Source organism: Phascolarctos cinereus, unplaced genomic scaffold, assembly GCF_003287225.1.
Source record: "Phascolarctos cinereus isolate Bilbo 61053 unplaced genomic scaffold, phaCin_HiC Scaffold_726;HRSCAF=1367, whole genome shotgun sequence".
NCBI lineage: Eukaryota > Metazoa > Chordata > Mammalia > Diprotodontia > Phascolarctidae > Phascolarctos > Phascolarctos cinereus.
In genome coordinates this window covers 414912053-414982068 of record NW_027556098.1, presented here as the reverse complement: position 1 = coordinate 414982068, position 70016 = coordinate 414912053, and the positions used below count along the sequence as shown (strand labels likewise).

At 44.8% G+C, this 70016-nt stretch overlaps 4 protein-coding genes and 1 non-coding gene across 6 annotated transcripts in view; all 5 read right to left on the bottom strand.

The window, feature by feature from the left end:
• Positions 1-5289: 5289 nt before the first annotated feature.
• Positions 5290-17008, bottom strand: LOC110220141 (kallikrein-8). 2 transcript variants are annotated; one of them, XM_021004049.1, is made up of 6 exons: positions 16920-17008; positions 16463-16552; positions 15865-16024; positions 14673-14929; positions 7310-7443; positions 5290-5620 (listed from the first exon to the last, which is right to left on the bottom strand). In XM_021004049.1, exons 2-6 carry the CDS (start codon positions 16539-16541, stop codon positions 5468-5470), a joined length of 783 nt encoding a protein of 260 aa, XP_020859708.1. In that variant the 5' UTR covers positions 16542-16552; positions 16920-17008; the 3' UTR covers positions 5290-5467. The 2 variants fall into 2 exon arrangements, with proteins under 2 accessions (XP_020859708.1, XP_020859707.1); XM_021004048.1 differs by having other exon boundaries at positions 16463-16557; positions 16920-17002.
• A 2572-nt stretch (positions 17009-19580) lies between these two features.
• On the bottom strand, positions 19581-34220 carry LOC110219962 (kallikrein-9). The gene is made up of 5 exons (XM_021003754.2): positions 34175-34220; positions 33772-33928; positions 22249-22514; positions 21329-21465; positions 19581-20790 (listed from the first exon to the last, which is right to left on the bottom strand). Exons 1-5 carry the CDS (start codon positions 34218-34220, stop codon positions 20632-20634), a joined length of 765 nt encoding a protein of 254 aa, XP_020859413.1. The 3' UTR covers positions 19581-20631.
• Positions 34221-37352: 3132 nt separating this feature from the next.
• LOC144454589 (U6 spliceosomal RNA) lies at positions 37353-37460 on the bottom strand. The gene has a single exon (XR_013483110.1). It is a non-coding gene; the product is annotated as a U6 spliceosomal RNA (small nuclear RNA).
• A 17629-nt stretch (positions 37461-55089) lies between these two features.
• On the bottom strand, positions 55090-59766 carry KLK10 (kallikrein related peptidase 10). Its single transcript, XM_021004016.2, has 5 exons — positions 59706-59766; positions 58647-58830; positions 57827-58104; positions 57528-57661; positions 55090-56621 (listed from the first exon to the last, which is right to left on the bottom strand). The coding sequence occupies exons 1-5, from the start codon at positions 59764-59766 to the stop codon at positions 56469-56471; spliced, it is 810 nt and encodes a 269-aa protein (XP_020859675.1). The 3' UTR covers positions 55090-56468.
• A 5786-nt stretch (positions 59767-65552) lies between these two features.
• Positions 65553-70016, bottom strand: part of LOC110219949 (kallikrein-11-like) — a 13666-nt gene continuing 9202 nt past the window's right edge. The window contains exons 4-6 of the mRNA XM_021003723.2: positions 66753-67018; positions 66014-66150; positions 65553-65794 (exon numbers count right to left, since the gene is read on the bottom strand). Of these exons, the coding sequence (XP_020859382.1) occupies positions 65642-65794; positions 66014-66150; positions 66753-67018 (556 nt within the window). The 3' untranslated portion in view covers positions 65553-65641. The remainder of the gene's footprint in view (positions 65795-66013; positions 66151-66752; positions 67019-70016) is intronic.

Sequence of the window (70016 nt, the reverse complement as noted above, 5' to 3'; positions counted from 1 at the left end):
GTATTAATATTAAGATAGAGTTATCAGACTCCTTTCAAAAAAGTTCCAATAATTTCTCCTTTACTAACCAGTTAAATCCTTGTTAGAATCAGATCCAGAACAGCGGTTCCTCTCAACCCATATTTTATTGTAAGCAAAGAAATTATTGAATACTCTGCTTTTGGTAGATAGAAAGCTCCAAAAGATGTCTAGATAATCTCAGCACCTTATCATGTTCCTGTATTAGACTTATAATTTTCCCTAATTCATCTGTTTCCTCCTTCTGTCTAGGTGGTCTATAGAATACTGTCATGCCAAAATAGCTACTTTTTCTGCCTTTCAGGGTCTTCACTCAATGCTCTATGTTTCTCCCCTCTGGTTTCTATGTTTCTTTGAATGAATATATCTTCTTAATATGGAATGGTACTCCCCCTCCCAACTTGACCTATGAAATTCCATTGATTAAGACATATCCTTCCAAAGCCATATTTCAATCATTGTTCCTGTTCTCCAAGGTAATAATAATATCTGCAAGATAGAATGTTCCTCTTTGCAATGGGGGTCACTAATTCACTTTACTTGTTCCCCATAATGTGTACATTTTTTAGAGACTTCTAAGAAGTTGAGCTTTATTTCTGTCTCCTTTCTTGGATTTTGTATTCTGAGTTTCTGATCATCTTAAAATGATTTTTCTTGCTATACTGTCAGTATATTCTCTACTACCTAGCTTAAGAGATATACACTTAAGGAGTTCTCCCTCCCCCTTTTTTTCAGTTTAAAAAATATGGACCTCTGCCCATTTGCATGTCATCCTTGTACAGTCATATTTCTCTGCCAAAAAAGAGGTCTTATCTTGCTCATGACTTCTCCCAGTTTCCAAAATAAACAGTCCTGGGGCAGCAATTCAATTAATACCAGTCTGGAAATTCTACCTCTTCTTGCTTCTATTTGCTATTATAAGGCAACATCAGCTTGGAACAGAAGTTGGTACAGAGCACACGTCTATTGTTAACAACTGCTGACATCTTGCCACGATGGCTCAGCTGCCCTAATCCCCAAGTGTAATAAGAAAAAGGGACTCGGGAAGTAGAGCATTGGGAAAGAGACTGGAGAGGCCCTCAGGAGACAGCACAGAACCACTCCTATCACCCTCCCCCAGCTGTTCTTCTGCCAGCATCCTAAAGTTCCTGAGGCTCTCTCCGAGTTTCTGTGTCTCTGTTTATCTCTCTTCCTGCAGATGCCTAGAAAATAAAGATCATTCTGTATACAGGGTGCTCCTGAGGTTCCTAGGAGAGGAGAGTCATCACAGCCGCTCCTACAGAATGATGGATGGGAGCCAGAGGTTAAAAGTCAGAGGACCTCTTTGTATTCTTGTCTTTTTTCTCAGCACGTTTCTTTACTTCTCTCACCTGCGTGTATTGTGGTCTCTGATCTCTCATTGCTTAGCTCTCCATTTTTTCATCTCTTGGTCTCTCTCACCTGTCCTGAGGGCGGAAATTTGTTTGTTCACATTTGTATCTCCAGCACTTAGTACAAGACCTGGCAAACAGGAGGCACTTAACAAAGGCTTTTTGAAAAAAAAATCTTTCATTTATTTGATAGAGAAAAGGGGTCCTGGGGGTTTGAGTTGTTGCATACACGATCATATATGGTCATGGTTGCTTTGTCAATTGATTCTACTTAATTTTTTTGTTTTATGAAGGAGTCTTTGGTGAAAGGGCTACCTAGGGATTGGAAAGATAGAGGGTCTGAAACTGTGACTTCATTGTTGTTTTGTTTGTTTTGTCTTTTAAACCTTCCTCTGCAAATGAATATCATAGAGAGTGGCTTGGTTCTCTGAGAGGTTACATGATCTCCCATGATCACACAAACAGGAAGTGTCAAAATCAGGATTTAAATTCCTGATTCAATAACTACCCTCTATTCTATCTACTACCACCTGCTGCCTCTCACTGGGAAATTGCTGTGGGGTGAAAAAAAATATGTATGTGTAGGGAATCACCCCACCCACACTTAAAGTAACACCTCAAATACTCTAGCTCTGACACTTTTGTCAGGTGAGATCATCTCTGTTGAATCAATTAGCCAAAAATTTCCATGTAATATTCACCCTATCTCACCCTTTGGGTCTTCTGTAAGTAGCAGTCCAGTTCCAAACCCAGTGTTTTGAGTTTCTGGAAGCTTAGAGGGGAGAACAGTTCCAGTCAAGCTGATGAGAGGGAATCACTTCCAGAAGGGATCAGAGTAAAGCCTCTGTCTCCTCCCCTTCCTCAGCCAGAGAATGACCTTGCAAAGTCAATGGATCCAAGGATTTGGACTTCTCTTAGGGGGGTCCTAACACTATCTCAAGAGCAGCAGTGGGAACCAGAAACAAACTAGACACACTGCAGAAAGGCCCCTTTAAAACTCTACAAAGAGGGTCAGCTAGGTGGCAGAGTGGATAGAGCAGTGGCCCTGGAGACAGAAGGGCCTGAGTTCAAATCCAGCCTCAGACACTTGGCAATCACTAGCTGTGTGACCCTGGGCAAGTCATGTAACCCCATTGCCTAGCCAAAAAAAAAAAACAAACTCTACAAAGAGCCCAGAAGAAAGCTGCAGTATACTGAAGGGGAGCACATTGATACCTCTAGCAAAGAGACTTCTAGGGCTTGTGAGATATTCCACTTTGCCGAATGTATCATCAGCTTATAATGACTCCATATGTACTTATGGCTGGGTATGCCACAGAGTTTGGAGGAGATGTTTTGTGCCAACTATTCTTACCACATTACTTTAATAATATCTGTCTGACTGTATAGTTGGCAACAACTGATAATCTTGAGAAGGGTCACACTGATGGGGGCTCATTAGCTATACTCAGCCTCAGTTCATATGATACAAATACATAGACAAACAAAAATGTATCAGAGGAAGAGACCTTAAAGGTCATGGAGTCCCATTAAATGAGGAAACTGAAGGCTGGTTAAGTGACTTGCCCAGGGTCACAACTATTAAGCATTGGAACTGGGATTTGAACCCAGGTGCAAATGCAGCACTTATCAGCTAAGACTTTTTTCCTCTCAATAAACATTTTTTTTAGGCAATGGGGGTTAAGTGACTTGCCCAGGGTCACACTCCGACAGTCAAAAATGGGAATAATAACTTCTATACAGGAGGCAGCTAGGAGGCTCAGTGGGTAGAGTGCTGGGCCTGGAGTCAGGAAAACCTGAGCTCAAATCCAGCCTCAGGTACTTACTAGTGGTTCGACCCTGGTCAACTCACTGAACTCTGTTTGCCTTAATCTCCTGGAAAAGAAAATGGCAAACCACTCCAGCATCTTTGCCAAGAAAATCCCCATCAACAGTATGGTCAGGGCAGCTCGGTAGCAAAGTGGATAGAGCTGTGGCCTTGGAGTCAGGAGGACCTGAGTTCAAGTGTGATATCAGACATTTGATGCTTACTAGCTGTGTGACCCTGGGCAAGTCACTTAACCCTGATTGCCTCACCAAAAAGCAAAAACAAACAAACAAACAAAAAAAACACACAACAGTATGGTCCACGGGGTCACAAAGAGTCCAACAGCAACAACCCCTACAGAACCTACTTCATAGGCATGTTGTGTAGACCAGGGGAACATGAATATTTAAAGAGATCCCTCCTGACCTTTCCCCTGGGATCTCCAGACCACTATCTTTTGAGAATCATCAGCTCCCAGACTCACTAAGGATCTAAGCAATGATCCCCAGGACCCAAACCTCTATGAAATTCAAGAGTCCATCTCCCTCAGCTTCTTCCCCAGCCCAAGCTGCTCAAGTTGCCAAGATACCAGTCTGTGGGTCCAGGATCTTCAATCACAGATAAACTAAAATGGGAGGGACTGGGACTGGCGGGGCGGGAGAACCAGATGCTCTATGCGAGAGTTAGGTCAAGTGGGCAGAGGTCTAATTCTGGAGCGGAAACGGGAGGTGGGGGGGGCTGGGGCGGGTCCAGAAGTAAGGGACTTTTGAGGAAGAAAAAGAAAACTAGGGTGGTCGCAAGACTGAAAGTCTAGGAATTCAAGGAGGGGACGAGGGGGAAGTGGGTTGAGGACATGGTCTGGGAGCAGGGTTAGGCCAGGCCGCCTGAGCAAAGTGTGAGTGGGAATGGGGGCACAAGGTCCAGCCTGGAGGGGAGAATCTGGCAGGAAGGGAATGACTTAATGTACTGGGGACATGGGGCAAAAAGAGTGGAGCAAAGACGCGGAGGGTGGAACTAGAGAGCTGTGGGGGCCCTGGGAAGGGAAGCAAGAGTACAAGTTAGGGTGGACGGGAACAGAGTGGGCAGGGATAGGCCGTTGGCATGGGCAAGGCACGGCTTGGGGGAGGGCAGAGAACGCCAGGGGAGCAGGGCGGGGTTTAGGGGCGGGCCCAGAACGCCTAGTGAGCCGAGTGGGAGAATGAGGGCCGGGAGGGCTGGGAGCTGCTCACGAACTTGCAGGCCGGGGCAGGCCTGAGCCCAGGAGAAGACAAGCCCCAGGAGGCCATGGCCAGGGTGCAGCTGGGCTCGCAAGCCGTGTCCTGGGACTCCAGATCGTAATGAAGCCTGGGTGAAGGTCAGACGGACTGGAGGACTGGACCCATTTGCCTGGCTGGCCGTCTGGGCAACCATCCGACGGCCTGTCTGGAGGGTTTGAGAGCCACCTTGTGTCTCCTGTCCTTTGGCTCCTCCCCAGTGCCCCACCCTCCTCTGGGGACCACCCAAGAGGACGTGCCTCCCTCTGCCCTGGCCCCGGGAGGGATTGGGAAAGAGCTGCGGCCAGGAGCGGAACCAAAGGGCCACTGGGGCGGAGCACGGCCCCATACCCACAGACGCCAGCCGCGGGAGGCGGGTGGCCTGAAGACAGGGGAAAAGGAGAAAACTGTCAGAGATAGAGAAAGGAGATCCCAGAGAACAGGGGCGGGGAAGGGGGTGAGGGGGCTCAGGCGAATTGCAAAGGGGCGCTGGGGGAGAGACAACGCGGAGAAAGGCAGAGAGAATGACACACGAGAGACAGAAGGGCCGCACCTTCGGGAGAGAGCAGAGACTGTCAGAGATGCAGAGACTGCGGAAAGCCCAGAGAATGGTGTCGAACGGACAGACAGCAAAGAGAAGCTGGGGGAGACAGCGCCGATACCGGGAGAAGAAAAAAAAGGGGGGGGGAGGCAAAGAGTGCGAGATAAAAACGGAGAGGGAAGACCGAAGGAAAGAACAGAAACGAGACATAGGGAGAAATCCAGAGACACACGCACAGTGCCGACCACTGAACACTCCCTCCTCCCCCCAAGCCAAGTCTCGAGGAAGGAATCACAGGGAGAAAGAAAAAGGTAGCCCCCAGATTGAGAGCGATGCACGCACGCCTTGGAGAGCCTTAGAGCTCTGTTTCGGCCCTGTCCAAGGGTGGGCAGGTCTACGGGAGCGCAACCTGGGCTACTTGTTTATTAAGGGTGAAGGACAGCCCCTTCCTCCTCCCCGACCCACCCCCAGCGCGGGCTCAGTTAGCATTGACGATCTTCTTAATCCACTCCGTATAGCGGCAGACACTGGTGTAGACGCCTGGCTTATCCGCTCTCCCACATGGATCTGCGCCCCAAGATGTGATTCCCTGGAGAACTCCCTGGCACACCAAAGGGCCCCCTGAGTCACCCTAAATGAGAGAGTGAGGACAGGAAACAGCTTGAGTCTCGATGGGCGGAAGTCATTTTTTGGAAGGGGGAGCCAGGGAGGTGGTAAGAGCTGAGACTTCTTCCCAGAGACCAGCCTTGGCCTTGACGAGGAAATGGATCATTAAAGGGACCTCTTTACTCTAGCCGAGATCTCTCTTTCTGCCCGGAAAGCCAGACAACTGCCCTCCCTTTCTTTTGTTGCTCAGTTGTGTCCGACTTTCCCTGACCCTATCTTAGGGTCTCTTTGGCAAAGATATTGAAGTGGTTTGTCATTTCCTTCTCCTGCTCATTTTACAGATGAAGAAACTGAGACAAGCAGGATTAAGTGACTTGCCCAGGGTCACAAAGGTAGTGTCTGAGGCCTTGAACTCGAAGATGTCTTCCTGATTCCAAGACCGGGAGCTATCAACTTTTCTACCTGGATGCCTCAGCCAATGGGGAAAGGACATTGTCCTCCATTTGAATCCTGGTTGATACAGTTTAACTTCACCTAGAGAACCCAGCCTTGGTTTCCAGACATTGGCCCAGCCCCTGCCAACTGGGAAGAGGGCATTGTCTCCCTGGAGAAGGGGAATGGCCTCAACCAAAGGACCTTAGTTCTGGTTAGAAGAAATAATGGCTCCCCAGTCCATATTCAGAGACATTGTAAAGGGCTTCCCAAGCCTCTTTTCTGTCCCTCCAGATGTGCCCTTTAAACAAGATGGGGGGACAACTCCCTGGCCTTCTCTTGTCCTGAGCTATGTAAAACACTCCTCTCTAAATCATATGATCATGACTGGAAGGGTCCTTAGAGACCATCTAGCCCTACCCTCTCATTTTACAAATGAGAAAACTGAGGCCCAGACAATGATGATGGCCTGACTAAAATAACACAGATGATGAGAACCAGATCTTTGGATTTGAGCCCAGGTCTTTCAGAAGAGGTGTGGTTTAGTAGGAAGAGGTAGAAATTTGTAATCAGAAGCTTTGGCTTCAAATCCAGGTCCTGCCACTAACTTACAATGATCCTCCTCCTACCTCCCCCCCCCCCCAAGTCAGGCCTGGTCTCTGAGCCTGTTTCCACATGTGTAAAATTACCAAGTGGTACAATGGATAGAGCGCAGGGCCTGGAGTCAGGAAGACTCTTTCTGAGTTCAAATCTGGCTTCAGATACTAGCTGTGTGACCCTGGGCAAGTCACTTAACCTCTGTTTGCCTCAGTTTCCTCATCTGTAAAATGAGCTAGAAAAAGAAATAGCAAACCACTCCAGTATCTCTGCCAAGAAAACAACAAATGGGGTCATGAAGAGTTGGACACAACTGAAAAACAGCTAAACAAACAAGCAAAAAAAAAAAAAGATGATGTGATCTCCAAAGTCCGTTCCAGTGGCAATATCCTATAGTTGTGAGACAGTGGAAAGCAACATTGATCTAGAGTAAGAGGGCCTGGGTTCAAATCCTGTGGTTGTTCACTTACCACCTATGTGACCTGGGGGAAATCAACCTCTCTGGGCCTCAGTTTCTTATTTTTGTAAAATGAGGAGGCTGGCCAAAAGGCTTGTAAAGACCTATGAATCCAAACAAAGACTCCTTCCACTGCACCATGGTGTTGTTTCTATGCTCCCCCAAGTCCCTTCATCCAACCCCAGTGTCACCACCCCCACTTCCAACTTCTTCCCTGTGAGCCCTGACCTGACAGGTGTCCACACCGTTGCTGTCCCCTGCACACACCATGCCATCTGAAATCTTGCCTGGGTAGGCCTGCTCACAGAGATCCTGGGACCAGATGTACAGGTCTCCACAGTGCAGGGTGTCAGGAAAGTTCTCTGGGGTTGGGGTTGGGGAGAAAAAGTTGATTAGTGATGGGAAAACTCACAAATTTGTAGCTGCAAAATTTGAAAGATTTGCAACTGGAAACTTCATTGTTCTTGTAAAGCGCAATTCTTTAGCCAACTAGCTTGATGGATGAAGACATGGCCAACTCCCACCCTTTCCAGTCCTTAGCTTTCCTCATCTATATTGGGGTGGGGGGGAGCAGGGAGAATGATTGAAGAAATGGGTAAACATAATTTTTAAAGGTTCCAATTCGTGAATGCATAGCATGGGATAAAAGGACTCAGAAGGAAAGAAAATAACAAGGAAATCGATATCCCTAAAAGCAAACTTAGATTTGCTTCAAGAATGTTCAATGCATTTTCATAAGTTCAATAAGAGAAATAAAGGAGTCTCCCAGTTCAATAAAGATGGAATTAAAATTGATTCAGGAAGAAAGAAACATAATAAAATGTAAAACTGAACATTTTGAAACATTTAGTGGAAAATCTTAATAAAATGGTTGATTCTCTCACGAGGAATCAGGCCAGATGGAAGGTCAAAATGCAGAAGGGAAAGAAGAAATAACTAAACAAGGGGGCTTTTTGTTTGTTTTTTAAAGCTCAATTTGAAGATTTGAGAGCTCTCTAAATAAAGATGATAGGACTGAAGGGCAAAACCTGGTGATGGAACTTGAACATTCTAGTTCTCCTTCCAAAATATGGTAAATAAATAGGGGGAAAGTCTGCTAATGGGGCCCATTTCCTGAATAGGAACGTCTTCCACTCTGTGGTAGAAGAGCTTCTGATCCCGACGCTTTACAAAATCATTCTTTCATCCTTTTCCTGCCCCCCATCTTGATTTCTCAATCCAGAGAAGTGACTGCTGAGCCTCACCTGGAAAAGTCTAGAATCCAATCACTGAAGAGTCATCTGACCCACAGACTCTTCACCTCGGGCTCTCCTTGCCACTTTCTACCTCTGTTACTATCTACACCTTCTGTATATTAGTTTTCTCTAATCCCAGAGCAGTTCTCCCCTGCTGTCTTTTCCACTCCTCTCCTCCTCTCTCTTCCTTTACCCCACTTCCCCTTTCTTTCTCCTTGTCTCCCCTCCTCCCTTCCTTTCTCCTCTTCCCTCCTCTTATCCTCTCTTCCTGTCCTCCTCTTCTCTCCCCCACCTCTTCTCCTCCTTTCCTTTCTTCTCATCCATACTCTTACCTTTTCCTTTTTTTCTCCCCTTCTCTCTTACCCTCTCCTCTCTTTTCCTATCCCTGCGCCATTCTTTCCATGTTCTTCTCTTCTCTCCTCTTTTTCTTCCTCACTATCTCTCTTACACACTCTTTATGTCACTCCAGCCTTTTCCAGAATACGTTCAGGATGGAAAGCTCCCTTCCTGATAAGTCCATTACATCATGAGATTATTCATTGTTATATTGTTCTAATAATTAGTTCACAAGCATTTATTAGGTGCCTGCTCTGGCCCAGGCATTGTGCTCAGCACTCTTCCTTTACTCAAGCTGAAATCTGCCCTCTTTGAAGTTACTTGCTGTTTCTAGTTCTGCCTCTGAGCCCAAAAAGAATGAATCAAATTTCCCTTCCATATGATAACCCTTCAGAGACTCCAGGACAGACAGTGTGTCCCCTCTCCCCTCCCCCTCCCTACACCCAAACTTCAACTTGCTGTTATTGTTGTCGTTTTCTTCTCCAGGCCAAACACTCCTGCTTCTTCAGTCATTCCCCTTATTCCCTGCTTCCAAACCCCTTCCCTGTCCTGTTTACCCTCCTCTGGATCTGCTCCCGAATTTTGATATCCTTCCTAAAACGTGTCTCCTCAGAACAGCACATACAAGAAGGGGAGTGACCAGAGAAGAATTTGGTGGGCTTGGAAGGCCTCCCCCAACTGCTGGACACCTGGCTACTCTCCAGGTGTCCTGAGATCCAATGGACCTTTTGGACTAGGTCACATTGTTGATTCTCATTAGACTCAAAGACCAAGTAGACACTAGCTCCTCTTCACATAAAATGTGGTCTCCTTATGCCTTCCCTAGCATGTACTCAGCACAATTTGCAGGTAAAACAAAGTTGGGAGGGATTGTCTGAAACACTGGATGACACTATCAGGATGTCAAAAAGCTTTATAAGTCAAGACACGGGGCTAAATACTGCTGCAGCTGCAGCTGCTACTACTACCATCGCCACCCCTACTACTAACAACTGTCACCTATTATTTACTGCTACTACTATTGTTACTACCACCATCACCACCATTGCCTCTGCTACTAACAATTGCTCCCTATTATTTACACTAGTACCATCACCACCATCCCTAATACTGCTAACAACTACTCCTACTACTTACTACTAACAATTGTTACCAATTACCTACTACTGCTATTGTTACTGTCAATGTTGCTACTGCTGCTCTTCCTCCTCCTCCTACTACTACTACTGAGGCAGCTAGGTGGCACAGTGAATAGATTACTGGACCTGGAATCAAGAAGACCTGAGTTTAAATCTGGTCTTAGACACTTACTAACTGTGTGGCCCTAAGCAAGGCACTTAACCTCTCTTTGCCTCAATTTCCTCAACTGTAAAATGAAGATAATAGCACTACCTCACAGAATTGTCTTGAGGATCAAATAAAGTAATAATTATAGAGCACTTGGTACATTACCCTGCCACATAAGTGCTATGTAAATCTTAGCTGTTATTATTAATATCACTAATCACCATCATAAACATAAGGTTTGCAAAACATTTTACTAATATTATCTAATTTTATTGTCACAACAACCCTGGGAAGTCTATGCTATTATCATCCCCATTTTTATAGGTCAAGAAACTGAGACAAGCAATGGTTACGTGACTTGCCCAGGCTTACATAGCTAGTAAGTGTCTGAGGTCAGATTTGAATTCAGGTCTTCCTGACTCCAAGTCTCAGACTATAAAAGGGTATAAAGAAAATGAAGGTTACGGGGCAACTAGGTGGCGAAGTGGATAGAGCACTGGTCCTAGAGTCAGGAGGACCTGAGTTCTAATCTGGCCTCAGATGCGTGATATTGACTAGCTGTGTGACGCTAGGTAAGTCCCTTAACCCTGACTGCCTCACTAAAAAGGCAAAAAAAAAAAAAGACTAACATGATTTCTGACCCTATTAAGAAAGGCTTTTCCAGGAATAGGATGTGATGGTGCCATTGAACTCATTTTTTTTTGCCCAAGCCAGAACATATCTAGTTTCAGTTCTGGGCACCACATTTTAGGGCATTGATGTGGCAGAGGGCATTCATATGTGAAAAGCTGTGACAGGGAGGAGGAGTTAGGCTTGTTCTGTCAGGGAATAGATTCAAATTCAATATCTGGAAAAAAGTCCCCCCAAGTTAGAAGTGTCCTAGAGATGGCTGGGTGGCCTCATAAGGACTTGAAGTCTTCCAGGAGAGACTGAACACCCACCACTCGTCCAGTGGGCAATAAGAGGCATTCCTGTAGGTTACTGTTGGACTGGGTGCTGCTGCTGAGGTCTCTTCTGACATTCAAAACCACCATTCCCTCACGGATTTGTTTCGGGTGGTAGTTGTTTGTGCTCACTCATGCATGTGTGTGTGTGTGGTGTGTGTGTGTGAGTGTGTGAGTGTGTTTAACCAAATCCAAGACTTTATTGTCATTGCTCAGTCAATTAATCCTATTCTGACTCTCTGTGATTCCATTGGGGTTTTCTTGGCAGAGATACTGGAGTGGTTTGCCATTTTTTTCTGCAGCTCATTTTACAGATGAGGAACTAAGGCAAACAGGGTGAAGTGACTTGCCTAGGGTCACACAGCTAGTAAGTGTCAGAGGCTGGATTAAGACTTGACACTTAGTCTGAATATAGACTGAAGCATTTTTTTTTACTTTATTTTCCTTGAGGGTTTTTTGTTTTTTGTTTTTTTGCTCTATGTTTTCTTTCGCAGCATGACTATTATGGAAGTGTTTTGCATGACTACACATGTAAAACCTATATTGAATTGCTCACCTTCTTAATGGGAGGGAGGGAGGAAGGGAGAGAATTTGGAACTCAAAGTTTTAAAAATGATTGTTAAAAATCGTTTTTAAATGTAACTGGGAAAAAATAAAATACTAAAATGTTTTTAAAAAGAAAAAAATAGAATGGAAAGGATCATAAAAAAGACTTGATATCCCTATAAAATTTTACCTTGTGAGCTTCAGCCCAACATTTCAGCTTAGAGAGAGATTTTAAAGTCCTAACCCATGACCCTATTTATAATAAACCTATCTCCCACAACCCCCAATTCTATCACACTTATTTTTTTTTAATTACTTTGAAATGTTGAGGCTCTTCTTGACTTATTCTACAGGAGCCAACTCAAGTCTCATTTGCGTCAAGATACAGGACAATATAACAACAACACTGACAATAGTAGCTATCATCTACATAGTGCTTTAATATTTCCAAGGCACTTTATAAATATTATCAAATTTGATCCTCACAAAAACTCTGGGTAGGAGGTTCTATTATTATTCCAAATTACAGCTGAAGAAACTGAGGCAAATAAAGGCAAAGTGACTTGCCCAGGCTCACACAGCTAGTCAGTGTCTGAGATGTGTAGTGGAAAAAGTGTCATTTTTGTCACTATATTGCCTAACCTGGTGCCTGACACACAGTAGATACTATGGGAATGAATGAATGAATGAATGAATGAATGAATGAATAAATGAATGAATAGTTTGGAGTCCTGACTCTGTCACTTAGCTGTATGTTGCTTTTTTTTTTTATTTTGCTTTTTGGCTAGGCAATCAGGGTTAAGTGACTTGCCCAGGGTCACATAGCTAGTAAGTGTCGAGCGTGTGAGACCATATTTGAACTCATGTCCTCCTGACTCCAAGGCCGGAGCTCTATCTACTGTGCCACCTAGCTGCCTTTTACTAGCTGTATGGAAAATAATGCATTGCCTACATCCCAAAACTGTTGAGAAGATCAAACTGGGTCCTGGGGGTCAAGCAATCAAGATGTCAACATGTCAAGGATCTATGATTTTCTCAGGATGATTACTCCCTCCTCCCTGGCCCATTCTTTCTAGGAGTTTAGTCTTAAGAGACTTGCCTGACGTTCAGAAAGGCTGAGTGATTTTCCCAGTGTCACACAGCTGGTAAGCGGCAGAGGAAATATCTGAAGTCTGTTCTCTAGGATTCCAAGCCCAGCATTCAGTCCACTATATGGGGCTTCTCCTCTTTACCCTACCAAAGGGCTATATAAGTGTTACTACTTCATATACTGTTTGGATAAACTCCTACTGCCATGAGGAGTCTGCATGATCTCATTTCTCATTTAATTATACACTACTAGGGTTTCTTGAAGCAACTAGGTGGCAAAGTGAACAGAGCTCTGGGCTTGGAGTCAGAAAGATCTGAGTTCAAATGTGGTGTCAGACACTGACTGTGTGACCCTGGGCAAGTCACTTAACCCCTATTTGCTTCAGTTTCTCATCTGTAAAATGGAGACACACTGGAGAAGGAAATGGCAAACCACTTCAGTATCTTTGCCAAGAAAACTCCAAGGACAACATCCATGGGGTCACGTAGAGTCAGACATAACTCAACAACAACGGCTTCTCAAGTCCCTACCTGTGATTCCATCTTGTAAAAAAAACTAGTGTAGGAGGCAGCTAGGTGGTGTAGTGGATGCAGCACCGGCCCTGAAGTCAGGAGGACCTGAGTTCAAATCTGGTCTCAGACCAACCAAACACTTCACATTTACTAGCTGTGTGACCCTGGGCAAGTCACTTAACCCCAATTGCCTTAAAAAAAAAACTTTGAAAAGAAAAAAAAGAAATACTACTGTAGAAACTCTCCCCACAAATGCAGGGCAACAGCTCACATGTAATTCTGTATATCAGAAAGCCTGGGGCATGAGATGTTAAGCAACCTGTCAATGGCCTCAACGTATTTATCAGAGATGGGATTTGACCCCAAGAAGTTCTGCCCAACTTCGGATATCTCCTGACTACAACACTCTTCCAAATGTGTTAGCCTTGCTGCCCCATTGAGACTGTGAGGACTTTTTCTGTCTCCTCCAAAGTGCCGAAGGCAAGGGAGGAAGGGAGGGAGGGACAAAAAAAGAAAAAGAAGGAGGAAAGAAAGAAGAAAGAACAGAAGGAAGAGAAGAAAGGGAGGGAGGAGGAAAGAAGGAAAAGAGGGAGGAAAGAAAGGAGGAAAGGAGGGAGGGAAGAAGGAAGGAAGGAAGGAGAAGAAGAGAGGGAAGGAGAATCTCTGGTTTCCTTATCTTTTCTTTTATGATCTTGAGGAAGCCATTTCCCTCTCTAGGTCCAAGTTTCCTAATATTTAAAATAAGGGTGTTGGACTAATCAGGGGTGGGGAAACTGCAGCCTTGAGGCCACTGTGGCCCTCTGGGTCTTCAAGTTCAGCGCTTTGACTGAATCCAAACTTTACAGAACAAATCCCCTTAATGAAAGGATTTGTTCTGTAAAACTTGGACTCAATCAAAGGGCTGCACCCACGGACCTAGAAGGCCACATGTGGCCTGGAGGCCGCAGATTCCCCACCCCTGGAGATGTACAGTTCTCAAACTTTTCCATATCAGGATCCCTGTGCACTCTAAAATTACTAAAGACCTACCACAACAGCTTTTGCTTCTGTGGGTTATATCTATGTTGCCCATATTAGAGATTAAACTATTGTAGTACTATTCTGAAAAGTTTTGATGGGAACAGACTTAGAGCTGTCCCTTCATATTCTGCCGTTGTATATTCTGAAGGTTTACCTGGTTCTGATTCTCTACATTCTGTAAGTTCTATGTTCTAAGGCTTATTCTAGCTCTGACGCACTATAGAGGGCCTTCCACTTTCAGTGTTCTATTTACCAAGGGCCCTCTGCAGTGGAACATCCTATGTTCTTCAGACTGAAATCCAGGAGAATCCAGAACCTTCACCCCCCAGTAGCTTTGCTTGATCTTTTGGCCACTCTGCCTTAGGATCTCCCTGCTCTGTCCCAGCAGCACCACATATGTGCACCACACATTGAAAAGGGCCCAGTGTTTAGAGGGAGCTCATTTGGGTTTGAATCCCGGGTCTGGTACTTCTTAGCTCTTTGACTTTGGACAAGGCATTTGCCCCTGGGGTGCCTCAGTTTCTTCCTTTGTAAAATGAAGGGGGATTGGAGGACATGACTTTGGAGGGCCTCTTTTCAACTCTAACTCTTATCCTACTATCCCTCTTTCCGGAGTAGTACCTCGGGGGCTGGTGGTGGTACCCCAACCTGACACAGTACATTTCTGGTTAGGCTGAGGGCAGCGAGAGGGAAGTCCAATGGGCTTCACTTGGTCGTTCACACTGGCTGGTTTCCGAAGTCTGAGCAGCATCAGGTCATGGCTGTTTCTATTGGATTCATTGTGGCAAGGATGCGGGATGGATCGAGCTACCTCGATCTTTTGCTCAGAACCGTCTGGGTTCTGCAGGCTATGCTGTCCTAGGTGGACTGTGAACTTCCTGGTGGGGGTGGGGAAAGAATGTATGACCCAGGGATCAATTCTCCCAGCACCCACCCTTCAGGGACTCTATTATTCTTTCCCTTCCCATTTGAGAACCTTGTGCCCCTATTCTGCCGTCATCTGAAATTCAGGTGTCTAGCCCTTCAGCCTCAAGCCCTCTCAGGAATTGAGATAACTGAGCCTCTCCCCCACAGAGACTCAGACATGCAGGTCTTCAGGCCCCACTCCCTGAGCATGAAGGCATTGAGTTGCTCAGTCCCCACCCCACTGAGAGACACCAGCATCTGTACTCCTGCCTCCTTGGTTACCCCTGCCTCCCATCCTCTGCCTTCTGGGCACCTAGCCCCTGCACCTCAGAGATCTACCTAACTATAAGTTCAGCCCATGCCCCTGAGGACCTACATAAACAGAATTCCAGCTACTGGCCCTTCTGGGATTCAGCCTCCAAATCACAGGCCACCCCTTTCAGCAAGTCATTCCCACAGCAGCATGAAGGCACAAAGACATGCCCAGGTGCAGAGACACCCAGAGCTGATAAGCCTGTCCTTCAGAGAGCCAGTCTCTCTTCCCACCTTCCCCAGTGAAGTAGCCACTCACAAAAGGGCAGAGCCCCCACTGGGGGACACAGGATCTTCCTCCCTGACTACTACAGTGAAGTATTTAATTTAGGAAGATGAGCAGAGGCGCCCCCATCCCCATGCGTTGAGGCATCTGTGCAGACACTTGGTCCTTGGCATCAGCCTTCTCAAAGATCAGGGCATCAATCCCCCAATTCTTCCCCCACCCTTCAATAAAGTGATCTGTCACTGAGAGACAATGAGATAGAGACCAGCCCATGGATGGGTTTTGCCTAGTCTCTACCTCCTCCTTAGGAACCCAGGTATTCTTCTCCCCCAGGCCCTGCTCCCTTAGGGACCCAAGCATAAGGCTCACGGTTTTTGACAGTGGGCTGCTGTGAGAACCCACTGAGGGGCCACCAGGACCCCCCCACAGAGGAACCGCACACCCTGGAACAAGCCAGCTTGCCAGGGCTGGGAATGAGGTTCACAGGGCTGCGCCCCCAGCACCCTGGAGTCCTCCGCCATGAGAGATCCTGAAATAGCAAGTGAGGGGGAGGGTTACTAAGCTACCCTACAGGAAGAGAGAGTGGGGTAAGAATATGGGAAGAAATTTCTTCCTATGATACCCCAACAATCTACATTTACACTCTTCCTTCACCCATGCCACATACCAAGACTGACCCACTCTGTATGTTCTCACACACTTCTGTTAGCCTCTCAGAAACATCCCCAACACTCTGTGTCTCCACAGGCATTCACACGCTCCAGTGGGCTCTCAGAAAGGGTCCCATGATCTCCCCCACAGTCCCGCAAATCCTCCCAAACTAGCCCCCCTTCCCACATGCTCCCCTGTGTTTTTTTTTTCAGTGTTCAAATCTGTTCCCGCACCTCCCCACATAGCCTCAGAAGCACAAGGAAGGCATACTCTGGGTATGTTAACCACATGCTGAAATCCCCTCCCCCCACCTCACCTGCACAAGTGGTCAGTAGCAATGGGAGGAAGGCCCAGCGTCTCCAGGTGTGGGAGCAGGAGCCTGAAGACAGTCCCATGGCAGGGCCTACTGGGCTGGGCAGTGGAGGGAAGGTCAGTTGGGGACTAATGCTGGAGGGAAGTAGGGAGCACGGAAGGGGCAGGGACCGAGTTCCAGACATCTAGCCCTGAAGTGAAGGACTTGGGTATGGGGTGGGGGAAGAGATTCGGGGGAGAGAAGGGCCATGAGCTGCATAATCAGGATGACTGGATCTCTGAGTGGAGCAGGAGACAGGATGCCCGGATCCCTGCGGGGACGGTGGTTTGGGAATTAATGGCCTGGATGTCTGGCTCCTGACGTGGAGGGGAGGGAAGGATGCCTAGGTCCCTATTAGGAGGACTGCTCCCCTGAGACCCTGAAGGGAGAGCTGGGGACCGGTCAGTGTGGGCTTCCTCACCTTAGGGACTCCTCCGGGGAGGGGAGTTCTGGGCTCAGGCTCCTGGCTGGTTCCCCCCTTAGAGCTCCTATAATGCTTCAGGTCCTTTGGTCCCCAGATAGCACCAACTCCTTGGGCCAGAGCCTTTAAAGGAGGCAGACCCGGACCCGCCCTGCCCCTCCTAGCCCCGCCCCGCCTCTTCTTGCAAGACAGTCGCTTCCTAGGGAGCTGGGACCCAGAAACCCGGTTGTATCAGAGGCACTAGGGATCTGGACGTTTGGGTCCCTAAGAGGTCTGGGGCTGGGGTTGATACCTCCATCCCTGAAGGAGTCTGCAGCTAAGTGATTGGACACCCGGGTCCGGAGGGAAGGACGGCTGACTGCAGTCAGACCTCGGAGCAGTGGGATTAAGGAGCGGGGGCGGGTGAGAAGTCCCGGGGACCTGTGTCCCAGGAGGGGCGGGTGGAGAGATCCGGGACGGCTGGTTTGGGAGGCGCCATGACCCGGTTTCCCTTTCCTCTCCTGCGGATGCAGCGACTGGGAGGGGTAGGTTCTGGACATCTCTCCACGGGACTCACAGGAGTTAAGGAGTCACGGAACAGAGGATGTCAGCTCCGACTAAGTGCTTAGAGATCTATCTACCCCATTGTCATATACTCCCTCCCCCTCCCGCCACCACGTATTTGTGCTCAGCAGAGAAGAAGATGAGTGAGGTTCACCTAGGTAAAGTGACTCCCCAGGTCACACAGTCTGTCTGAGACAAAGCCAGGCTTCTTGGAGCCCAGTTCCGGGGTTTTTCCCCCACCACACCCGCTGCCTCTGAGCCAAATTCACTAAGGTGCAGAGAGGGGGCGGAAATCTAATTGTTTAGCAGTCGGGTAGGGTTAACGCAAAGAGCACTTAGAGATCATCTAGTCCTCAAATCCTTAACCCGGGGTCTAGCGGTAAGTGGGATCGATTTGAAGGCATGCGTAGTCTTGGACGGGGGGAAAATACATCTTTATTTTCACCAACCTCTAACTAAAATGTAGCATTTCCTCCATTTTTGTTTCTGGGAAAGGGCTTCACCAGACTACCAAAGGGGTCTGTCACACACACACACCACACACACACACACACCACACACACACACACACACACACACGGCGAAGAATTCCTGACCTAGTCGCCCCACCCCATTTTACAGAGGAAGAAACAGGTCCAGAGAGTGATTTCTCCAAGCACACGCCGCAAAAGTGGCAGAGCCATGCCTCTTGTCTCCCCGGCACTGCGGTTTCTACTAGACCCGGCTGCTTCCAAGCAGGAAGAGACGGGGAAGAGATTCTCTGTTTGATACCTTTTCCTTCTCGCTCTGTTCCCTTCTATCTCCCCTGGGAAGAAGGGGCACAATAGGGGCACTGACTAGATGCTCATTGCTAGGAGGGTTTGTGTCATTTTTTTTGTCCTGGAATCCCAGTCCTAGAACACTGGTAGATGATAGGTTGGTTAAAATGATGCTTGCCAAACCAAAACCCCTCTCCTCCTCATTTCTTCCCTTCCTTTTCTCAATGGGATACTGAATAGGTTGCAGTGAACTTGAGTGTGTGTGGAATGGGGTGAGGCAGGCATAGATTATTGAGAGTCAGGTAATTTGGGAGTTGGGAAGCTAGGTGGCATAGTGGGTAAAGTGCAAGGTCGAGAGTCTGGAAGATCTGAGTTCAAATCCAGCCTCACACACATACTAGCAGGGTGACTGTGGACAAGTCACTTAACCCTATTTACCTCATCTGCAAAATGAGCTGGAGAAGGAAATGGAAAACCACTCCAGTATCTCTGCCAAGAAAACCCCAAGTCACAAAGAGTCAGATATGAGTGAAATGACTGAAGTTTGGGAATCAGCTGAAATAGAACTAGAGATTCGGGGGTGGGGAACAAGTAGAAGAGACAGAGTGGAATCTCTTGGGAATTTGGTTGATTGTGTTTCTGTGTGTGTGAGTGGGGAGGGGGGAGTCCACAAGTAGTAGAGACTGTATCCTATGAGGGATAAATTCACACTGGTGCAGCCTGATACTTCAAGGTCAAGAGCTCTGTTTCATTGAGCAGAGCCAGGAGAACATTGTAGGCAGTAAGAGCAACAATGTGTCATGACCAGATTTGATAGACTTAGCTCTTGTCAGAAATACAATGATCTAAGACAATTCCAAAAGACTCTTAATGGAAAATGCTATCCACATCCAGAGAAAGAACTGTGGAGTCTGAATACAGATCAAAGCACACTATTTTCTCTTTTTTATTGTTTTTTTTCTTTCTCATGATTTTTTCCTTTTGTTCTGATTCTTTCACAACATGACTGATGTGGAAATATGTTTAATGTGATTGTGCATGTATAGCCTATATCAGATTGCATGCCATCTTGGAGGGGGAGGAGGGAGAAAAAAAAATCTGAAACTCCAAATCTTGTAAAAGTGAATGCTGAAAACTATCTTTACATGTAATTGGAAAAAATTAAATACTATTAAGTGGGAAAAAATAAACAACAACAACAGCAAAAGAAATCTACTTCATAAGCGCAGGACAGGGTAAGGCGTGACCAGGAAATCAACAGTTTTCGAAAGACCTACACGCTTTATGTAAACCACAAACTCACTATGAGTCAATAGGGTGATGAGGCAGCCAAAAACAGCTAATGCAATCTTAAACCACGTTCAATTAAACTCAGCAAGTATTTATTTAAATGTCAAATATGTGCCAGACACCCCGTATGCAGGTGCTGGATAGAGATTTGAAGTATCTCTCCACTATACTTCGAGGGATGTAGTGTCCAGGAGCAGGGAAGTGATGGTCCAGGTCATCTGGAGTGCTGTATTCTCTTCTGGGGCCCACATTTTAGGAAGAACATTATGAACTGGAGGGAATCCGGAAGAGGGTGCCCAAGATGGAAGACAGCCTTCAGTTCATTCCACATCAGGAGGGATGGGAGAAACTGGGAATGTTCAACCTTGGGAAGGGAAGACTCATGGAGGTGGTAGGGAATGCTAGCTGTCTTCCAGATTTGGAGGGGCTGGCACATGGAAGGAGGAATGTATTTTTTATCTTTACCCCAGAGAAGACCAGGAACAACCAGTAAAAGGTGCAAAGGGGCTGGTTTAGGCTTGATATCAGGAAAATGAGAGCTGGCCCAAAGTGGAATGGAGCACCTGGAAGGTTTTGGAGGTTTTCCTTCCTGGAGGTCCTCAGCAGACAGGGTGGATGACCTCTTGATCTAAGGACTCTTCTTCATGTTTCGGTTGGATGACAGAGCCGCTCAGGGGCTTTATAGCTGTGAGATTCTCAGACCTCTCCTCTTCTTCCCCCTCCCCCCAAGATTCATATCAGAATGAAAAAACGGAAGGACGAGTCTTATTAGGGTTAGTGTCCTTAAAGGGGGTAAGGTAAGAGGGGACAGTTCTTCCCCGCCCACACCATGGAGTCCCCAAGTTCCCCTTTGTAGTCCCAAGGGGATAGTCCCAGAGCATGCTGTTTGCCTGTAGGGAGGGCCCTCAAGGGGGTGGGCCCTCAAAGGGGAGAGGCCACGTGGAGGGTCTGGGCTCCGTGGCTTGAGGGGGTAGGGGTGGGATCAAAGGCTGAAGGTGGAGCCAAGTTGCTGACGTCATGGGGAGGCATTTCCGCGGTGGGCGGGATCACGAAAGGGGTGTCCCCCGTGAAGGCAAGACCTGGGGGAGTAGCGCAAGTGGGCGGGGCCTAGAGGAGTCCAATCACGTAGAGTTCTCCTTAATGGTCTTGTAGATCCAGTCCCGGTAGCGGCAGACGCTGGTGTAGACTGCTGGTCGCTTGGGCTTGGAACAGGGTTCGGCTCCCCCTGACACCACGCCCGCTAGGGCACCGTTACAGACCAGTGGGCCCCCAGAGTCTCCCTGCATCCCGGGGGTGAGGGAAGGGAAGCGCAGAGAGAGAAAGAGTAGGGCACGAAAGACAGGCGAGAAGAAAGGAGAGGGAGATAACCACGTGCGGTTAAGGAAAGGAGTAAACCGAGAGAAAGACAAAGCATGAGGCTGATGCGCTTTGCTTTAGTGGGTCCACCACCCACCCATCCCGGGCCCCCGCAGCCCAACCAATCGTGACCATTTCCCCAACCCCAACCGTCTCTCCGCACTGGGAGCCAGGTGCTCCCTCCGCCTCCTCGCAAGGATGCGAGCTCCTCCCTAGCTCTCAAAGCTCATAGAAACTCAGGGGTTCTGATCCAACAAGGACCCTGGCATCCTGATCCTCCAGCCCTTACCCCGCTCAGGGATTCGGGCATCCTGGTCCCCCATTCCCTGCCTCTTTCAGGGACTCAAGTCCTGTCCTCATAGCTCCTATCCCCCAAGGGGACCCAGGGTCCTGATTCCGACCCCACCCTCCTTCGGATCACCGGCTTCTGATTCCGTTAGAGACCAAGGCTCTAGGTCTCACCTGGCAGGAGCCTCGGCCACCCTCCCAGATACCAGCACAAATCATGTTGGAAGATATCCGACCAGGGTAGGCTCTATGGCACAGGCGGGGCTCCAGGACGCTGATGTTGGCGCACTGAAGCGTGAGCGGGTATTCAACTGTGGGACGACAGGGAAGCAGCGTCAACAAAGAGGCGAGCGGAACACAAGAGGGCACCATCACCCCTATGCTGCCACGTAGGGCTTCACTGGCCCTCAGACATTCTCACTATCTCCTCCATCAGTAACTCCAGCCGGACTCCCAAACCCATCTCCATCCCCATCCTCAACCTCAGCAAACTGCTATTTCCAACTCTACTTCCATCTCCATTTCCATCCTATCTTTGCCTCTAAATCCAGCCCCTGCCTCATCCCCATCCTTATCTGTCCTTAGTCTTTACTCCCAACTCCATCTGCAAAACCATTCCCATCCCTTTCTCCATTTTTTATATTTACCTCCAATTCTCTCTCCATCCTCATCTCCATTTCCATCTCCAACCCTATCCCTTCTATCACCTTCTATCTTTATCCCCACTATGTCCCCATCTCTATCTTATTCTATCACCAATCCCATTCCCAAATGCATCCCCATCCCTTTCTTCTTCCTTTATCTTTGTGTCCCAGTTCCATCCCCATCCTCAAGCACACCCTTCATCTCCACCCTCATTGTCATCCCCATCTCAATCTCTTATATTTACTCCCATCCTTTACCTTCAGTACCATTTCTATCTTCATCACCATTCTCATCTCCATACCTATCTTTATATCCATCTCTGTGTCCCTGTCCTCATCTTGATCCAGATCTCTGATCCTAATCCCACCCCCTAATCTTCATCGTCTCTCTTTTCCATATCTATCTCCATCTTCCTCAGCATCCCAATGCCACCCCAGACCAAGACCCACCGTCAGGACTGGAGATGGCCCCCCAGCCAGAGATTAGACAAGTGGTTCCAGGTTTGGCACAATTCTCACTGATGTTGAGGGGCTGCACAGCTGAATCCAACCTGGCTGGTCTCTTCAGGCGGATCAGCATGAGATCATGGTTGTGATCATGGGCTCTTAAATCACTGTTGAAGCCTGGATGGGGGAAAAAATCAGTGACACGGAACAGCTGCTCTGGACCTTCCCATTGCCACAAATGATGTTCTCCAAGTCGCACCCACAGGTACCTATGGGGAAAAAGGATTGTGGTGGGAGGGGGCCGCTGTAGGAGCCTGGATAAACACGTAGCCCTCTCTGGGCGTCTGCATTCTACTTCTGTCAATCACCAGGCTTGTGTTCTTAAACAAGACACACCCTCTCATTGCCTTCAGGCTTTTCAAAGAGCTGTGAGTGACCCTGAACCAGTCATATGTCTTCTGTGGGTCCCCCTTTCTTTCATGCCACGGGGTGAATCACTGACATTGTGTAACTTGGAACATTCATCCTCTCTGGGTTTCCACTCATGAGCTTAGGTGAATCAGAGATTCATAACATCAAAGCTGAAAGGATGCTCAGAGATCACTAAGTCCACCCCCATCATTTGATAGATGAGGAAACCAAAGCCCCAAGAGAATAGGATTTCCTGAATCCCCCATTGGGGTGGGACCCAGGGGGTGAAGCTAAAGAAACAAGCTGGCTTCTGTGTTTCTTTCTGTTTTTCTGATTGGCCTCTTCACTAAGCAGAATGGGAATTAAATGTCAGCAGAGCTGGAGCCCTTAACTCCCAGTTTCAGAATTTTCTACTGCATTGCCTCATATCTCCATGGGAAACTAAATAAAAAAGGCAGCTTCCCTGAGCTTCCTTCCTCTGCTTGTACAATGGGATGAGTTCTAAATGGCTATCAATACATTACTGGCCTTCTCTGGACTTCTACTGTGTTCTCTGGTGCCATGAGGAGAGTTCCAGGTGCCACGTGACTATGGATAAGTCATCCATCCCCTCTGGGCTTCTATTTCTCCATAGAAACAAAGCATGAGACTTTTTTAGAACAGTACCATACTTCCTCTGGACGATAGGTGGCACAGTGAATAAAGTGCTGGGTCTGGAGTCAGGAAGACTCACCTTCATGAGTTCAAGTCTGGACTCAGACACTAACTGTGCGTCTGGGCAAGTCACTTAACCCTGTTTGCCTCAGTTTCTTCATCTGCAAAATGATCTGGAGAAGAAATTGGCAAACCACTCCAGTATCTTTGCCAAGAAAACCCCAGATGGGATCACAAAGCATCAGAACAGAATTATGAGGCAAACAGGGTTAAGTGACTTGCCCAGGGTCACACAGCTAGTAAGTGTCTGAGGCCAGACTTGAACTCAAGTCTCCAGTATTCACATTCTGTCCACAATATGTGGAGAGAAATAAGATATAGGAATACTTGAAGGGTAAGACAGAGGCAGGACTTTTTATGTTAAGAACTTTTTTTATTTGATCATGGAGGTAAAGGGAAGCCATTGGAGTTTATTGAAAGGGGGGAGGGGTGGAGGTAGTCAGATCTGCAATTTAGGAAGATTAATTTGACAGCTGAATGGAGGATGGACTGGAATGGGGAGAGATTTGAAGAAAGGAGACTCACCATCAGGCTGTTGCAAAGTCCAATCATGAGGTGATGAGGGCCTGCACCAAGGCGATGGAGTGTCAGAGAAGAGGAGGCATATTAGAGATATTATAAAGATAAAATCAACAGGAATTGTCAACAGATTAGATATGGGGGGCGGGGTAAGAGAGAAGAGTTGAGATGAAACTTAGATTGCAAGCCTGGGTGACTGGAAGGATAGCTTTGCCCTCAACCTCAGGGTAGGATGGTCAGGGAGCCATCTCCAGCCTTGATAGAGGACCCTGGTCTGGAGCAGCATCAAGATGGAAAGGAGGATGGAGATGTGGATGGATGAATAGAAGCTGAAGAGTGATATAGGAATGGTTTCAGAGGGAAGGATAAGGGGGTAAAGACAGAGGTGGGGCAGATATAAAGACAGAAGACAGAGATAGGGATGGCACTAGGGATGGTGGGTAATAGAGAAGCTAGGAAGAGGGAGAATATCTGATAGGTGGCTGGAAATAAGAACTGGTGGTTAGGAGAGAGATTAAGGATGAATGAGAAGATCTGGGAATCATCAGCATAGAGATAATAATTGAAATCATGAGGAGCTGATGAGCTCACCAAATAGAACACTATCGAGGGAGAGGAGAAGAGAGCCCAGGAAAGAGCATAGGGGATGTCCACCTTCATTGGATGTGACCTGGAGAAAGGGTTGGCAAAGGAGATGGAGGAATGATCAGAGAGGTAGGGGGAGAGCTAGGATAGGGTAGTGTCATAGCAATCTGGAGAAAAAAAGAGTTATCTAGGAGAAAGGGGAGAATCAACAGTGCCAAAGGCTGCAGAGAGGTTCAGGAAAGGAGAGGACTGGAAAATGGACATCAAATTTGGCAGGTAAGACATTATCAGTAACTTTGGATAGAATCGTTTCAGTTAAATGCTGAGGTTGAAAGCCAGGCTGCAGTAAGTTAAAAAGAGAGGAAAGGAAGTGAAGGTAGTAATTATAGATAGCCCTCTCAAGGATTTCAGCCACCAAAGGGAAGAGATATGGGATGAGAGTGGGGATGGATGGACCAAGTGAGAGTTTTTGGAATATGGGGGAGATTTGGGCATGTCTGTAGGTAATAGGGAAGCAGCCAGGAGATAAGGAGGAATTGAAGAAAAATGAAAGGGTAGGAATAAGGCAGGGGGCAACCTGTTGGTAAAATTACGATGGAATGGAATCACTTGCACAGGTAGGGAGGTTTGTCTTGGTAAAGAGAAGGTATCCCCAGGAATCTGAGTCTCTGAACTTCAGCTGCCAGACTTCTCAACTCCCTGGTCCTCTCAACAAACAATTTTGCACTCAAACCCTCTAGGCCCCTGCTTACCCTACTCTCTATCATTCTCTGGACTTTCAGTCAGTTCCTACTCTGTATTTTCCTCCATTCAATCCATTGGAATGATAGCTTGAGGGCACTTAATACCATATGACCTTATACAAAGACCTTTGTTTCCCCTTTTGTGCAATGGGGAGGGGGGGAGGGGGAGAAGTCTCAGTTGCTAAATGAGTGTTAACAAATCCCCCAAACTCTCTGAGCCTCCAACTCTGATTCTGAGCCTTGCAATTCAATAGAGCACAGTAAAAGATATCAAAGGCTGGAACTCACAGAATCACTGAATTATGGAGTATTGGAGCCAGAATGGATCTTAGAGGGGCAGAGCCAAGATGGTGGAGAGAAGGCAGGGACTCACCTGAGCTCTCCCCTAAACCCCTCCAAAGTCCTCTAAATAATATCCTAAAACAAATCCTGGAGTGGCAGAACCCACAAAAGGATGGGGTGAAACAATTTTCCAGCCAGGAAAGGTCTCTCACACAGGGGTAAGAGTGGAGCTCAGTCTACTGCAGGCCATGCCAGCTCAGCCCCAGCCCCAGCAAACCAGGAGCAATCCTTGGGAGTGAATGAATCAGCTGCTTCAGCAGCCACTTCCAGAGCTGTCAGCCCATAGACAGTAAGGGGGTCGAACAACTGGTCAGAAGAAGATTACAGGGGTCTCTTTGGTGGCACTGGGGGCAGGACTCTTGTTTTGCCCATACTGAGATCCAGGTGGCAGTCCTGGGTGGCAGTTCCAGGGTGAGGAGGAGCATTAGCATGCCACAGCTTGTGGCCACAATGGAGCAGGGACCACTGTAACAGTTCCAGGGCATAAAAGAGTGCTTGTGGTCACTGAGACCAGAGCACAGGTCAGGAGTAGCAAACACCTCCTTAGATCATACCACCTCAGAAGAACTGAAAACTTACAGGTCCCTAAAAGTATCTCTGAAAACAGTTTCACAAAAAGACCTGAAACTTAGGACAGTGCACCCTCCACTCTGGAAGCAGAGCCACACTTTAGCGAAGAGTTAAAAGTCAAGAAATAGCTGGGGAAAAGAGCAAACAACAGAAAAAAATCCTGACTATAAAAAGTTACTATGGTGACAAGGAAGATCAAAACACACACTCAGAAGACAGCAAAGTCAAAATTCCTACATCCAAAGCCTCCAAGCTCACTGTGGAAAATAATTCCTTAAAAATTAAAATTGAGCAAGTGGAAGCTAATGACTCTATGAGACATCAAGAAACAATAAAACAGAACCAAAAGAATGAAAAAAATAGAAGACAATATGAAATATCTTATTAGAAGAACAACTGATGTGGAAAACACATCCAGGAGAGATAATTTTTAAATTACTGGACTTCCTGAAAGCCATGATAAGGAAAAAGAGCTTAGACATCATCTTTCAAGAAATTATTGGGGCAGCTAGGTTACACAGTGGATACAGCACCAGCCTTGGAGTCAGGAGGACCTGGGTTCAAATCTGACCTCAGACACATTAACACTCACCAACTGTGTGACTCTGGGCAAGTCACTTAACCCCAATTGCCTCACCAAAAAAGAAGAAGAAGAAGAAGAAGAAGAAGAAGAAGAAGAAGAAGAAGAAGAAGAAGAAGAAGAAGAAATTATCAAGGAAAACTGCCCTGATATTCTAGAACGAAGGGCAAACTAGAAATTGAAAGAATCCATTGATCACCTCCTGAAAGAGATCCCAAAATGAAAAATCTCAGGAATGTTACAGCCAAATTCCAGAGCTTCCAAGTTAAGGAGAAAATATAGCAAGCATCCAGAAAGAAACAATTCAAGTATTGTGGAGCCACAGTCACGATAACACAAGATTTAGCAGCTTCTACATTAAGGATCAGAGGGCTTAGAATATGATATTCTGGAGGACAAAGGAACTAGGATTACAACTAAGATTCACCTACGCAGAAAAACTGAGTATAATCTTCAGGGTAAAAAATGGACATTCAATGAAATAAAGGATTTTCAAGTATTCTGGATGAAAAGCACAGAGCTGAATAGAAAATTTGACTTCCAAATATAAGACTCAAGAGAAGCATAAAAAGGTGAACAAGTAAGGGAAATCATAAAGGACTTAATAAGGTTAAACTGTTTATATCCCTACATGGGAAGATGATACTTCTAACTCCTAAGAACTTCTTCATTATTAGGGCAGTTAGAAGGAGTATATATAGACAGAGGGCACAGGTGCAAGTTGAATATGATGGGATGGTATCTTTAAAAATAAAATTAAGAGGTGAGAAACAGGAATACACTGGGAGAAAGGGAAAAGGAGAGTAGAATGGGGTGAATTATCTCACATAAAAGAGGCAAGAAGGAGCTATTACAGTGGAGGGGAAGATGGGGGAGTTGTCAAGGAATCCTTGAACTTTACTCTCATTGGAATTGGGTCAAAGACGGAATAACATACACACTCAATTGTTTGTAGAGATCTATCTTACTCTAGAGGAAAGTAGGAGAGAAAAGGGATAAGAGAAGGGGGTGTTTGCTAATAGAAGGGGAGGGTGGATTGGGGGAGGTGATAGAAGCAAAATACTGTTGAGGAGGGACAAAGTGAAAGGAGAGAGAGAATAGAACAAACAGGAGGGGAAATACAGTTAGAAATCAAAATCTGAAAAAAAAACTTTTAAACAAATTTCTCTGATAAAAGACTCATCTCTCAGATATATAGAGAAATGAAATCAAATTTATAAAAATAAGAGTTATTCCCCAATAGACAAATGATCAAAAAATATGCAGTTTTCAGATGAAGTAATTAAAGCTATCTATAGTCATATGAAAAGATGCTCTAAATCACTATTGATTGGAGAAATGCAAATTAAAACACTACTGAGGTCCTACCTTATACCTATTAGATTGGCTAATAGGACAGAAAAGTAGAATGATAAATGTTGGAGGGGATGTGGGAAAATTGAGACACTAATGTGCCGTAAGTGGAGTTATGAACTCATTCAACTATTTTATAGAACAATTTGAACTATGCCCAAATATTTGTAGCAGCTCTTTTCTGGTGGTAAATAATTGGAAATTGAGAGGATGTCCATCAGTTGGGTTATGACTGAACAATTTGTGGTATATGATTGTGATGGAATACTATTGTGATATAAGAAATGATGAGCTAGATGCTCTCAGAAAAACCTGGAGAGACTTACATGAACTGATGCAAAGTGAAATGAGTAGAACCAGGAGAACATTGTACACCTTCACAGCAATATTGTGTGATGATCAACTGTATAGCTGTTCTCAGCAATACAATTATCAAAGACAACTCTGAAGGACTTATCATGGAAAATGCTATCTATCCCAAAAGAAAGAACTGGTAGAATCTGAATACAGATCAAAGCGTACTTTTTTTTTACTTTCTTTCTTTTTCTTGGGTTTTTATTTTGGCCTATGTATTCTTTTACAACATACTAATATGGAAATATATTTTGCGTGATTATATATGTATAACATATCAAATTGCTTGCCTTCTCAATGAGGGGAGTGGGGAGGAAGGGAAAGAATTTGGAACTCAATTTTTTAAATGAATGTTGAAAATTATTTTTTCATGTAATTGGGAGAATATCAAATATTAAATGAAAATAAATTTTAAGGAAGGAAAGATAATAAATTCAGAAGGGAACTTAGAAGTCATCTTTACTTCACAGAGGCCCAGAGGTGAGAAAAAACCCACTTAAGGTCCCCTGAGGTCACTCAGTCATTAATTGGCAGTGCTAGGATTAGAAACCCAGTCCCAATTCCAAATCTAAGGCTCTTTCCATCCCACTTTTCTTCCCTCAGCAGCATTTCAGAAGGGTTATGTTCAAATCTGGGAGTCACGCTTTAGAAAGGCTACTGATATACTGGAAAGTGTCTAGAGAAGGCCAACAAGGTTTGGGAAGGGCCTCAAGTCCGTGACATGTAAAGAGAAGTTGAAGGAACTGGGAGTGTTTACCCTGGAGAAGAAAAGATTTAGGACAGATGGATGAGTTTTCTTAAGGTATCTGAAGGGCTGTTGTATAGAAAGGGGCTCAGCCTTCTTCTGACTGGCCCCAGTGGAAACAACTTGGAGCAGTAGGGATAAGCTGAATAGGAGGTAGGGATGTGAAAACAGATTTAGGCTTAATAAAAGCAAATATCTCCCGATGATTTGGGTTATCTCAAAGACAAAAGGGCTCCTTCACAGGAGGCCAGTCTCTCTGGTATCCCTCAGGTAAGGCTGGATAACTACTTATCAGTAATTTTGTAAATGGGCTCCCTATTCAGGGATGGTTGAACCAGATGGCCTCTGAGATCCTTTCCAACTCTGAGTTTTTGAGTTTGAGGATAAGAAAAATAAAGGTAATGATGGAAAATATTAGAATGAGTTTAATAACCACAATAACTATTAATTGTATCATATTCTTATAGTATAATTATATGTTAATAATATACATTATTAACCTATATTATATGTTATATGTTAATGTGTTATATATTATATGTTAATTATATATATGATATATGTGGCACTTCCACATTTATGTACATTATCTCATCTGACACTCACAACAACCCTGAGAAGTAGAGTAGAGGTATGTTCTCTTATTTTAAGAATGGGGAAACTGAGGCCTTGAGAGGCTAAGTGTCACACAGCTAATAAGCCAGCAAGGTAGAATTTGAACTCAGATCTCTCTCACGCCCATACTGCCTCTTAAGCTATCATGGAGTCTCAGAATCTTATTAAGAACCAGAGGAAGCCTTAGAAAGCCTCCTTCTTTTCAGGTTACAGATGAGGAAGCCAAGGCCTCAAAGTGGGAAATGACTTGAACATGAGATCATAAGGGTGGCAAATTGTGAAGGCCTGACTTGAACTCAGGTCCTCAGGCTCCGATCCAACGTTCTTTCCCTGTACAACAATCTTACAGGGCATTATGCCAGTCTCTACAGTGTCTTTGTCAACTAGTCATGCTGCCCCTGGTGAGCCCCTCAAATGAAGGGGATTATTGCACATTCCACTTGCTGCTTGTGTGACCTCAGCAAGTTACTTTTCCACAACAGATCCCAGTTCCATCATGGCAAAAAAAGAAGTTTGGAGTAAATCATCCCCAAGGTTTGCTTCCCACTCTAACATTGTGGCTTTCTGAATCCCTGGTCAGCCTTCCAGATGTGGAAGCTCTAAAGGAAGCGTCTTCCTTCTACGGAGCTGATATTTCCCTTTCCACCATTTCTCTCCCTGTGCTCTGGGAGGGAGAAGCACGCAACATACTTCTGTCTCCTCTCTGGAAGATATAGAAGCAAAAGGAGGAAGTGTAGGGAGAGTTTGTAGAACTCAGCAAGGAAAAAAAAAACATCAGTGCGGGGAAGATGTCTCTGGGACCTCTGGAAACAAGGAGAAAACATTCCATCACACTTCACATGACAAGGTTTCAGTTGTCTCCCTTAATGTTTTCCCTTAATCTTCATTTCTCTAAATGGTCTCCAGTTCTGTCTCTGTGTGTCTCTCTCTATACCCCTTCCTTTCTGTCTCCTCTATCCCCATCTCTATGTGTCTGTCCTCTTTTCTGTCTCTATATGTCCATTTCTGCCCTCATCTCAATCTCTTTATCTTTGTCTTTGAGTTATCCCTCTGGCTTGTACCCTCTTTATCTCTATTCTTCTCTTTCTCTGACCATCTTCCTGTCTACTTCTCTATTTGCCTCTGTCTCTCCATCTCTCCATCTCCCTTACTCTAGCTCTGCCCCTACTTCTTTCTGCTTCTATCTTTCTCAATCTCTGTTTTCCCAGATCCTCCAGCCTGTTTTCCTCTTTGTGGACTTTTGTTCAACCTTCCTTTCTCTCTGTGATACGTAACCTAGCTCTTCCCTACCTCATTCTGGACCCAGGGAATGTGTGGGCTGGAAGGGACCCCACCCACCAGAAATAATCACCCTATCTCCAACAGGTCTGGCGACTTTGGAGGGGAGTGGCCCCATGGAGGGGAGTGTGGAAAGTCCCCAGCTCTGGTGGTGCTGCTCACCCCCCAGCTAACCCTCAGCACTCAAGACTTACTGGAGTCTAACCTCAAAATCTTGCTTCAATAACATAATTTCTGAGCGTAGAGGGACATCAGGGGTGGTCTAACCCAAGACACTAAGATACAGAAATCTCCTCTACAACAGACCTGATAAATGGTCATCTAGGCTCCACATAAAGACTTCCAATAACAGGGAACTCAGTACTTCCTGAGGCAGCCAATTCCACTTTGGAAAACCCTAACTGGATGGGGAATTCTTCCTTCCACCCATAAGAAATCGTCCTCAACAGTTACTTCTCCCTATGACCACCATGCTCCTTGTTATGGCCAAGCAAAAACACTAATCCTTGTTCCCTTGGCCAGACTCAAAGCCTTGGAGACTGTTATCACCCTAGCCCTTCCCCTCTGCCTGCCCCAGTCTTCTATTCTCAGCGATAATCCTCAATTTCTTCAATTGATCCCACCAGACCACTAGTCCTTCCTAAATAATGCTGAGTGGGTGGGGACCACCAGTGGTCCTCCTATCCCTCAGTCCCACCCAACTCTTACTTAAAACTCTATCAAATTAGCTAAAGGCTAATGCCCCAATGAGTACTGGGAAAATGGAGGGAATCATCCCCCTTTATCTACTGGTGATCTGGTCTGCCTCTGCTTCTTTGTACACATCTCTCTGTCTCTTCTCTGTGTTACTGCCTGTATCTTTGTCTCTATCTCTATTATTCTGTTCATTCTCTCTATCTCTGTCTCTGTCTCTCTCTCTCTTTTCTCTCTCCTTTCTCTCTCTCTCCTCTCTCTGTCTCTGCCTGTCCCTCTTGACTTATCTCTGTCTCTCTTTACCTCTATCTTCCCTATATCTATCCATCTTTCTGGGTTTCCCTTGGGAAAGAGGTTCAGCTCTTTGGAGCTGGGCCTGGGACCCAGGCATCAAGGTGGGGACCAAAGTTGAGGGCATTTTCCCTAGTAAGGGAGATGCATAATGGGATTCCTTCAGAGCACAGGGAATGGCATTCCTGATAAAACTCTGAAGGATCCTGGCTGCCTTGTCCCCTCCTCACAGCCTCTTCCTCCTCACTGGGCCTTATAAGAAGGCCCTCCCCACCTCCCTGTCATTTTCACCTCTTCAGTCTGCTCAGCCTCCCCTACCATCCCACCTGGATCTCTGCATTTTCTCAGCCTTCTTGCCTTGACCAGCTTCTTACCACTCCTGGATCTCCCCATATCCCCCTGTTCCCTAGATCAGCACCTCCATTTCTTCCAGCCTCTCCTCCCTCTTTACAACGTGGCTTCTATTCTGCCCTTGTCCCTTAGCCTCCTGGAGACTGGATAGTTTCAGTCTTCCCAGTCTCCTTGCCCCACTAAGCTCCTGGACTCCTGGGGTCCTGGAAATTCTGGACCTTCATTGCCTGGCTTCCCTAACCTCCCTAACCTCCCTAGCCTCCCTGATCTCTCCATTCTCTCACCTCTCTAGATGACTGTAATGCCGCTCCCTCCTCAAATGTCCCAAATTCCCAGACTCATCAGACACCACGGCCTTCCTCTCACCCTCAGTCAGCCTTCTTGGTGTCTGAGGTTTCCTGACCTCCTCATCTCCCTTGGCTGTCTGGCTTTCAAGGGCCCTTGAATCCCCTGGTCCTAACCTCTCTGGTCTCCTCTCCTTTCCGCTTCCACAGATTCAGCCCCCTCACTTTTCCATTCACCTTGGCCTCTCTTTATCTCTGACCTCCTGAGACCCATCCAACCCCTCTTGTCCCTTGGCATCTGAACCTCCTTTTATCCTGAGCCTGTGTGGCTTCCTCAGCCTTCACACTTCACACTATCAGCCTTCCTTGACCTTCTCAAGCTTCATGGTTGTCTCACTCTCTCCCAGCCTCCATCCCTTCCTGGCCTCCCTACATTCTCCAGACAAGGAACAAGGCACTCTAAAACCATCTGGTTCACCTTCCTCATTTGACGGTTGAAGAAACTGAGGCCCACACAGTGTAAACAGACTTGGCCAAGATCACCAAGGAAGGAAGTAGGTTTGAACACCCAGGTCAGCCTTCCAATCCACAATTTCTATTGCATCATTCTGTCAGCCTCCCAGGTAACTACAAACCCTTCAAACTTCCAAGGCTCCAAAGCTTCCCAACCTTTTCAAACTCTCTGGATCCTCCAGCCTGGGGTTCTTGACCTTTCTTGTGGGGCACAGACTCCTCAGGCAGTCTGGGAAAGCCTAGGGACCCCTTCTCAGAGTACCGCTTTTAAATGCATAAAATGAAATACCTAGAATTACACAGGATGCCAACTGTATTGAAATACAGAAGTAATTTTCTTTTTTTCATCTAAATGCATAGATTCTCTGAAATCTATCCATGAGACCCTTGGCCATCTGTGGACCTCAACTTCTAACTCCCTGTGTTTTGGCCACCAAGCATCTTAGCTTCCTTAGTCCCAGATTCTCGGATCTCAATCCTCCCAAAATCCAAGACCTCTGAGATTTCCAAAGGCTGTTGCACTTTAATAATTACCCAGATACCCTTTCCCCCTTCCTGGCTTGGCAGGATCCTGGGGCCACTCACGGTTTGCGGCAGTGGGCAGCTGTGAGTAGCCATCGGTCACTGAGCAGAGTAGCCCCACAGAAGAGACGGGTGAGGAAAAAAAGGCCAGCCTGCCAGGGCTGTGAGTTTGGGATGCATTCTTCTGCCCCAATGGTTCTCGTGTCTGTCCAGCCCTGCCCTAGGGAGACAGAAGACAGGTCCAGGGTCAGTGGAAGCCTGATGGGTTAAAATAGTAACCTGGAGGTGGTCCCATAGACTTGGGGACAGGTAGGCAAACAACATACTAACTGGCAGATGAACAGTCATGTAGAGTGAGAGGCCAGAAGGCACAGAGACAAAAGAGTTCCAGGCAAACAGACAGTTACATAGACTAAACAAACACGAGACAAAGAAGCAGACAGGCAGAAGACAAAAGAAACCTCACCTGCCCAAAGAAGCATGAACAGTGACACCCAGATGCTCCACTTCATGGTTCAAGGCTCCAGGAAAAAGAACCCACTAGAATTGGTGTGAGTGAGAAGGATGAAGGAAACCAGCTGGGAGGCCCCAGACTCCCGGCCTTTAGTCCTGCCCTCTCCCTGGATGCTTTATGAACTGGCTGGGGGCCATCCCCTCCCTTCTTCCTCCTCCTTCAATGATTAATCAGGTTGGGAAATTATCCTGAGGGGAGGGAGCCCCAGGGCCTGAGGGGAGGGGGAAAGCATACCTCTGGGCTGAAGGGTAGCAACCTCCTAGCTTCAACCCCAGACCCAGGCTGCAAAATTCAGGATTAGCTGGCTGCTTACTGAAGATTGGCCTAGTTGTACACACTGTGGGGTGGGACCTGGGTGTGTGTATGTGAAGGGGCCAGGGCCGCACCCCTGAGCTCCCCAAAGGTAAACCCTGATCCCCCACCCCTGCCACCAGGGTTGGTGATGATTAGGGTGGATTTTCCTTCCCCTTGAGAAAGAGAAGGAAGAGGAAGAGTGCAGAGAAGCCAGTGGTTCCCTCAAAATTGAGTCAGGAACAGCAAGTTTATCCTGTATAGGATGTGAATGACCTGTGCCCTTACAAGGACAGTGGGAGGATCTAGTGATAACATGGACAAAATTAGGGCCAGAGAAATTCCCTGAAGACACAGAAACTAGGAGGGAGAGAAGGAAAGATAAAGAAATGGGAAGAGGCCTCAAGACTAGGGAAACAGAGCGAAAGATAGACCTGGGGACTTGGAGGGGAGAGAGAAGGCACACATTCAGATTGGGACTCCCCTCCCAGCCCCTGAGGCCCTGGGAGCAGCTCTTAGAGGCAAAAGCATGTTGGCTTCAAACCAGGATTAGGAAATTTGTGAGCCACTCCCCCAGCAGAGGTAACCACCTCCTCATTCAAGATAGATGATTATACTGCAAGTGGGATGGGGAGAGCACAGAGCCCCTCACATTTCCTCATCTCTCCCCATCTTTCCTCATCTCTGTCTGTCTTCATTTCTTTCCATTTCTCTTCTTCTCCCCCATATCTTCACTCTTCTCATCCCCTCATGTGCTTAGCTCAGCATTCTGAGTTTTACTCTAGGAGTGCAGATTAAAAAATGGTCCAGCCCTTATAATCAAGGTGCTTCCATTCTAACAGGGAGAGTCTAGTGTGGACACAAAAGAGTATTATGGTACCAGAGAGCAGAGTATCCCAAATTATAGAGTTGAAAATAACTTCTGGATCAGTCTGAGGGTCTGGTCATACCAAACCTTAGCATATCCAGTAGATGGCCATTGTCTTTTAACAGTCCTCTAGCATAAGGAAGACCCTTCTGAGAGGACAGAGGTTCCCCCTTTGACTCTTGCTTTCTAGGACTGGGCTCAGAGTGCCTGAGCCCCCACTAGAGATGTGACTGTCAAAAGGAAAAGTCTCTGTTTGGGGACCAGATTTATATCTAAGGAAAGGCCCATGCCAACTGCTGCTCAAAGGGAGTGGGGTCTAAGATCTGCTACAGGTGGATGTCTATGCCTAGGAAGGTTGAAAGGATGACTGTGCAAATGCAATGGTAAGGTCTTCTTGACTCAATTTCCCCATTGTGTTATTTCCCTCTGAATGGGAAAATTTTCTTACCTGTTTAATTTTGAGCCTGGCTATGATACCCCATGAATAATATGGAACTTTGCTATATATTTGGCTATTCCAAAATAAAGATTAACTATGACTCTTACCTAGAATCAGAGTTAAGGATGTTGATGTCAGGTCAATCTGTGTCCTTGAAGGAACAGTCTTGATATTATTATAACCGTACCCTTCCTTCTCTTCATAACAAATTTCTGTAACAAGGACAGGTAAACTGGAAATGTTTACATGCATACTAAATCCTGTTGTAATACTAAACATCTCTGAGTTACTATAATAAGATGCAAATATGAAAGATCTTACTGTTTAAATTTTACTCTTCTGAATTTGTGGTCACTAAGAGTTATATATTCATGTATAAGATTAGGGCCTTAAAGTATTTCATTCTTTCTGGATGATTTGAGGGATAATATATCCTTAAAGGGATATAAGACAAATAGGACAAAAATGTGATATGACAAAGATGTAAAAGTTTTACATTTTAATGAAATAGTAAATTTCAATCTGATAAAAATAACAAAATTAGATTGTTTTCTTTAAGATATGTGTGTGTGTGTGTTGTGTGTGTGTGTGTATGTGATTGACTTTCACATGTTTCTTTTAAGAATGATGACAAAAGGACAAGTATAGGGCATTAAGGTTTGGACTGGTTTTCACCACATGAACTAGTTATTGGAAAACCAAATTTAAAGGGAACACTTTTCTACTAAATGCCTTGCAAATAAGGTCTATTCCAGCATTTCCAAGGAAAAATGTTTCCTACTATCAGATGGCTACATGGGACAGCTAAAACCAGAGATGAAATAAGTTGATTAGATGTAGTTTAATCTGTAACCTGACTTAGCTTACCTACAAAGATGATTTAATTAAATTTGGTTTTGTGGGGTATGTATGAGATAATGACTCCATTTAACTGAGGTTTTTCAACTTTCATGACATTGAAAGAAGCCTGGGATTGGGAATTTGTCTTTTTTTTAAACTTTTTTGTGAACCTCATGGTCATATGTGTTCTATCAATGTGTGTATTGTGTAGTGTATTTGTTTAAGCCCCCTGACTTACAGCCCCTGATGTTTACTTAGTTCAATCCCTCTGGCTATGAGTTGCCACTAATCTGGTCCATATCAGTTTTTAAAGAAATTTTATCGGGGGCAGCTAGGTGGCGCAATGGATAGAACACTGGCTTTGGAGTCAGGACTTGAGTTCAGATATGACCTCAGTCACATAACACTCACTAGCTGTGTGACTCTGGGCAAGTCACTTAAGCCCAATTGCCTCACCAGAATAAAAAAGAAAAGAAAGAGAGAGAGAGAGAGAGAGAGAGAGAGAGAGAGAGAGAGAGAGAAAGAAAGAAAGAAAGAAAGAAAGAAAGAAAGAAAGAAAGAAAGAAAGAGAAAGAAAGAAAGAAAGAAAGAAAGAAAAAAGAAAAAAGAAAAATTCTATCAAGCTCTTGATAAAATCAGCAGAGAAGGAGATGCCTTCACTGATCCAAGTTATTTTATTTTATTTTATTTTTTTAAATATGGAACACATTTCAAATTTGCGTGTCATCCTTACGCAGGGGCCATGCTAATCTTCTCTGTATTGTTCCAATTTTTAGTATATGTGCTGCCGAGGCAAGCATTACCCAGGTTATTTTAAACTTTAACTTAGCTATGTGACAGATGAACTCTCAGAGGTGAAGCCTCCTCAAAAGGTCAATAATTTTTGATTAACATTTTCAAAATCCTCCCCCACTCAGACCCTGTTTTTAAGCACTTAACAGAAAGAATAAGCCCTGCCCCAACCCCAACCTGAGCCATTTGCCCTTGGCTTCCCGCCTCTTTCTTTGTCTTTGAATTTCGGGCCTGGAATGTAAGCCCCACCTCCCAGTTAGAATGTGAGCCCACCCCCAGTTAAGGGGGTAAGGGATAGTGGTGGGTGGAGATTTGTTTTTATAAGGCACCCCTGTTACTCGGTCTCTCTCTCTCTTTCCACATGTATCGAAGGAGCAGACAGCCATCTCGCGAGATTGCAATAAAGGTAACCTTTGCTTTCCACCTTGAGAAGTCTCTGAGTTTAATTTGGGTTAGGGTCGCTGTCCCACACAGCTATCATTTCCATACATGTCCTTTTGCTAGTATATGAAGGTTGGGTTTTAAGCCCCAATGAGGGGAATTGTGGGAAAACTATATGGCGTTATTTGAACCTAGTCCTGTGTGGCTGAGGAACCAGATCTAATGCTTAGAAGCCAGATTTGCTTGATGCTTACCTTGGGACTTGGATGGCACTGACCAGAAACCCAGTCAGATCCAAAAGTTGGTGCAAGGATATAGGGAATGTTTTCCTGATATGCGTCTCAAGGGGAAGCTAGTTGGTATAATAGATAGAGTACTGAGCCTGGAGTCAGGAAGACCTAAGCTCAAATCTGGCCTCAGACACTTACTAATTGTATGACCCTGGCCAAATGACTTAACACTATTTGCCTCTGTTTCCTCATCTGTGAAATGAGAAGGAAATGGCAAAGCACTCCAGTATTTTTGCCAAAAAAAAAAAACCCAAATGAGGTCATGAAGAATATGCCATGACTGAATAAATACATCTCCAACAAACCACATGTCTTATCTGGAAATTGCCTCCATGCTGGCTGACCAGCTGTTGTTTCCTTGTTCCTTTGTTTGCATCTTTTTCTTTCTAAATTATTTCCATTTTAGGTTCTGACAATATACACAGAACAAGCCATTCCCCAATAGACAGCTGGTCAGAAGAAATAAGCAAATAAGCAAGCATAAGGGAAGAAATCCAAGCTACTGACAATCATATAAAAAAGGCTCCAGATCACTAATAATAAGAGGAATGCAATTAAAACAACTCTGAGATTCTAGATCACACCTATCAGATTGGAAAAAAGGACCAAAAAAGAAGACGATTGTCAAGCAATTGTTGGAGGGTCTTATTTACGGGAAGACAAATACCCCAATGCAATGTTGATGGAGCTGTGACTTGGTCCGGCTATTCAAGAAAACAATTTTAATCTATACCTGAAAAAATCATTAAACTATGTGGGTTCTTTGTTCCAGTGTGTCACAATTAGGTCTATACCCTAGAGAGATCAAAGAAAAAAGAAAGTGGTTGACATACACAAAAAAATATACATAACAGCACTTTTGTTGTAGAAAGAATTAGAAAGTATTGGGCTACCCATCAATTGGGGAATGACTGAACAAATTGCGGTATATGAGTGTAGTGGAATATTATTGTAAACTGACAAAAGTGACAAAAGGAATGAATTCAGAGAATCTTGGGAGGATTTATGTACTGATGCAGAATGAAATGATCAGAACTAGGAGAATGATTTATATTCTACTATAACATTGTGAAGAAAAATTACTTTGAAAGACAATGATCCATACAATGACCACCAATGATTCGGGGGGGGGAGGGGCGGGGATAATGGGAAGTATGTTATCCACCTTTTAACAAAGAGGGAAAGGACTCAAAGTGCAGAAAGAGATCTATGTCTATGTCTTTGGCATGACCAGTATGTGGAGTGATTTGGCTTGACTAAGAACTCTGATGATCACAATGACCAACCTTGATTCCAAAGATTGTAAATGAAAACTGCTACCCACCTCCAGGCAGACAACTGATGAATTCAAAAATGAGATATATATTTTTGAACTTGGACAACATGTGAATTTGATTTGCTGGAGTGTGTATGTCTGTTGTACAAAGGTTTTGGTTTTTCTCCCTTTTAAATTGGAGAGAGTGAGAGGGAAGAAAAATAAATGCCTGCTGATTGAAAAATAAAATAAAATGAAAAAAATGAAAGATCAAAGAGAGCAAAAAAGAAAAAGGTTTGTTTTCTTGTTTACTAGGTTGGGGAAAATGAGGATCAAAGAAGAGACAGAATTACAGCTTTGATAATGGGCAGTAGAGAAAAGCAGAAGACAGTCAGATTCCATTTTCTTCTGTTTTCTCTGCTGAGGAGAATGATGGTTCCAATGAAACAGCACAACTGCTGGCAGATGTTGCTCCCAAGGTAACTATCCTTGATGAGTTCAAATAAGAAAGCCCAGATGAGTCACCTCCCAGGATATTGACAGAATTGGCAGAGGAGGTTAATAAGCCACTGTCAGTAATTTTTCAAAGGTCATGGAGAACTGGAGAGGGAACTCAGGACTTGGGAAGGACAGATATTGTCCTTATTTTCAAGAAATTAAACAGAATAGATTCTGCAGAAGATAGGCCAGAGAGTTTGACTTCTATCCCAGACACAATTTTAGAGATATCATTTTTAAAAATCACTTAGTGAGCAACCAGCAAAGGAAACAGCAATCACAAAGAGCCATACGACTTTATTAAAAAAAAAAAAAAACCCAGGTCATATGAAGCTAACCTAATCCTTTTTTAGACAGGGTTACTAGACTGGTAGATAAAATTTGTCTAGATTTTAGCAAAATATTTAACAAAGCATCTAATGCTATTGCTGGGGATAAGATGTGTGGGCTCTATGATAAAACAATAAGGCGGCTTCAGAATTAGTTGGATGGCCTCATCTAAAGACAAGTTATTGGTTTGATGTTGACTTTTCTTGTTTATGTTTTTTAAAATTATTTTTGTGCAGTTTGTTTTTGATATCAACTTCATTTCCCAGTATGGTTCTCTCTCATGTCCTCCACACTGAGTTATAAAAAAGAAAGAAAAGAGGAAGTTCGGTAAATGTAACATCATGAGTCCTATAGCATATACAATGTTTAAGACCCATAGCCCTCCACTTCTGAACAAAAAAAAAAAGAGGGGGACATATTTTTTCAATATCTTCTTTAGGACCAAACTTGAGGGTTATAATTACGTGGCATTCTGACCTGGTTGTGATTCTTTCCATTTACATTGTGTTAGGCACTGTGTGTATCACTTTCTTAGTTGTTTACCTCACTCTGCATCAGTTCATAAACATCTTCCTATGCTTCTCAGAATTTTTCATATCCATTCCTAATTATGGTGTAATAATTCCCCATCACTGATGTCTAACAATGTGTTTACTGTTCCCCAATGAGGGGAATTTTTGTTGTTTCCAATTTTTTGTTACCACATAGAATGCTACTGCAAAATTTTGGGGGGCATATGACACCTTTCTCTTAATCAATGACCTCCTTAAGGGATGCACCTAGCAGGAGAATCTCTGGCACAAAGGTGTGGCCATTTTGTTTTCAGCACAATTCTGAATTGTGTTCCAGAATAATAGTCACCAACTGCAAGATATTAGGTACCTATCCTGCCACATTCACTCTTCCTATCCTTTGCCATATTGGCCAATTTGATAAGTATGACATGAAATCTCAAAACACTTTGATTTTCATTTTGACTATTATTGATGAGTCAGGGCAACATGTGACATCAACTTGCAAGGAGGAATGTGCCACTCATGTTTGTGAAGCCCTGTGCCCTGTTGCATTTTTATCAATGACTTAGACAAAGGCATAGATAGTGTGCCTTCAGTACAATGTCAAAGAATTCAAAGATGAGAGATATAAGTGACATGTGGATGGATGATTTTCATATCTGCTCAAAAAAAGCAACTTCCCAGGTACAAGATGCTGAAGGCATCATCAAGCAGTAATATGTTGAGAAAGTGTTGGAAAGCTCGATGAATGGGAAGTTCAATGTGAGTTAATAGTACAATATCTTAGCCCAAAACTGGTCAGATCTGTTCAAATCTCATCTAATATATAGGGTTAAGGTCTGGGATCCCCATTTAGGAAAAACATGGTGGAAGCCAAAGAGTATCCAGATGAAGGTGACCAGGATGGCCCTGACATCTTGCCACTTGAGAACTAGTCAAAAGGAAAAGGAGTGTTCAGCCTGAAGAAGAGAAGACGTAGGGAGAACATGAGTAGATATTCCAAAAGGCAAAAGATACACACTTACAACCTAATAATAATAACTTACCTAGTAAACCTATCTTCACCTATCTAAAGGATTTCCATTTTGGCAGAGGGATGAATTTTTTTTTCCTCTGTTTAATTTCACATGTCAGAACTAGAAACAATTATTGAAATTTGAGAAAGGCAGATGGAAGCATGATTTGAGGAAAGCTTTTGGATAGGAGCTGTCAAAAAATGGAAAGATTTGCTTGATGTTGGTGGTGCTGGCAGTGGTAGTAGTAGCAGCAGCAGCAGCAGCAACAGTAGGGGTGGTGATGGTAATGATGGTGGTAGTAGTAGGTATAGTTGTAATAGAAGTTGAGGTACCAAGAACTAAATTTATATAATGCTTTGAAGTTTGTGAAACATATTACATACATTGTGTCCTTTGAGAAAATGCTGAAAGCATTCATAACTTAACGTGATGTTCCAGATATGATCTGAACAGGACTGAGTACATACAGCAGAAATGACATTCACATCTCTGTGCCTTTCTTAATGCAGCAAAAGAATGAGTTTGATTTTCTGGCTGTCATAGAACAATTTTAATTTATATTGAGCTTGTAGTCCATTGGAATCTCCAGTTCTTTTTTCAAATGAACTGCCACCTTGCCATGACTAACTTGTAAGGGAATTTAATTTTGAAGCCCAAAATAAGGACGTTATTTTTCCTTATTAAATTTCATCCTATAAGATGTAGCCCAGTGTTCTAGCCTCTCCCATCATTTCTCCCCATCTCCTTTAATCTAGTCATCACTCCTACTTTCCCCCACACTCCTCTATCTCCATTCTTTCAACTTCTCCTCGTTTCTGCCCTCCCATTTCTCCTCATCTTTTACATATTTATTTCAGTTCCTAATCTAATCCTGATTTTTCCCACTTCTCCACCCCCTCATCAGCTGCCTTCCCAAGTTTGATGCCTTTACCCTGAGGCTCACTCCCTTGTGAGGTAAGACTCTATCCTGCTTTATTATTTCACGAAGGGCCCAGCACAAGCTCACTTCATTCCTGGTTCCACTTCTTACTCTTCATACTTCTCCACCTCTGATCCAGCAGCAGCCTCATTCTTTCCTTCAAATACATTTTATCATTCCTCTCCCCCTCTTTAGAATGTAAGTTCTAACTCAAATGGGCCGGCCATATTGTTTGAATGCCAAATACACACTTGCCTAGAAGACTATTTTACAAAGAACTCACACAAAAGAAGTGTTCACATGGTGGTCAGAAAAAGCAATACAAGGACACTTTCAAGGTCTCTCTGAAGAACTTTGGAACTTATTGTGGGACATAGGAGACACCGGTGCAAGACCTCCCAGGATGATGTGCCCATATAAAAGAAGACGCTGTTCCAGCTCTTTTTGTGGTGGCCAAGAATTGGAAATTGAGGGGTTGCCCATCAATTTGGAAATGGCTGAACAAGTTGTAGTACATGAATGAAAAGGAATACTATTGTTCCATAAGAAATGATGAGCAGGTGGACTTCAGAAAAAACCTAGAAAGAATTACATGAACTGATGCTCAGTGAAGTGAGCAGAAGCAGGAGAACACTGAACACAGTAACAGCAACATTGTGTGATGACTAACTTTGATAGACTTAGCTCTTCTCAGCAAAGCAAGAATCTAAGACAACTCCAAAAGACTCATGATGGAATATGCTATCTGCATCCAGAAAAAGAGTGTGAATGCAGATTGAAGCATACTATTTGCTCTCTCTCTCTCTCTGTCTTTTTTGTTTCTTCTTTCTTGTGGTTTCTCTCATTGGTTCTAATTCTTCTTTACAACATGACTAATGTGAAAATATGTTTAATAGGAATGTATATGTAAAGCCTATACCAGATTGCATGCAGTCTTAGGGAGGGGGGAAAGGGGAAGGTAGGGGAGTCTAGAACTCCAAATCTTATGGAAGTGAATGTTGAAAATTAAATTTTTTTTTTAAAAGAAGGTGCTGTTCTCTACGAGCAAAGCAGAATTGAAGTAGCTCAAAAGAAGTTCAAGATGCACAAATTTAGAGAATCCACCCTAAATGTTCATGTGGACTATTTGTGCCCAAGCTGTGGTAGAGCAATCTGAGCTCAAGTGTGTATTGGTCTGATCAGCCACAGGTGGACATGTCTAATTCAGTCTATCTGCTCCCTCTTTTAATCCTTCCATTTCTTTTTTCATATCATTTCCCACCTACCAATTTTACCATCTCTTCCCACCTTTTCCCTCCACATTTTCCTACTTCCCAAAATCAGAAGAGATATTCTGTAAGTCTGTTATATATTTGGAAATGACTGTGTTGTTAAAAAAAAATAGCTTTTAAAAATCAATGTTTTTTTCTATATCCCCATCTCTTCCCATCTTCCTCCACCTCGTTCACCTTATTCTATTTCTTTCTATTTCTCCCTGTATCTCCTGTATCACTCCCATTTTCCTCCATTTTTTCTCAATCCCATCTCCCCTATATTACTCTGTCTTCTCTATTTTTACCCTCTATCTCTCCCAATTCATCTCCAACTCTTGGAGGGAAATGTCAGTTTTTACTTAAAGCGAAGAAATAATCTACCTCTGTAACTTCTACCCTTGCTCCTAGTTCTGTACTCTAGAGCTAAGAAAGATAAGCCAAATACGTTCTATATGATCCTATCAAATCCTTGACGACTGTTCCCAAGGCACCCCTGAGTCTTTCCTACTCCAAGCGAAACATTCCCAGTTCCTTCAAAGAATGCACATATAACCCTTCAGCATTCTAATCACCCTTTTCTGGTAATTCTATAGCATTTAACCAATGTCTTAAATTGTAGAATCCATTTCTGAATCTAATACTCTGGATGTGATCTGACCAGGGCATTATAATGTAAGTAGGGATATAGTAAGACAGCCCCTAAAAGCCTTGAAGAGTTAGTGCCCTTAGTTCCAAGATAGTCAAAGAAATGGCACATGAAACCGTTGAGCTACTGCAAGTGATTTTTGAAATATTCTGAAGAATGGAGATGATCCTTCAGAATTAGAAAAAATATGTCAAGAAAGATGCTATCTGCATCTGGAGAAAGAACTGATAAATAGAAGTATCTATAGAATGGTTTTACATATATATATATATATATATATATATATACCCCACTAAAGTGTCTCCTTGGTTCCTCTCTGTTGCCCTGTATTTCATACCTTATCAACAGTATAATCACATGATCAATAAGTTATATTCACATTCTTTCTGAACAAATGTCTGGTTGTTGGGGGGGGGAGGGGAAGAGTGATAGTTGGTTATGTATATTATAAACCACCTTAAAATCCTGACAGACCATCTTGAACATTCTGAAGGAATGTATATTATCTCTTCCTGGAATATCAAGGCTGTTTTCCAATTTAATTAGTGTCTGCTCAAGTCACTATTCTTCTGTCTGGCAGAATTTCAAATGAATTGTTTGGCAACACTGGTTAGTCACCCAGCAGAGTTTTTTGTGTTTTTGCTTTGTTTTGTTTTTTTAATGAGAGTATAGCCAGTGTGTCAGTGGTAGAAAATCAAGAAAATCATGTCTGAAGAGATTCTTTCCCTACAAAGATGTGTTTATATATAAACATTGTTTAAAATGAAGCAATCTGTAGAATCTAAATACGTTTATCTTTTAATGCAGGGCCAGTTAGTGGCTCAGTGGATAGCATGCCAGGCCTGGAGTCAGGAAGACCCAACTTCAAATCTGGCCTCAGACACTTACTAGTCATGTGACCCTGGGCAAGTCACTTAACCCTGTCTGCCTCAGTTCCTCATTTGTAAAATGAGCTGGAGAAGGAAATAGCAAACCACACCAGTACCTTTGCCAAGGAAAACCCTGAATGAGGTCATGAAAAGTCAGACACAACTGAACAACAAAAATCCTTTAATGCAATGCTTGTCATTGGCCAATACAAAGGTTGATATTTTTATACCTTAACTAGGTATTCATTTTTGTTGACCATAGGTGGCTAAAAATTTTTATATGGATTTCCATCTCTCTGCAAGAGGACTTATAAGATTCTCCTATCACATTCTACCACACATTTGTGAGCATTTTCACTTTATTCTTGTTTTAAATCAAAATGCAGAAATAAACTCAATGCAAAACTAAATTTTAGATTGTGTTTGGTCTTGAGTCAAATATTTCAAACCTTTTGTTCAAATAAAAAAAGTACAATATCAAAATTAAGTTTACATATGATTATTATATCAAGCATCATGCAAATTGTATCTTATTTCTTTTTAAATGTGATATTTATACTCAACAAATTTTGTAAAATAAAAAAGTTAATATAAAGTCATGCAGATAATAGTAGGCACATGTGGTCTTGTGGGATGACTTCTTTTGATTCTTACAGAAAGTCCCTCATAAAATATTTGCAATTATTTTATAATTAGAGTTTTATAATGTTATATTTGGAGTTTTCATAATTATATGCAACCCAGGCTTCTCTGGGCATGTTTTGAGCGTGCCTACCTAGCATGGAGCTCATTACATCCCCTACTACATGGGTGAGGAAAGCCTCCATTGATTGCCTGCATCTTTAAAACACAGAGAAGCTCAGTCATCTTCTCACTTTTCCACCATCTTTTCAGCTCTGTTCTTTTCCACAGTTCCTATCTATGGCACCCAGCATGGATGTCTTGAACAGAACTGGTAACAGGTGAGGGATTCTTCTTTTCCTGCTCCCTGTCTTTTATCTGGTCTCTGAGGAATTGGCTTGGGGGTGTTTATTCCTGTTGTGCATTGTTTGTCCTTTGTTTCAGGTACCAGAGGTAATCTTCATGTACAAGGGAGTCTGAGCCATGGCAACCTTGGGACCAAAATAGCAAGTGAGATGGGGCATTAACCAGCCCAGCACAGGATGTCCTAAGAAGGCAGGGTGCCTGGGACTCAAGCATGAGGCAAGTATTGGATGTGGAATTGGGACTCTACAGGAACCAAGCTAAACTATGAACTTAATCCCCTTCCCCTCCCTAGAGATTGAGGTGGTACAAGAGAGGAGAAGGATTATTCCTCCTACTTATTAGGGGGAGTAGGATTATATATTTTTAAATTATTTTTGAAGCATATATTCCTTTGTAAAGTTCCTGTATCACATAGAGGTAGGATATTTTTTATATTTTTAAGAATAATTATACAATACAAATTTTAATTTGGAGCTTTAGGGGCAAAAGTTGTCAATGCAGTTATTTTAAGCACATAATGAATAAATCTCTTTTACATACTGTGAACAGTATCTTAAATTACCCTGGAGGTTCACAGAATATTTCTGTTGTTATTGAAAGGAGTTCAGGAAACAAATAATGTTGGGAGCCCTTAGTGCAGTGGATGAATCCCAGGACAGAAAATTTAAAAAAAAATTGGGTTCAAATTATTGTCAGACACTTAATAACTGTGTGACTCTAGGCAAGTCATTAAACCTGTGGACCTGTTTCTTCAAGTCAAATCAAGGGTTGGATTGATGGTTTCTAAGATCCCTTTCAGCTCTAACTCAGTGAGTGTAGGCTAGAACTGCAGATTTGCAGTTGTAAAGTGCATAAGTGATCATCTAGTCCTATGCCCCCACTGGGATGAGGAATTTGAGGGTCCTTCAATGTCAGGTAACTTACTGAAGGTCTCATTGCTAATACTCAGCAGAGCCTGGATCCAAATCCAGGGATGGTGACAAAATTTAGAACTCATTCCAACCATGCGGCATTGTCTCCCTCATGAGGTCATGCTAGACCAAACCCATTTCCCTTCTGGTGAAATGAGTCAACAAGTAGAGCGGGTAATGCTTCCTCACACTCAAGCGCTGGTAATGTTCTGAACAAGTTGGAGAGATGCGGGCAGCGTGGAGGCAGTTAAGTGGAGTCAGACCTGGTTGAGTTACCAGACTCACAGAGGAGCTGCTAATGGTTTGATGTCAGTGCAGAAGGCACTTTCTAATGGATCGTCCCAAGAATCTCTGGGGAGAGCGGAGTTTACTTTTTTTTATCAATTCAACAAGCATTCATTTATCATCTACTATGAACAATGCTTTGGGCAAGGCTCTAGGGATACAATGATGACAAGCATTTCCTGCCCTAAAGAGCTTACTCACAGTCTACTGGCACATACCATTCCATAAAAAAGATGAGTAGATATAAGATAAAATATGTCATTTATATGGTACTTTAAGGTTTGCAAAATGCTTTACAAATATTGCCTCAGTTGCCCTTCACAGCAACCCAGATAATACTATTATTATCCTCATTTTACAGATGAGAATATTGTAGTAGATAGGAGGTGAAATGACTTGTCCAGGGTCACACAGCTAGTAAGTGTCTGAGGCAGCTAGGTTGTGAAGTGAATAGAGCCCTGGGACTGTAGACTGGAAGACCTGAGTTCAAAATAAGCCTCAGATACTTTACTAGCCCTATGACCTGGGCAAGTCATTTAACCTTTGTTGCCTCAATTTCCTCAACTGAAACACGAGAATAATAATAACACCTACCTCAAAGGGTCATTGTGAGCATCAAATAAGACAATATTGGCAAAGCACTTAGCACAAGTAGATGCTAATTATTGCTATTTGAATTCAGGTCTACCTGACTCCCTGCCCAGCACTTCCAGCGGACCATCTAGCTCACCTGAATGATGACCATATAAGATAATTTGAGGAAGAGAAAGTCTATAACCAAGGTGATGGGAAAGATTTACAATGATATATTTATGTACACACACACACATACATATGTACATATATACAGCACACATACATATACATATATAATACACACACATATATGCATACATACACACACTATATATATAATTATACACACACACACACACATATATATATATATAATTTCCCACCCAATTACATTAAAACAATTTTTCAACATTCTTTAAATTTTTGAATTTCAAATTCTATTCCCCCCTTTTTTTCTACCCCTCTTCCTTGAGATGATAAGCAATCAGATATAGGTTATATATGTACAATCACGTAAAACATTTCCATATTAGTCACTTTGTACAAGAAGACTCAAATAAAAGAAAAAAGAATGAAAGAAAGTGAAAAATAGCATGCTTTGGTCTGTATTCTAACAATATCAGTTCTTTCTCTGGAGGCAGATAGAATGCTTCTTTGTTAGTCCTTTGGAATGGTCCTAGATCATTGTACTGCTGAGAATAACAAAGTCATTCAGAATTCTTCACTGAATAATATTGCTGTTACTGCATACAATATTCTCCTGGTTCTGTTTACTTCACTCAGCATCGGTCCATACAAGTCTTTCCACTTTTTTCTGAAATCCGCCTGCTCATCATTCTTATAGAACAATAATATGCCAGTACATTCATATACCACACCTTGTTCAGCCATTCCCCAATTGATGGGCATCCTCTCAACTTCCAATTCTTAGCCATCACAAGAAGAACCACTAGAAACATTTTTGTACAAATAGGTCCTTCCCCCGCCTTTTCTTTATGTCTTTGGGATACAGACCGAGCAGTGGTAATTGTTGGATCGAAGGATTTGCGTGGTTTTATAGACCTTCGTGCATAGTTCCAAATTGTTCTCCAGAGTGATTGGAATGACCACTTTTTAAAATTATCCATTGTTTCCTGTTGTCTGTTTGTGAAATTTTGATGTTTTTGTCTCATCTGAAGTTGCTTACACCCAGAAAGACTTAAGACGGTATCTAGTCTAACACCGCCCCACCCCCTTCTATATTTGAGAGAACTGAGACGGAAAGGTCAGATTTATCTGAGCAGCAAAGTTTACCTGTGATTGTGTAATCTACAGTATTTAGATTATAACATATATATATATATATATATATATATATACATATATATGTATATATATTATGTAACAATAATCATGGCTGTCATTTACATAGGGATGTATGATCTGTAAAGTGAATTATATACATTGGCTTATTTGATTATCTGTTTTTTTCGGGAGGTACCACAGTGTAGTAAGTGAATCATGGCTGGAGACCTGGATTTGGAGTTAGGAAGACCGGGGTTCAAGTCCAGCCTCGGACACATACTGGTTGTGTGACTATAACCTCTCAGTGCCCCCGACAACAATCTAAGGCTAAAAATTGCAAAGCAGGCTCAGACCTGCATGAGTAGAGGGAGGTTCCTTCTGCCAATGAAATAATGGCCCTATCCAGAAGGGGGAAAAACAGCTTTAGAATTATCTGGGGCACCATTTGTTCTTTCTGGATTATCTATGGGTTTCTATTATTGGGAACTCTCTCTTGATCGCCTGTGCTATGGTTTTGTATCTGAAGCTATTTTGTGTTTCTGCCATTTGGGGATTTTTCATAGTTTTCGTATCATGCTGAGTTTTTTTTAATTATTCATGATTTGAGAATAATCATAATAATAACAATAGTAGTAGCAACAGCTATCATATATGTAGCGCTTTAAGGTTTGCAAAGAGTTTTTCATATGTTATTTCGTTTGAGCTTCATAAAAACCCTGAGAGGTATTGTTATTGTTGTTGTTAAGCTGTTTTTTCAGTCAAGTCTGACTCTCTGTGATCCCCTTTGAGGTTTTCTTGGCAAAGGTATTGGAGTGGTTTGCCATTTCCTTCCCCAGTTCATTTTACAGATGAGGAAACTGGGGCAAACAGGGTAGAGTGACTTGCCCAGGGTCACAAAGCTAGTAAATGTCTGAGACCAGATTTGAACTAACAAAAAAGAGTCTCCTGACTAAAAGCCCAGTACTTTACCACTGTGCCACCTAGCTGCTACCTTGAATGGTAGGTTTCCCCATTTTTCAGGAGAGGAAATTGAGGCTGGGAGTGTGTAAGTGACCTGTCCAGGGTCATACAACTAGTAAGTATCTGAGGCTAGATTTCAGTTCAGGGTCTTCCCTGTCAGTTTTTTATGCTCTGCATCACCTAGCTAACCTAAATGATATCTGTAAATGGTCATGTGAACAAGAGTAGGTCACTAACCACTAAAGGGACAGAGAAGGCTTCTAGAGGAGATAACTTTAATAAGAGCATAGATGCCACAGCTTGTATAAATACATATTTATAAATATAATCAATAAATAATAATATAATCAATATTTGTTAAGTGCCTACTATGTGCTGGGCACTTTGCTATACACAGAGGATATAAAGAGGCAAAAGACAGTCCCTGCCCTCAAGAAGTTTACAATCTAATGGGAGAGCAAACATGTAAATGGATATATGCAAAGCAAGTTATAATGCACAATAAAAAGGAAATTATTAAGAGAGGGAACACTGGAATTAAGAGGGATGGGAGAAAGCTTCCTACAGAAGGTGGGATTTTAGTTTGGAGTTTAAGTCTGAGAGACTGTGGTCTGAGCAGAGGGTTTCAGGCATGCAGTACAGCCCTAGGAAATGCCGGGAACTGAGTGATGGAGCACCAGCCAGGAGGCCTGTGTCATGGTACTGAAGAGTTTGGGGGGAGGAAGGTGTAAGAAGACTGGAAAGGGAGGAAGGGGATGGATTGTAAAGGGCTTCAAAGAGTATTTTGTACTGGATCCTAGAGGCAATAGGATTATCAAATCTGCAGCTGGGAGAAAGCCAGAATAGCCATCCCATTACAGAGTGAAGGTAAGTGTTCTAAAGAGACTAATGTTGATTCACATAGCATTAAGATTTTGCAAAGAAGGCAAGGGCAAGGAATAGAGGGTAGTATGATAAGGAAAGGATAAGGTAAGAGGAAATAAAGCTCGGGCTGGAGAACAAAGCTGATGAGGAGGAGGAAGCTAAGGCCAGAAAAAAAAAAGTTTCTTAACTGTGTAAAGGAAAAAGAGGATGATCAAAAAAGAGATAGGACATTTACTTAGGGTGGATGGAACAACGATAATTGAGTGGAGAAAGGCCAAAACTGCTCATTTCTTATTTTCTTTCAATTTTCCCTGCCAAAAAGAACATTTTTTCTTTTTTGGTGGAGCAATTGGGGTTAAGTGACTTGCCCAGAGTCACACAGTTAGTGTTAAGTGTCTGAGGTCAAATTAGAAAAATTCTGTTTTCAAATGTCACCGATGCATTTTTGTTTTTTTTTTTTCAGTTTCTGGTTTTACATCACGCTCTTTTCTCAATATTTGCCTGCCCTTACAAAAAGAAAAGCAATGAAACAAAAATCAGCTGACACTGTAACCACATCTGACACATCATGCAACATTTCACACCCTTAATTCCCCCACATCCCATCTCCACCAAGAGGAGGGAAAAGTACGTTTCATCAGCTGTCCTCTGGGACCAAGATTTATAGTTGTATTTATTGTGAGTTACAATGATACTGAGTGCTGTCTGTTTACCTTCTCTAGTCACTGTGAGTATTGTATGTATACATTATTCTCTTGGTTCAGCTGCCCTGATCTAAATCAGTTCATACAAATCTGCCCATGTTTCCCCTAGTTTCTTATAAGTACAATAGAACATTAAGTCAAAAAGTGGTTAGTAAATTTAGAAACAGCAGCAGTGATCATGAGTGATCAGTTTTAAGCCAGACTGGTATTATTTCCTTTTCTGAGAATATTTCTATCATGTCAAACCCTTCATGACCCTATCTGGGGTTTTCTTGACAAAGATACTAGAGGAGTTAGCCATTTTTTTTTCCTCCAGCTCATTTTCCAGATGAAGAAATTGAAGCACACAGGGTTAAATGACTGGCCCAGTGATGGAATCCTAATAAAGCTGCCACCAGACATAATATTCTAACTTCCTTATAGGCTCTACTGAACATCGGGCCCACTGCCCCTACCTAGCCACTGCCCCCCCCCAATATCCTAACTTCTTCATATATGCCTCACTGCTCACTAGAACAACAGGTGTGTCCATGAACTCATATTTCTCCCAGCAACAGCAGGCATGTCCATGTGATGGGATCCCAACCACTGCGTCTAGCTAGCCACTGCCCCCAGACCCATTCCTCATATTTTCCACAGAAACAGCAAGTGTGTCCATGAACTCAACCACAGCCACGTCCATCTAGTCTCAGAAAGGACCACAATAGTCAGCCAATCAGAAAGCAGCATCACCAGGATTCCTGAGTAGGATGGGGACTCCAAAACAATAGAGGGGACTTACCCTAAGCAGGCACTTGCTCAGTAAAAGCAAAAGTTGTCCTTTAGGTGAACATATGACATAGAGAGGCTTATTATAATATCATTATCATATATATACATACATACCCCCTCAATGGGTTTTTCTCTATGCATTGTGGGTAATCACATGTGCAGTTCCACTGAGGCTGGGACCCCTCCCCTATTACCTAATGCCTTAACAAACCTCTCCTGCCTTTTTAATATCCATCATTTCTGTTTTGTAATTGCATCTTTACGCTATAAAAATCTGTCTTGCTTTCACTAAAGTTGCTGGTTCCTCTTCGAACTTAGCCTCCTTCATAGGAGACGTCAATCTCAATAAATGCCTGTACTTGGATTAAAGGTGGCCTGACTCTGAATTCTTTGAGATGGTTCCACCACAACACATCATGAAACTGCCACACCAGGGTCACACAGCTAGTGTCTGAGGCCAAATTTGAACTCAGGTCTTCCTGTCTCCAGTCTGGGCACTCTATCTACTATGCCACCTAACTTCCTTGAGGAGGTATAGGACTCATAAAACAGAGGAATGCGGTAGATAAGAATTTTAAGAAAGAGTTTAACAATGTCTCATAGTCCTCTTGGGGTAAATATGAGATATGGGTGAGATGAAGGTTTTCAAGAAAAGACTGGGTAGGGGCAGCTAGGTGGTGTAGTGGATAGAGCACCAACCCTGGAGTCAGGAGGACCTGAGTTTAAATCCAGCCTCAGACACGTAAGTGTACTAGCTGTATGACCTTGGCCAAGTCACTTAACCCCATTGCCTAGCAAAAAAAGAAAACACTGCAGAGATGTTGAAGAGAGATTCAATCACACCCACCAACTCCAGAGTTTATTGAATAATATACAAACCAAGTGAATGCACTCACTCCTACAAGATTCTACTCACACACATGTCCCTGCCTCAGAGTCAACTCAGGACACCACATTGGACGATCTGGGGAAACTGAATCCTTAATCACTAGCCATTGTTTCCGAATGGCCTGTGGATGTTGGGGGTGCTGGTGTTTTGTAGTAAATTAGATAACAATCCATCGAGACTCCAATCAAGGGTGAACCAAGCCAAGCTACCTTGTCATAATACGCCAGTCATTAGGTCAGATCAGAAATGTAACTAGTTCAGGTGTTCCGGGGTTTTCCAAGGGTGCAAACATGGGTGTGGGCACTTCCTCTCCCTGGTGACTGCTGTTGCTGAACCTTGATTTTCAGTCTCTTCCATTGCACAGGCCTCTCTTATAGTGATTGTCTTTCCCCCTCGCCCCTAGGGACAAGAGTTGGACTCACTGGGATGGGCAACCCCTTCCTGCCATGACCTTACTGGAGGCTGGACTATCCTCTAAACTACCCTACACGTTGCTTTTTTTTTCTTTTTGAGGCAATCAGGGTTACGTGACTTGCCTAGGGTCACACAGCTAGTAAGTGTCTAAGGTCAGATTTGAACTCAAGTTCTCCTGACTCCAGGGCCAGGGCTCTATGCACTATGGTGCCACCTAGCTGCCCCCCCACCACACACACACACACACACACACACACACACACAATTTTTTTTTAATCACCAAACTGAATTGGTCCCAGTTGAGTTTTTTGTTATGGGTCTGGTTCACATCCAACGTTAAGTGGCATCTTTCCTTTGGAGTCAGGGCCTATCTTTAGGGATATTCATCCCCTAACCTGACCACATCAACTTGTTAGCTCTCTTTAAGGGGTTGACCTCAGTGGCATAGATTCAGAGATGGAAAAGACCTCAGAGGTCATTGAGTATAATCCCCTCATTTTATAGATGAGGAAACAGGCTCAGAGGTTGTGCCCAGGCTCAAGGAGCTACTAAGTTCCTGAAGCAGGATTAGAACCCAGGCCTTCCTGACTCATGTCCAGAATTCTTTCCGCCATGGCATTCTGCTTCTCATAAATGGAGGTCCCTTCTGCCTCTTAAAATTCTGAAAAGTCTCATTCCTCCAGTTCACCTCTTTCCCCTTCTCCCTCTAACATTCCCTTTCCATGTCCATTTTTGCCCTGTAATCCTCATATCCTGCATCTCTCTGTATCTGCCACCAAGGATCCCTCCCATCTGCAGTGTGGTACAGTGGAAGGGTTCTACCGGAAACCAGAACTCTGATCCAATTCACTTCTGCTACTTGTGCTGAATGACCTTGGAGAAGTCACTTAACCCAGGGACTGAGGTGCCTTCCAGGTCCAGACCTAGGATCTCTCCCCAACTTTCCCCTCAGAAACACCACCAGAGCTATAGGGCCACCATTTATTATTGTCAATAAATACAGCTCGCGTCTTTCCCTCCTGCAGTTGGTTCTTACCTTACTTTGCATGTTATGCGTACATACCAATAGAAGCCTGTGCTCTCCCCTCCATTCAGACATAAGTAGGCTTCGTGAAGGTTCTGCTCACCCTTCCCCCGCCCTCAATGCTTAGCACAGTAACCAGCGAAGATTTTTGTTGTTTAGTCGTTTTGTGTGACTCTTTGTGACAACTTGTGGGTTTTCTTGGCAAAGATACTGATTTGCCATTTCCTTCTCCAGCTCATTTCACAGGTGAGGAAACTGAGGCAAACAGGGTTATGTGACTTGCCCAGGGTCACACAGCTAGGAAGTGTCTGAGACTGGATTTGAACTCAAATCTTCCTGACTCTGGGCCTGGTGCTCTATCCGCTGTGCCACTCGGCTTCCCCCCGAATCAGATTACTTAATCTTGTACCCTAGTTTATATTCTGTTGCTTGCTTGATGCATAACAATATCGCCCCTGTATTTGGGGTCCAGTGCCAAGCGGAGGACACTTAGTCTGGATTGGTGACGCCTTCATTGCTTAATAAATCGCTGTGCTCAGGAGCTCAAACCTTTGCTGCGGGAGTTATTCCCGATTTTACCTGTCACATCCTTCATGAGGCAAAAAACAACTCATTTTGCAGTATAGGTATTCTCACCAGAGTATCTCAAAAATGTATTAGAAGACTGACACTCCAAAATATGAGGAATTGTGGGAACATTTAACTCTGCTGGATCTCTCCCCCTAATTTCTAAGAATTCCAAAAATGTCTTTGAAGATGTTCATTTCAAAAATGTCTCCAAGGGCCCCCAGGCAGTGTTCCAACTGACCCTGAGAGTGAGGGAGGTGAGGGGTATGTGGAGATGAAAGAAGGGAGGGAAAATTTAGGACTCCAAGTGATTCAGAGCTCTGCCCTGACAGGTGGAATGGTGGATTGAGCAGGATCAGGAAACAGGAAATGGGAGGAGAAAGACAGTGGTTGGAGGTAAGGGGCCTGCCCAAAGCTCCAAAAAGAGGGGTGGAGCTGCCTCTGAAGTTCCCGGGTGGATAGATGCTCAGGGCAGTTGTCCTAAACAGACTGGCATTTCTGATCATTTCACTGAAGTGAAGTGAGAGAGCTTAGATGCCCCAGTCCTTCGAGGGCATGGGATCTGGGAGACCAGACCCTTGGGTCCCAGAGAGGAGGGTCACAGCTGGGGGCCCAGATGCCTACTTCTTTGGGGAATGGAATCTGTGAGCCTGGAGAGCTGAGGAATGCCTGCATCCTCAAGCAGGCAGGAGCTAGGTCCCAGAGTAGGTAGAAAGCTATAGGGCCAAACACTTAGGGTCTGGGTGGGAAGAACAGAAGACATGAGGGTCACAGGATTATTGGGAAGATTGTAGGGGGTTCAGTAGTATCAGTAGGTCCGAATGGTCTTCTCAATCCAGGAGTTGTATTTACAGATCCAAGTATAGACTGCTGGCCGGTGGGCTGAACCACAGGGATAATCACCCCAGGATAGGATGCCCTGGAGGGTCCCATTGCAGACCAGGGGGCCTCCCGAATCACTCTAGAAGGGATGAAAAAAGAGCCTGGCTTGAGTCTCATCAACTCTTAACTAATCCCTGGAATCCCTTCCCATTGGCATAAGCTTCTTGGTAAAACTGGCCCACTAGCTGCCCCCTCCATCACCCATCTCTGAGTCTCTGCAGAAGGGGATATGGTGCCCCTTGTCTGAGGTGTATTCCCTCCTCAGCTCATCCATAGCTTCTTTTCAAGTACACTCAGGTGTCCTTGCTGTTGTTCAGTTGTTTTCAGTTGTGTCCGATTCTCTGTGACCCCATTCGGGGTTTTCTTGTCAGAGATACTAGAGCAATTCGCTGTTTCCTTCCCCTGCCCATTTTACAGAAGAGCAAACTGAGGCAAAAAGGGTCAAGCAACTTGCCCAGGGTCACCCAGCAACTAAGAGTCTGGGGCCTCATTTGAATTCAGATCTTCCTGACTCCAGGCCCAGTGCTTTATCCCTTGCAGCGCCACCTAGCTGCCGCCACACTCAAATACTGCTTTCTGAATCAAATCTTTCCTGTAAAATGTGAATTCCTTCAGGGCTAGGACTCTCTTATTTTTGTCTTCGTATGAACACTTTCAGACACATACCTTAACGAATGCTGGTTGACTTCCTGATCCCCTAGGTGTTAGCCATCTCTATCTCTCGGTCTCAGTCTCTTGTCTGTCTCCTAGCCATCTCTATCTCTCGGTCTCTTTCTCTCGGTCTCAGTCTCTTGTCTGTCTCTCTCCCCTCCCCTCCCTTCAAATTACTTTGTATGCTCCCCACTCACCCACTCCACCCCCAGTAGGATATGAGTTCCTGGATCACAAAAGCTGTTTCTGCTTGGGTTTTGTATCTCTAACACCTGGCCCAGTGCCTGGCTTACAGCAGGCCATTCATTAGTGTTGGATAAATTGAAATTCTCACCTGACAGGCATCCTGGCCATTGTCCAAACCAGCACATATCATGTTGTTTGTAAGCACCCCAGGGTAGGAAGCTGAACATTCTTTGGGAGACAGGACAGTGACCTCTGAGCAGGACAAGCTCTTACTGTATTTCACTATTGGGAGAAAGGCAAAGCTGGGGACGCAGGGGTCTTGGCTGCCAGCCCTAATCCTGTCTATGATTTGTGATCATAACACAGGTCTTTGAGCCAGCAGCCACCACCCCATTCAGGACCCGGGTTTCCGATCCCTCCAATGCGGGCCTTGTAAGCCCCCTTTACCTCGGGGCTGGCTGGTAGTCCCCCAGCCTGCAGCCTGGCATCGAGTCCCCGGTGCAGCACAGGTCCTGGCCAGAGGTAAGACCTGGACCCGGGATCCCAGCACAGCTGGACGGCGAAGCTTCATCAGAAGGAGGTCATGCTCATCGGTTCGAGAAGGCAGGGAAGGCCCAGAACCCGCCCTGTACTTGGGGTGAGGGATCATAACGGAGCTGATCTTGAGTTGTTCACCTCCATCAGGGAGCAGCAAATGGTAGTCACCAAGTTTGGCCCAAAGCCAACTGTTCAGGCCAGAAGACAGAGGGGAAAGCCTCAGCACAACCACTGTCCAGGAAACCTTCAAGCCTTGACCTGACTCCACTCCATTCCATTCCCCTTTCCAGACCTTCTGGACTAGATCAGTCAGCCTTTCCTCATCCCTCCTCCCTTCCCAGCCCTCTGAGAATGTAGTAGTGGGAGAGGCCCTGGTTTGTGAGTCAGGGCCTCTGGGACACCATCAGCAAAATGAGAGGTCTGAACTAATGTGACATCCTGGATGTCCTCCCAGCACCAAATCCTGTGATTCTGAAGCCTCTCCCTGGCTCTTCCACTTATTACTGTGACACTAGGCAGATCGTTCCCCTCTCTGGGCCTCAGTTTCCCTGCCTGCAGTGGGACTTCATGATCTTGGAGGTCTCCCCTTTCTGTCCCCACCTCCAACTACATCCCCGCACCACCTTCTGTGTTCCCCATTCACAGCCTGCTCTAGGTCCCCTGACCTAGATTTATCCTGAAAACCTTAAGATGGTCAGAACTGGCTGTTAATTTTTTGTGTGGACTATACCTTTCCGCACAGTGGGCTGCGGTTAATACCCAGTTGCGGTCCACTAGGACTCCAGCGCAGCGGAATGAGAGGTCTTTAAAGAGTGAGACGTGCCAAGGCTGAGAGCCACGGGCGCACTGGGTAATCCTGGCTTCCGGGGCCTCCAACGCTTCCGGGATTGGGGAAACTGAGGCTCCAGGTGCAGCTACAAAAAGTGAGAGAGCTGAGAACCCCTGAGGGTGGCCGTGCAGGGCCAAGAAGAGAGGAGGAGGGAGACGAAGGAGGGGACCGACAGAGTTGGGGCTGGGACAGAACCAGGAGGGGACCCAAAGAAGGCGGGGAAATAGAAGGGCGGGTCTCGGAAAGGGTAGCAGCGAGATACCAGGGAGAGGGAAAAGAAAAGGGGCGGAAGCAGACGCGAGGAACCCGACTACAGCAACAGCGATGATAATAGTTCTCAGGTCTATAGCACCTTCCATCCGTCAGCTCTGGGTTCTACCGATGTCGTGAAATAGTAACTTAAATTTTTATAAAGTTCTGAAATTTGCCCGGCCCATTCGTCCCTCCCAACAACACGTTGGGACGTGTAGTTCAGGTATTACCCCTCCGTTTTAGTAATGGGTAAACTGAGGCAGAGAGGTTGAAGGACTTAAACAACCATGTTCAGCCAGTTATTATCCATGGGCTTACCTGACTCCAAATGCCAGGGCTCTTTCAGCTACGGCCTGATCAGAGATTGAGAGGTGGAGTTGGGGGGAGGGTTTCGGCTTACCGCTGGGAGGGGAGGTTGGCAGCGCGGTTTGAAAGGAGGGAGGGAGTAAAGATTTGGGATGGAATTATGGTGGGCTGGATTTGGGGATAAGGAAGATGGGAAAAGTGTGTGATGGGTGAAGGATGGAGAGGGAATGAGGGTGGGAATGTGGATAAGGCATGTGTTGAGGGGAGATCGAATTCGGGGTGGAGGTGAGGTTGGGTATGGGCTCGGTATAGTGGCAAGATGGTGGTGATAGAAAGCCACGGACGAAGAGTCTTTAGAGAGCTGTCTCGTTTCCCACCCACTCCTACCCTATCTTCCCTTACCCCTGCAGGTAGAGAGCACCAAGAACCACAGGGCGGTGTAAATGGAGCTTCGATTCTTCATGCTTGGAAGCTGGGGGTGGAGACGGAGAAAGAAGTCTTTTCAGGGCTAGGGAGACCAGTGGCTCCCCCCAGTTCTGCCCAGCCCAGCTTACCTCCGGAAAACCGGAGAGCCTCCCAGCCCCCGGCCCCACCCTCCCCCCAACCCGCTGATTAAACGGCCTCCACATCAGATAATTCACTAAGTGGGGCCCCCAGGCGGGATTGGAGAATACGCTAATTGTGGCCTTAATAGCAATAATTAGAATAATAACAGCCCCTTTTAGCATCTCCTTAGACATCTTAAGGCCAAGCTCCGCAGATCTCTGCCCAAGTTCCGCAGAGGGACACTGGAACCCAAAGGGGGAGGCCAATTCTGGAAAGTCTGCAACAACTAACCATTTCCCCCAACATTCACAGGCCGGTTATGGTGGGTAGCTCTTCCCAAAAGTCGGCCCAAGTGGTTTCCACTACTAAGATCATAGGGGTGACTACCCCAAAGTCACACAGTGAGACCACAAAATCGTTACCCCCCCAACCTACTGCTGCTGAAGGACCCTGAGCCTTCCCCTGCCCCAATCCTGAGGAAGAAGAGCCCCCAGTCTTACCAAGGTGTCATGGACAGTATCTCAGGGAGAGACTCTGGGTAGCTGGATTGCTGCCTAGTCCTGTGAGGGCTACCAGGTCCTCTGCTCCTGGTCTCTAGTCCAAGCCTCCCCTTTTAACCCCCAGCCTCCGGAAGCTGCCCTACCCAGTCCCTAGGGGATCAAGCCCCCACTACCCCACCCTTCCTAATTAGACTTTCAGGGTGGGGCTGGCACCAAGCCTACTCTGAGATTCCTGCCCAGGGAGAGGCCCTGATTTAAAAAAAAATTTTTTTAATTTTAAAAAGACTTCTTGTGCTCTAGGTTCAGTTTGTATTCTCTGTCTTCTAACAAAGCTCCTTCCCCTCCCACATCTGAGAGAGTTCACAACAGCCACCTCTTACTAGAAGTCCTCCAGGATTGAGAACAAGACAGATTCAAGTCTACCAATTGTAGGAGGGCTGAGAGGCAACCCTTTCACCCCACACAGAGCCATGCCTGGGGAAAGGAGCTGATGAATCCTGCCCCTTCCCCCTTCTCACGCCCACCCCAGGCTGTTTGCATGTGCAACTGAGTATTTGTGTGTCTGTTTGCTAAAGAATTATAGAATGATAGCCCATGGAGACAACTACCAGGTGCTTTTCTCCGGAGGGAGGAGGGAATACTTGTAGAAAAACAACGAAAACAACTAGAGTTGTTTTATATGATGAATTCATATAAATGGGGACCCTGACACCAAAGGAATCCTGATAACCTGGGGCTTGTACTTTATCGTTCAGTCCTTTCAGTTGTATCTGACTCTTGAAGACCCCATTGGGATTTTCTTGGCAAAGATGCTGGAGAGCTTTGCCATTTCCTTCTTCAGCACATTTTACAGATGAGGAAACCAAGGCAAACAGGGTTAGGTGACTTGCCCAGGGTCACACAGCGGGTAAGTATCTGAGGCCAGATCTGAACTCAGGTCTACCAGACTGCAAGCCCCGAAGTCTATCCACTGTACCACACTTATATGACCTAATCAACATTTGTGTATTGAAAAGTCTCAACGGCTTGCTTATATTGGTGCATTTTTAAAAGATTCCACTCTGGAATCAATTTCATTATGAAAAAACAACAACAACAAAAACCCAGTCCAATCCATAGCAGTTGAGGGCCATCTAGAAACCATCTCTAATCCAGATAGAGCCAGTTCTCTGGGACTAGCTGTCTATGCAGTTTCATTCCCAGAGGTACAATGGTATAGTGGATAGAGCTCTGGCCCTGGAGTCAAGAAGATCTGAGGTCAAATCTGGCCTCAGGTACTTACTAGTGTGACCCTGAGCAAGTCACATAACTGTTTGCCTCAGTTTCCTCATCTGTAAAAATGAAATGGTGGAGGAAATAGCAAACCACTCCAGGATCTTTGCCAAGACAACCCCAAATGGGATGGCAGAGAGTCAGATATGACTGAACAATAACAACAGACCAAGACGGGGACCCAGGATGGAAGGGAGACAGATACAGGTCTCCTTGTATTCTTCTTGTAGGAGTTAGTTTACTGTCACAGGGGTTTTATGACATTAGTCATCCCTGTAGTTGTGATTGTGGCTACTGTCCCTATTCACTGAGATCCTGGACCTGACATCATGGCAGAGAACTGTTGCACATAAAATGCCAGAGACAGAAAGGACTTTTGAACAGACCACATTGAAGGTTAAAACAGAAAAGGGCCTTAGAACAGGAAATCCAAGGGGCAGCTAGGTGGCACAATGGATACAGCACCAGCCCTGAAGTTAGGAGGACCTGAGTTCAAATCCGGCCTCAGACCAAACACTTAACATTTACTAGCTGTGTGACCCTGGGCAAGTCACTGAACCCCAACTGCCAAAAAAAAAAAGAAAGAAAAAAAAAGAACAGGAAATCCAGACCATCCGAGTTAGAAGGAACCTTGCAATGCAAAAGAGAGAAAATCCGAGATAATCTAGTCAGACACTTTCATTTTTCAGGCAACGAAATTGAAGCTGAGACATTAAATGACTCACTGACTCACTGAGGTTTATACAGTGACAAAGTGAGGCCTCAACGTGAAACAAAGCCCAGTGGACCACCCCAAACTGATTCCCTGTGCTCCACATTCCAAGGACGAGCCCTTCTGTGATGGTCTTTGTTCAAAGGTCCCTTCTCGGCTTGAGGTTCTAAGGTCCTTTCCAGCTCAAACAGTGTATGTTCTAAGGGCCATCCCAGCTCTAGCATCTTCTCTCCCCCTTTATAGTTTCCTTTTTGACTATTAGATTGCAACATTATATTATAAGCTCCTCAAGGCAGGAACTGAAATTCTTTTTAATATTCGTATCTCCAGCCCTTAGCATAGTGCCTGACAGGTAATAGAAGCTTAATCAACGTTTATCAACTGGTTATTCTTTGTTTGGAAGCCCCTTCCAGTTCTGGCATTCCCTGTTCTAAGGCTTCTCCCAGCTCTGACATTGCCTGTTCCAAGGGCCCTCCCAGCTCCGACATTGCCTGTTCCAAGGGCCCTCCCAGCTCCGACATTGCCTGTTCCAAGGGCCCTCCCAGCTCTGACATTGCCTGTTCCAAGGGCCCTCCCAGCTCTGACATTGCCTGTTCCAAGGGCCCTCCCAGCTCTGACATTGCCTGTTCTAAGGGCCCTCCCAGCTCTGACATTCCCTGTACTACATTTTGTACTTTAAGGATCGCAATAGGAGAAGGGAGAAGTTGCCATAACAGCTGCCCCTATAAATAAAGAAGCTGGGGAGCTGCCTGGCCTGGTGGGTGGTTTGACAGCTTTTTTCACCAGTATCTCCCAGGCTCTAAGATCTAGTTTAGCTTGGCAGGAATCTCTTCCCAGCCTGCCCTGGGTTCCTGGTTTTCCTATGTTATGTGCCTATCAGACCTCTATTCTCAGCATCTGACTCTGGTATTTGTCCACACTTACTCACCACTCCTGGGATCTGACCCAGCCGCCCATCTTCCTGGCACCGGGCCAGAGCCGTGGGCATCCAGGCTAGTAGTTTTGGCTCCTCTTCAGTCTGAATCATGTGCCCAGTTTGCTGCCATGATAACTCGAGGCAGGCTCGCTTCCTTCAGGCTTCATCAGGGTTGCCCTCTGCTTGTCTCAGGGCCTAGATCTTGAGCCCCAAGGGGTCTCAAAGGCCCTGAGTCCAATGGGCTCATTTTACAGATGAAAAACCTGAGGCCAAGGAAGGAAACAGGACTTAGCCAAGACTGCCCAGGGAGCCCATAGCAGAGATGGGATTTGGTCTCCAATTCTCTGGCCACCAATCTAGCATTCTTTCCATGATCCCACGCTTCCTCCTCACCTTCCAACTCGCTCTTCCAGTCTGCTCCCTCCGAGGTCACCAGGGAACAAAGAATCATAAAGGCACACAATGTCTTAGTTAGAAAAGACTTTAGGGGCTAACTGTAGCAGGCCATCCTTGAACAACAATCCCTTCTGCACATACCCAGCAAGCAGTCATAATAACGGCCAGCTTGGATGTGGAACTGTCCTTATGCTACCTCATTTGATTGTCACAACGACCCGGGAGGTAGGTGTTATTGTCACCCCCACTTTACAGAGGGGGAAACAGAGGCAGACAGAAGTAAAGTGGTTTGCCCAAGGTCACACAGCTAAGGAAGTGATTGAGGCAGGATTTTAACTCAGGTCTCTCTGATTCTAGATCATCCCTCTACCCACTGTGCCCCTAGTCACTTATTTCATTATGAAGATCACCAGTCAGGGAGAGCTCATCACCTCCAAAGCAGCCCATTCCACCTCCCAAATAGCTCTAAGGTGCGGGGGGGGGGGGGTGTACGCAGCTAGGTGGTGCAGTGGATTCAGGAGGGCTTGAGTTCAAATCCAGCCTCAGACATATTAACACTTACTAGCTGTGTGACCCTGGGCAAGTCACTTAACCCCATTGCCTAGCCAAAAAAGAAATTCTTCCAAATGGCTCTAAGGGTCAGGAAATGTTTCCACCATCAACCTAATTGTGTCATTTCACAACTTATACCCACTGCTCTAGAGCCTACCTTCTTGGGCCAAATAGATCCCCAATACCTTCCGTAAGAGACTAGCATCCTAAAATACTTGAAGATGGCTTCCATGTCTTCCTTAATACTTCTGTTCTCTAGGCAAAACACCTCAATTTCCTTCAGCTGATACCTACCCCTAGAAGCACCCCAGTCCAAGTTGTCAATGTCAGCCCTTCCTGACACATCAGACTGTGAGCATCTGCAGGGCAAGGACTGTCTTTTGCCTTTTTCTTTGGTATCTCCAGTACTTAGCACAGTGCCTGGGACATAATCATCATTATATATGTGTGTGTGTGTGTGTGTGTGTGTGTGTGTGTGTGTGTGTGTGTGTGTGTATAGTGTGTGTGTATACTTGACTGACAGATTGACGTGGCACTAAGAACTGGACCAGATGTGACGTGGTCAAGGCCAAGTAAAGTGGGAACAGAACCTCCCTCATCTGGGTCACTATTCCTCCATTTAGATTTCCCTTAGTTCTGACGTTCTCTGTTCCAAGGCCTTCCCAGCCCTGAAATTCCCTCTTCTAAGGTTTCTCCAGCCCTGACATTCCCTGTTCTGAGGCTCCTACGATATGGGTCCTAAGAGCACTCTTTCATCTACCCCTTCCTTGTTCTAAAGGCCCTTTATTTTAAGGAGAAAGCGGCTGAGGTCCAGAGAGCAGAGTGAATTGCTCCAGGGCACAATGCTGCCAGCCGAGGTGGTTGGATGAGAAGCCTGTTCCCCTCCAGCTGGCTTTCTAGGGCAGCCCCATTTCCCCTGGGTCACACACTGCCCCCCATGTTCTTCAGCAAGGTGGGGAAGGGTTGTGTGTGACTGCCCTCCAGGCAGGACTTCAGAGATAGGAAGCAGTGCCTGGGCCTGGGAGAATCACTCCTCAAGGATGAGACAGGGGCCCAAGTTACCTTTCCCTAGTAGGGAAATGAAGTCATAGAATCTTAGAATCCCAGAGTCAGAACTGAAAAGACTTCAGAAGACATGAGGTCTACTCCCCCCCACCACCACCATTTTTACAGAAGCTTGGATATATCAAGAATCTGAAGGTGGCAAAAGTCAAGAACAGAATTTGAACCCAGGTCTTCCTGCCTCCAGGTTGAGCTTTATCCACTAAGCCAGGCTGCCTCTCAGGTCGCTGAGTTATAGTTACCTTCCTGTGCAAAGTGGGGGAGCCATGAATTTGCTTTAAAAAATGACCAAGGACTTTCCAGGGCTATTTATTATGCATAAAGTAGACAAGAAGAGGAGGCATGCGGGAGGGAGGTGGATGGAAATATTCTTTGGTCAGGGTTAATTGTCCTTGACAGTTTCCTGGATCCAATCCACATATTTGCAGACCTTAGTATAGACGCCTGGCTTCCGGCTGACAGCACAGGGGTCTTGGCCCCAGGAAATGATGCCCTGAAGTGTTCCATTGCACACCAAGGGTCCCCCTGAATCACCCTGTTGGAAGAGATTGTGAAAGCTGGCCTCAGGGAAATGTACCTAAGGATGGCCATAGGGATGGAGATAGGGATGGGAATGGGGTGGGACAACCATAGGGATGGAGATAGGGATGGGAATGAAATGGATGGGATGAGTGTGGGAATGAGGATAGGAGTGAGCAGTGGAATGGGTGGGGAAAGAATGTAATTAGGGATTGGGCTTATGTTTCCAGCAGACCTGGCAGGAGTCCTTGCCCGCCTCCTTGACACTGGCACACACCATGGTGTCTGTGATATTCCCAGGATAGGCCGCTTCACACTCCCTGTGATCGATAATGGTTATGTTGGCACATCGAAGGGTTTGGGGGAGAGTCACTGTGGAGGCAGAGAGGCTGGGCATGAGTCAAACAGCCTCTCTCCCTAGGGCCCTTCCCACACTACGCTGAACCCTCAGCAGGGTACCTACGTTTTCCAAAGGGAATATGTCTGCAGGATGGCTGGGTTTGAGAGAAGGTACCCTCCCTCCCTTTTCAAAATGGGCATCTCCAGCTTGAGACTATCAATCTTCGATCCTCCTCTTTTTACCATCTTCTTTCTCCACCAACCCCCCCAGTACAATCCTCACTGAATTCCCCAGGGTCCCCATGGGTCTTTCTATATCTCACCCCTTGTACCTCCCCTATGCCTCATGTCTCCCTTTGTCTCTCTCTGCTTCCCCATGTACCCTTTTTTGTCCCCCACTGACTTCTTGTCTCCACATGCAACCAACTGTCTCTGTATGTATGTCCCTAATATCTCTCACTGTCTCCCTAAGTGTCCCTATGTCTCTGCACATATGGCCTTAATATCTCTCACTGTCTCCCCACATGTCTCTGTGTCTCTATATGTCCCCTTGTATCACCAGATATCTCCCCAGGTATTTTCTGTCCACCCATTTCCCCTTGTGAGGTGTCCCCATCCCTCTGAGGGACCCCTACACTGGGGGCTAGTGGTGGTCCCCCAGCCGGAGATGAGGCATCGAGAGCCTGGAGTGGCACAGTGCTCAGGCAGGCGTAAGGGTTGCACCGCCCGTGTCAGCATCACAGGGGCTTTCAGCTTCACCAGCATGATGTCATTTCGATGGTCCTTGTTGGGGAGGCTGCCGTTGAAGCCTGGGTGGGGGATGGACACAGTCGCCATCCTTCTCTGCTCGCAGCTATCCGGCCGCTGAAGGTTATGTGCCCCTAGGTACACCCAGTACTGGCTACAGGTGGAGAGGAGAAAGGAAAAGTGGAGAAGATGAGGTTAGAGCTGGAGAGACAAAATCAAGGGACATGGAGGTGGGAGAAGTGGGGCAAAATGGGAGAAAATGGTTAGAGCTGAGAAAGAAAAACAGAAGAAAGGACAGTAAGAGAGAGAAGTGATAGAAGATCTGAGAACAAGAGAGAGAAAAGAAAGAATGTCAGAGGTGAGGAGAAAGACAAAGAAATAGGGGAAGGGTAGAGTAAAAAGGGGAAAGACATTAAGACTGGAGAAAAGATATTGCCCCAAGGGAAGTGGGCAGAATTAGAAAACTATAAGTCCATGATTCCTCAAAAATTCTAAAAATGAGTTATCACAGAGATGGCTAATAAACATATACCAAAAATAAGTCATGATCTCAAAAGGTCAACATGGTTTTACCCCAAACCAGATCATGCCATCCTAATGTTTCTGTGTAAGACACCAGCTTAGGGAACCAAAATATATGTCATTTACTAAGACTCTTACAGAGGTTCCCAAAGTGGGCAATACTGCCCCCTGAGGGGCACTGAAACAATCCAGGGGGGAAGTAGTAGCCTTGGGTGCAACTGGTGGGTGTTGAATGGAAGCATAAGGAAAGAAGAGAACATAAGAAAATTTTGAAAAACCATTCCTACATGTTTCATCTGTTGTGTAACAACAGAGTTAAAGTCACAGTGATGATATTATTTTCCAAATAAATACTCAAAATGCAAGTTATAACCTACAAGTCCACCAAAAAGTCTTAATAAGCAAGTGTTGTGGGCAACTAGGTGGCACAGTGAATAGAGCTCTGGCCTTGGAGTCAGGAAGACCTGAGTTCAAATCCAGCCTCAGACACTTGACACTTACTAGCTGTGTGACCCTAAGCAAGTCACTTAACCCTGATTGCCCCACCAAAAAGCAAAAAAAAAAAAAGAAAGCAAGTATAGGCAGGCAAGTGTGTTACACATTGTTGGGAAGTCCAGTATGCATTGGCAGGAATATGTGCATATAATGACTTGTTTACAATAAAATGCTATACAATTACTTGATGCAATGTTACGTCATCAAAATTTCAATGCAGGAAAAAACCACAAATTTGCAATAAAATATCAAATTTAAGATGTGTCATTTTTTAAACAAATATTTCACATTTTTAAAAATGACATAAATTTTTAAAAAACACTAAAGGGTTAAAGAAAGTAGATTTCCAGGGAGGTGCTGAGTAATTATTTTTAAAGAAGATGGTAGGCCAGATAAGTTTGGGAACTCTGACCCAGAGCTTGGCAAAACACTTGACAAAATATTTGACAAATAAAAGGGAGAAATGGAGACTAGACAGCAGCAACATTGGGTGGCCTCAGAGCGAGTCAAATGGATGGACCTAAAAAGTAATCCTTACTGGTTCCATGTCATTTTGCAAGGAGGACTCAAGTGACGGACCTAAGTGATCTGTGTTTGACCCTGTGCTGCTTCTCATTTTGAATATGTATCAAGAGGGAAAAGTCCAGCCTTGCTGATTCCAACCCAACACCAGGTAAGCTTTCAGAACTCTACAGCCCAGCTGTCAACCAGGAGGAGATTCTGAAGCCCGAGTGGTAGAGCATGCAAACACCAACACCTGGACTTCCGAGTGCTTCAGTGACGGCAGGGGAACCAGTGAAAACCAGCTCAGAAAACCACCAGGTGCTTGGCACTCTACCAAAAAGGAATCTCCCAGTGCATTAGCAGAAACAAGGGAGACAGCATTGCAAGGGGCCCCAGGCAGATAAACACCCTGCAGCACCCATCTAAAAGGAGCTGAAGAAAGCTAAAGGAAAGGAAAAGCAGGCAACCTAGAATTGCCTGAAAGTTCCAGCCTTGCTGATTCCAGCCCAACAAAAAGTAAGCTGCCAAAACCCTACAGCCTCCAATTGCCAACATAAGAGGCCCCAGCACACAAAGCCAGTGACCAAGACCTAGGCTCCCAACACAAGAAGCTTGGGTCAGTGCCCTCTGTTCCCCAGCAGGAGAGCTCAATCTCTTTAAAGGCCAGGGAATAAAGAAACCATGAGTAAAAAGAAACATACCATAGATTCATATTATGAGAAGAGTGGAGATCAAGACAGAAATTCTGAAGAGGACAACATTGTCAACAAACCCACATCTGCAACATCAAAAGGGAATATGAACTGGTCTGAAGCCCAAAAAGCCTTCTTAGAAGAGCTCAAGAAGGATTTTAAAAGTCTAATGAGAGAGGTAGAAGAGTCCTTAAAAAATACAATTGGCCAATTGGAAAAAAAGTACACTGAAGAAAACAAATCCCTTAAAAATACAATTGGCCAATTGAAGAAGGAAGTACAAAAACTAACAGAAGAAAACAATCTGTTAAAAACTAGAATTGGACAAATGGAAACTAATGACTCTATGAGAGAGCAAGAATCAGTCAAACAGAAACAAAAAAATGAAAAAATGATGAAAACAAAAATACCTCATCAGTAAAACAACGACCTGGAAAATCGATCCAGGAGAGACAATTTAAAAATCATTGGACTACCTGAAAATCATGATGAAAAAAAGAGCCTGGACAGTATCTTTCAGGAATATCATAAAGGAAAACTGCCGAAGTCCTAGAACCAGAAGGTAAAATAACCATAGAAAGAATACACCGCTCACCACCTGAAAGAGATCCCAAATTGACAACCAAGGAATATAATAGCAAAATTCCAAAATTACCAGATGAAAGAGAAGGTGCTGCAAGCAGCCAGAAAGAAACAATTTAAATATCATGGAACCACAGTCAGGATTACACAGGACCTTGCAGCTTCTACATTAAAAGACGCAGGGTGGAACATGATATTCCAAAGGCAAAGGAGCTTGGATTGCAGCCAAGGATCAACTACCCTGCAAAAATGAGCATGATTTTTCAGGGAAGGAGATGGATATTCAACAAAATAGGGGACTTCTAAACCTTCCTGATAGAAAGACCAGAGCTCAACAAAAAATTTGATCTTCAAGTA

What these genes read in the sequence shown, in the direction of transcription:
- LOC110220141 (XM_021004049.1), bottom strand. Translation starts at nt 16,541, where the DNA reads ATGGGACTGTCTTCAGGCTCCTGCTCCCACACCTGGAGACGCTGGGCC. An exon ending in GCAGCCCACTGTCAAAAACC is followed by an intron (nt 14,930 to 15,864) that starts GTGAGCCTTATG and finishes CACCCCCACCAG; the next exon opens with GAAGTTCACAGTCCACCTAG. An exon ending in ACGGTGTGGACACCTGTCAG is followed by an intron (nt 5,621 to 7,309) that starts GTCAGGGCTCAC and finishes TCTCTCATTTAG; the next exon opens with GGTGACTCAGGGGGCCCTTT.
- LOC110219962 (XM_021003754.2), bottom strand. Translation starts at nt 34,220, where the DNA reads ATGAAGTGGAGCATCTGGGTGTCACTGTTCATGCTTCTTTGGGCAG. An exon ending in GTTCATGCTTCTTTGGGCAG is followed by an intron (nt 33,929 to 34,174) that starts GTGAGGTTTCTT and finishes CTGTCTCCCTAG; the next exon opens with GGCAGGGCTGGACAGACACG. An exon ending in GTGGCCGAGGCTCCTGCCAG is followed by an intron (nt 20,791 to 21,328) that starts GTGAGACCTAGA and finishes CCCGGGATGCAG; the next exon opens with GGAGACTCTGGGGGCCCACT.
- KLK10 (XM_021004016.2), bottom strand. Translation starts at nt 59,766, where the DNA reads ATGAAGAATCGAAGCTCCATTTACACCGCCCTGTGGTTCTTGGTGCTC. An exon ending in GACTACCAGCCAGCCCCGAG is followed by an intron (nt 57,662 to 57,826) that starts GTAAAGGGGGCT and finishes TTCTCCCAATAG; the next exon opens with TGAAATACAGTAAGAGCTTG. An exon ending in ATGGCCAGGATGCCTGTCAG is followed by an intron (nt 56,622 to 57,527) that starts GTGAGAATTTCA and finishes CATCCCTTCTAG; the next exon opens with AGTGATTCGGGAGGCCCCCT.